We start from the raw sequence: 61,256 nt of genomic DNA, 5'->3' as shown, positions 1-61,256 counted from the left end.
TTTCGTGGCGTAAGAGGAAATTCCGGTGTCGTTAAATGTGTTTTTGTGTCCCATTACACAGCATTATTTTCAATAAAAAATATACCTATTAAAAATAAGCTCAAAACTTTTCCAAGAAACTGAGTCAGTCGCCTTCAAAAAAATCTGTAACTGAATATCACCATTGTAGTGGTAAACTAGGATATTTTTTTAATGATATTAATTTCACTGACTTTTTTTATTCAGTCGAACTTGCTGGCTTATTATAAGCCTGGCAGTGAATTTGACGAAAAGTTAGAGATATATATATCAATTGAGTAAATAATTAAATTTAAAATGTATTTATAAATAGTGGTATATCAATTATTGTCGTCACAACTGCCGTATCGTTGCCAGCTGAGAAACAAACTGCCGCGCTCGCAGCGATTCTTGAAACGTAGTAACTTTCAATGGTCGCTACGTCTCTATGCATCTTGACTTGCGTGGCATTCTGGGTATTATGCGATTATGCCACGAGCTAGGTCTGGCAAATACTTATAAATTAGAGGGGTGGCTAATTTATAAGTATCTGAGAACCTCTTTGAAGGGGCTACGCATCCCTGAAAACTAGGATCCCATGCAGTGGCACTCTGTTTTGCAACACATTCAGCACACTGAAAAGACCCCAATTTCCGCAAGAGATCCCCAGCTGATTTGTCCGATATGGTAGAATCCACAGTTGAGGGAGCTGTGAATGCCATCGGTTCATTGATGACACCTTCAAAATCAGTGTTATCAATGGAACCAGGCAAAGATGATGTGCTAGGGCCGGATGACTCTGAAGGGCAAAGGTAATTTTTCAGGTTATCCAACACCTCGCAATCATCTTCTTCACAATTTGCTCCCACAGAGTGAGATGCTACCATATCATTCAAAATCAGAGACTTATAAGCCCCCACAAAGTTGGTGCACGTTGGAGAATCATTTCGGAATCCATAGGAGCGAATACACCCTAACTTAATCCCCAACGGGTCCTGATTTAAGTTTCGAAGGCTAAGATGTTTCATCCCTTGTCTCCTTAAATTGACCCATAAATCCCGAATGTTACGCAATGTCCTGACCCAATTAACAAGGGAAGGTGGCCTCCTTTCCTTAGAGTTTAGGTCCTTACCACTGCAAGTATATTCCATGGATTCCAAAGCCTGTATTGCCTTTGCCCAGAATTCCATGTGTCCCGAAGAAGATGACACTGCACACAGGGGAGGCTTCTCAGGAGGTGGTACTCTCGACCTTTCATTAACACTGTCGAAGAGTTGGTCAAAGAATGACAGCAACTCTGCAGTGTCGGCTGCTTGGGGTTCAACACCACTATCAGCTGAAAATAATTTATTTTATTGTATTTTAATAAAGTGGTACACATACAGGAATGCCAATTTAAAGTGCATATATAACAACTAAGAATTAAATAAGTAAATTATTAATTACAATTTTAAATGGAACAAAAACCTTAAGGACAAACTCTATGAAATAGAGAGCACTTAAAGAGCAGAATTATCAGCAAATCACCAAGTGCATTCATACACACAGCATGTCACTAAAGTTTACTCAATAATGACATGCCCCTACACAATTACCCCAAAAACTAAGGACTGACATAACTCATTTGATCTGGTACTCACGTATCGCAGATGACAGCCGCATAACAACTGAGAGCCGGTCGCTGAACACCTGTGTGCAGTACTTCACCATCATCTTCTTTATTTTCTCAGGGACCACATGGAAGTCTGTTAGCTTTGGCAGATATCGCTTCTGACCACAATCCATGGAATATACTTGCAGCACATGACGCCAGGAAGCAATTCCAGAGACACCTTGGAGAGAAAATTTCAAATCCTTGGTGAGGAGGCCATTTCTAATCCCCTTCAACAGATGAGGAGGGTCATACAAAGGGATTACAGTAGAACCTCACTTATGAAACTTTCAGCAGAAAACCAAAAAAAGTTTCATAAGTGAGGAAGTTTCATATGTGAGGTTTTTCGGTATTCAGCATGAAATCCTTTCCTATAGGGGCCGGTTTGTTTCCAGGATGCAATTACTCATTTGGAGGCAAGAAATTGAAGCCTAATAATCTTATTTTCACACAAGCAACACCACAGATGATGTGTAACTTTAAGAGAAATATAATTCTACATTCCTGAACAACATTATCCGCGGTTGAACATCTAGCATTTCTGGTACTGATCTGCAAGGCTATCATACTGGAGAGATTTCGGAATGATGACACTAAATGTTCACAGAGAAGCCAATTTTTCAAAAAAGTTGACTCATTAAAAGCAGTTTCAGGAAATTCATTTCACCCCTATAGGCAAACCCATGATTGTAGATTAAAGAAATGAAATACCTAAGGAAAGTCATCCAAATTAACCCCATAACTAGGGAGCAAAATTTCACTAATGCATCACGAAGGCTTCACACCCTATGGACCAGGGTTCATGTCATGGCCGAGGCAGAAAGTTTTCAGAGATGGCTGTATCCCTGCTTGAAAGTAGTGTGGATGGAACTTCCAGTGCAACACCATGTCCGGCAGATGGAACGTTAAGCCCTGGTTAAGCCTATTGTTACAACCTGGCTAATTCCAACACAGGGTTTCTATACTCCCTCCCTTACCTCATGTCGAAAATGACCCCAGCTGTTTCTTCCCTCTGAATACCATGCCATAGATAATATGGAGCACCCGGCAGTGGCGTAATTATGGTGAGTCGATGAGGGGATAGATCCCCCTCCAAAGCCGCAGAGAATTGAAAAAAAAATTTAAAACAAAAGTCTAGCTTTAATAAACAACAACTGCATCTACTCAAAGTTAAATTTTGTAAATGATGGAGCCAAAATGATGTAAAACATATTTACAGGCATGCTCTTTTTTTAAATTTTCCGGGAATCCCCGATGCCTCGGGGGGGGGGGAGGGGGGGGCGCCCCTCAGGTACTACCATCACCCCCAAAGCATATTCCTAGTTCCGCCCCTGGTATCCGGGATATTCCGTGACTAATTGTAAGACTTTTCCGGTGCTTAGATCACTTTTTTTAAGTGAGCATTTGAAATAACCGCGCAACTGCCGTCAGTGATGATTGAACAAAAATATATTAAGAGCTCGAAAAAATCTCCCCTCTCAAAAATGTTTACGTACTAAAAAAGAATTTTTCCGTGAAATTTTAGTAATAGTAGATTGAATCTACCGGGTATAGCTTCTCTGTCGGCATTCTTACGCGAATTCAGCGCCGGGAACTTCGACTCACAAGCCATGTGACTCATCTTCACGTAATATTTTGCTTCCCCATATCTGATCACAACACCAGACTGTTTTTGTACTTCGGTATAATGGTTATAAGTCATTCCAGAGTCGAAAGGAACTTCCTAATCTTTCGCGTTTTGAATTTGACTTTAATGATTACGTTACGACTGACGACGCGAGTTATTCTCCGAGGACATTCGTACTAACTCTCGTTCAGTTAAAAAATAAACGCTTGCCAGCAGGCAGACTCAAGCTAATAGCTACTCAAGGTCCAACTTTGTTTCATTTAAACCCACTGAGATACAAGTTAGGTCAATTTTGATCGGCGCGCCGCGTAAGCAACTTTCCCCCGGCTCAATTCGTCCCGCGGATGCGGGATTAGCCCGCGGAATGAGACCATGCATGCTGTTTTTACCATCGTGTTGAATCACCATCGACTTACGTCTATACTGCAAATGCGATAATCTCTTTTGGATGACCTAGGAAGCCAAATTTTTGGTACGGGAGGATTTTTAACGGCTCATTTAGGTGTTATTTCGCTGGGGCGACGGAAAACATAACCTTGGAAAATTCTAGACAATCTTCCGTTAGAGATAGATATTCCGAATTAACGATCATCTACTGCAGTTAAAATTAATATCTAATAAACAGCATCGCTCATTATTAAAACTTAGTATTCTTCATTGACATATCTATGTGATGAGCTCATACTACCCCTGCTCTTGTGACTAAAATCGGCGCGCGTACCGAAATCTTCTCGTAGAGCAGTTATCTGAAAAGTCGTATAAGTGAGGTATTTTATCTCATTGGACTGGGAAAATACGTTTCGTTACCGAGTTCGTCGTATAAGTGAAAAGTTTCATAACTGAGGTTGGAAATACATGGGTTCATATGGGGTTATTCACCGGACCAAAAAAAATCGGCGTATAAGTGAGGTCATCGCATAACTGAGGGTCGTATAACCGAGGTTCTACTGTATTTTCATGCCATTGACACAAAAATAATCACCCCTGTATTCCTCTCCACGCCTGAGGACAGCTGGTTTTGTGTTCTCACATAGAATGTTCACCAGGGAACAGTTAGTGGGTCGCAAATTGTTGCGTGCACCGTGAGTCCACAATCCAAGACTCGGCCTATAACATCCGAGAGTAGCTGAGACAATGCCAGAGTATTCGCACTACCAAAATGAAAAATATAAGCCACAGGCTGCTTATACTTCCTATTTAGACCTCTCACCATGTACACAAAGGCCTTATCAGCGAATGCCCTAGACCTCTTCCCCCCACCTAAATCCACAAACCTCTCGATATAGTCAAGGTGTTCATGGAAATCTAGATGGGGAGTCAAGGCCATCTCATCGAACATTAAGATACAATGCTTATCATTTGTCTTCACCACCACAGACAAATGATTAAACATTGCATCGTCAATGCCAGTTGAGAAGGACAAACGTGATAGCAGCCTCAGTAGTGTTCTCCGAGAAGGAAGTATAAACACTAAGTTTGGACAGAAAGTCGTAGGCTCTTCCACTTCTTTTCAAAAGAGCAAGAGACCAAACTTTATAGTCTAAAGGAAACCTCCGACCTTTGTTTTTCCTCTGATACTGCGTTACCTGACACTGTAAAAAGTTGGATACAGTCTGCGGGAGATTATCTATGAACCCCACACCACGATTTAAACCTTCCTCTGCAGCTTGTAACTGTTGTTTAAAACTAATAAGCTTTTTAGAGGAGCGAGAAACTGCCTTCTTCAAAAGCTTATTAATCTTATACAAAGATTTAGCCTTGGGTGTCAATGACTTTGCTTTCCTGACACCAATTCGCTGGAGGACACCTTCCCTTTTCGAACTGCTGAAAAAGAAATTAACAATTAGGTCATTTAATAAACTAATGATAATAATAAGTACCATCAGAAATAAGTGCATGTCCATATGAATGACACATACCGTTGTACTTCCTTAGAAGTAGAAGGTAGTGCCAATGGTGTGTCAAATGAAGACGTTGGGGTCTCACTGCCACTCACTGTTGGTGGACTCGGTGACATGATATTGGGAGGTGTGGCTGGACACAACACTTCCGTCTCCAAACCATCCACTTCTAAGCTCGTGCATGCATCGTGCTCTAAGGTTGGCAACCATGAAAAGAGAAAAGTATTCAGTTTATGTTAGAAAGGGCTCATCTGGAAATGTACTACCATGAAAAAGAATAGGTAACAATTATTGAAAATTGATGACATTTGAAATACCAAGCTGCCAGTGACATTATGAGGAAAGAGCATACAATTGGCTAATGAGAAATTTAGATTTGGCTACATTTTCAGGATTATTTCAGAACCAAAATGTTTTTATTGCAGAAAAATGACCAAGAAAAAAATATATATCACTAGATAAATAGGAAAATTACCATGCGAAGTGGAAGCTCCAACTACATCTGCCACCACAACATTGGGGTTGCACACTGCAACTGCAGGGGCTCTAGGAAACCTAGATGGCAGGGCATCCTTCTTTAAGTAATGCGTGTCCTCCATGTAGTCCTCCAAGAAGAAATGCCGAAAGCAAATTCTTTTATTTTGATACACCTTCATGGGATCCATCTCCATCAGATCCCTATCCCCAGTCCTCCGCAGCCATTCTCCAAACCTATTGTGGCGGTCGGAATATGGATGAGGAAACCTAAGTGCAATAAAAAGAAATACATGATCATTTCGAACATGGAATAGCTGGGATAGTGCCCATTCCCATCCCTCAATTAATGCAAATGGTAAGACATTCTTTTTTTTAAATATTCACTTTGGTGATAACCTGATGATCAAAAACTGAATTCAATGAAAGCAAAATTTGATAGAAATATGAATTAGCTCAATGCAAACTAGGCAAATACATTTCAAATGAAATTAGGTACGTACTCGATTACTGTTAACGCGATAGTGATGTTCGGAAGTTTATTTATCGATGCTATTTTCTGAAATTATTCACAAAATTTAGATAAAAAGTCAAGGCTTCCGTCCCCAGAGACCCGGGTTGGAGAAATAAATACAAAAATTCTCGCAATATTAGCACCTTAATTCCACAACCACATCCGCATCTTTTAAGGCGCACGGCCTATCGCCCTTACACGAGTGCCCGAGGTTCGAGTCTCACGGAAGCCGAATTTTTTTCATTCTTATGATTTTAGAGGCTCTGTTACAACCCAACCTGATTCATTTAGGTCAGTTGCACCAGTAATTCTTCCATTTTAATTTTATTGTAAATATTGCAATACACTTCCGAATGACGACGCTAGTTAAGGGATTTCACTTTTTTCCCATTAGTCTCACATGCCGTCGTAGGCTTAGACTTTGAAGGTCCGTAAATTCATCTACGAATACCAAGCGCTTCAATTATTCGCTGGAGTACCCTAAGACCGAATAGAATGAACTAAAAGTTAATTACACTTCGACGTTTATCCTCGTAAACTTCTCGAAACAGCAGCAGAAATTTTAAGCTTATCACTTACTTTTCCCTTTCAAATAGCGTGATTTAGGCAGAAAATGGAAGGGCACGCAAAAGATATTTACAATAATTTTCTCTATGATCAACATATTTTATTGACCTGAATCCTCTCTCGTGGACGAAGGATGGTTTTTGATACTTAAACAACAAACACGAACGGTTCTTGTAAGTACCTAATGTTTAATTTCGGTTCCAAGATTTTAAATTTTCATTCCTGGCGAGTAATTGCGTATTTTTTGGTCATTTACATGGATGAAATGTTTGAAGTAAGCTATATTACTTCATATAGGAAAAAGTTGTGACATACCCAATCCGTTTATTAAGAGTTGCTTGAAACAGGCTAAAAAGACGGCCCAGCTGTCATGCGTTGCTCTAGGTGGAAAAAACCCCATCCCAGCACTGAAAACGGTGTCTCAAACCGGGATTTTCCACTTCCACACGTGCAACGACCCTGCATTCCAGTAATCTGCTAAAGGCGTTCTCGATGTCCTCTTTGTCTATCTTTCGCACCCTTCTTCACACGGTTGGGCCCCGGCGCCCCATTGAGGGATTAGCGAGGGTGAGACGTGGAGGAAGGGTTGCTGGGGCGGAACCCTTTGAAGGGCGCAAAAAGGCATGTCATAAATGAGACAGGGTGGATGGAAGGACATCCTCAGTAAGAAGCGGCAGAATTTTTTGCCAAGGCAGTGCGATGGCTGCGAAGAAAATTTAATGTAAGGGAAAACAGCTTGAAATGACATTATGAATAAAAGAATTTTGGAGCCGGAGAATACCGTTTTCCGAAACTAACATCGGCATTTAGATGGAGAACATCACTCTTATGATGTCTCCTTGCCAGTAGAATCATGCATAGATATCAGTAACAGTAACTCTGAAATATCATCCCACTATTGTATAAAACAGCTTGAGAAGGCAGCTATTCCAATGTCGTATTGACATGGAAAAATGAACTGTAGACTTAAATTATTTGAAAATCATCACCGTTTTGAATGGAAGAGATTTGAAGTCATACTGTACTGTGATAATGCATCATAGAAAAAAGATGTCAATGCAAACATTTAAATTCACTGCAACGAATATTTAATACGATTCCATTTGGGCTGATGTCACAGGTGCTTTACCTCAACATTTGACACGCATTTCACTTATTCACTTAGCGCTAATTTTTTTACGACTTACTGCCTTGCCGAAATGATATGTTAGATACAGATGACATCTTATTTTGTGACACGGAGAAGTTAAATTTCTTTTATAAATCGAAACACGTGACATATTTAATATTCCATGACCCGGCAAATGCTAGAACAATTATAATTCCGATCATTTTGAGGCATGACCGTGTCTCAAAGACACCCCACATAGCAACGAACCTCTCAGAGACGTCTCACTATGATCTCGAATGTCTCGAATATCGCAAATGTCTCTGAGATGTCTCAGAGATGTAATCGTGAGCCGTTCAGGAAGTTTAAAAAAAAAACTTATTTAAACGCCATCAATGCCTTCCATATTATTTTTCGGTGCAATTTCGCAGTTTTGATTATTAAAATCACGACATTTAATATGGTTTTCTTATTTTCAAAAGGTCATCCATCACAAAATTCGTCGCTAAAAATGATCGAGATAAGTAGGTCACAACTGTATAATTTGCATTTAATTATTTTTTGCCTACATTTTTAAGCATACCAGAGTACAAACTCTTATGAGACATCTCAGAGACTTATCTGAGACGTCTCATGAGACATCTCATAGACCATTTTTTTGGACATAGTGACATCTCAGAGAAGTCTCAGAGATGTCTCTGAAGCTCTCAGAATGTCTCTGAGACGTAACATGCGATATTCGAGACATCTCAGAGACGTATCCGAGACGTATTTCTGCTGTGTAGTGGGACGTTGAAACTTCGCGTTTTAACTTAAGATTTGAATGAACTCCCACAAATGCCACTTAAAATATTACATGAAATATGGAAAAAAATAACAAGTTCCTTACCGAAAGCGGAGTTTCTTGTTTTCACCACCACCAGGGACACAGCATCGGGGCCAACCCATTCTCCTTGAATGTAGAAATTGCTACTCACATCACAAGAATTCAAGCCGAATATTTCTTTCATTCAATTAAGGGCTATCCGTAAGTTATTCTTTCACTTACCTGGTATCCAATATACACCAAACGCCAAAACCTGATTCACCAAGTTAAAATAAATCTGTCGCGCTGTCAACCGGCACAAATCAACACGTGTTAGTACTTCAACGGTTTGTTTTTCTTTTAAATTGTTTCAAAAAGTGACAAGTTCGCGCATGATTCGGAGGAGGGGTAAGGTGGGGGTATCGCCGCGCGCATCCTCCTCGTGAGTCTACGCCGGTCTACGCTGAAGGGGCTGAAGGTCATTGTGGTCAGCTGGCTCATGAGACGATCCTCACCCCACCATCTCTGTGCGCGGACCGTGGACACTCATGCTCATGTGATCATGTCTTGCGTATGCTTCAAGGTGTTGATGGTGTGACCGTGGTCTTATATGTTTTTAATCGGATTTCCTGCTTTATTTCCCGTTGTTGAGTTCATTCATCGTCCTATAATACGAGGTATTTGAAATCTGCATCCTACCTTTGTGAGTTAACATTGCCATGTAATAAGACAGTGACTTGTGTTGATATGTTTGGTACCTCTCATTTCCAGCATGATTCTTGTTATTTGAATACTTTCTAAATTTATGCCTCACTTCAGGTTATCTTATGATTGCAATTCAGCTCCTGAATGCATTTTAGGTTAGGCATTGAGATTACGCATAATTCCTCGTTGGCGAGTTTATGTTCGTTTACTCGTTGCACCTTTGTCGTGTTGTACGAATTGGATTTTTTGAATCTCACCGTTGATTGTGCTTCGTCTATTACTTATAATCATGTGATTTTCAGGGGCTTAATATATTTATATTGTTTATAATGTTGATAATTATATGGACAGTAATGTATGACTTGTCCAATATTTAACTCTTTTAAAGTATCCGGACCGATGGATATGCTATTTTTATTATACCCTTAATTATTATCCATCCCCTCATTAGGATTAGTAGTGTGTATACAATTAATTCGATAGGCGTCGCTATGCTTCCTCCCACCCGTTGTTTGTTTAGAATGTGAAGTATGTTTTGAATCCTAAATTTGGTGAAGAGACGACGAAAATTTGTATTCGACAAAAGTATACAGTCACCGCCTTATTTGTATTGAAAATTATGCCATTGCTGCGCCCGTTGTGCCATCATTCTATGTCTGATTTTCAACTATTTCAGTCGATGTTTGTCGGTCTCGTGTAAGTTTTAAAGTGTAAATGTTGTGTGTAGAACATTGACTTGTTGCTGGGGTAAATGTTTTTAATAGTTTAATAGTTTAGTTTAATAGTTTAATAGTTTATTTACTGACGGGAAAAACACCCAATTACAAAAATGCACAAATTAACACAAGATTGAAACATTTCCAATGCTCCCAAAAATACAGGAACAATCGCACAAACTTGCTGCAAAAACCAACAATAGAAAAAAAAACAAACACAGCAGTCAAGAATAACAGATTGAACAGTCACACAGTGGAAACTCTCAAACAGTGGAAACAGACACTATCACCATACACAAGAACAAGTCATCCAAGTCATTGCACAAACAAAGGCAGCTTCCTCCTTAAATTCTTTGGATTTAAATTAAAAAGGTCAATGTTACTACATTTGTAGTTAATGCTCCGCATAGTTCTGGTTAAGGGTGAGTGGAAGGCGTAATTTCTATTAGAATGAGGGAGTGAAAACATGAATGTTTGCCTAGTGTTTAAAATGGGGACATGGAAAGGGATCATTTCTACCAGATGAATAGAGTCTGTCTCCATGCAGTAGACGGTGAAGGAATGTTATGTCCAGGTGTAATCGACGGGTTGCCAAAGGTAACAGATTAAGAAGGGATAGTGTTAAGTCATAAATAATAGGGAGGATGTTAAATCTGTAGGATACTAATCTAATGAATCTGCGTTGCACACTCTCAATAGCTTTGATGTGAATGTTATAGAACGGGGACCATACAATAGAGGCATACTCAAGAATAGGGCGGATTAAAGTGCAATAGAGGATCTTATAAGTATGAATATTATCAAAATCTCTTGAAATTCTGAATATGAAACCCATTGTTTTAGTAGCTTTTATGACTATGGATTGGATATGATACTGAAATGTCAGGGATGAATCAAATGTAACACCTAAGTCACATATTCTACTAACTCTAGAGATAGTAGCATTATTTAAGCTATAGTCGTACATAATTGGAGACTTAATTTTATGAAAGGTTATTACATTACATTTTAATGCGTTTAGTGCCATGAGGTTATCATTACACCATTTTTCAAATTTGTAGAGACAATTTTGCAATTTGTTACAATCCTCAAGTGATCGGATGCAGCCATAAATTTTTAAATCATCAGCATATAGTAAGTACTTGAATGGATGCAGGGGGAAGTTGATATCATTAATATACATTAGGAACAGAAGTGGCCCCAAATGCGACCCTTGTGGTACACCAGAATTGGCAGTGAAGACAGAGGACAGAACTCCGCTCACTTTAACATACAAGTTCCTATCATGTAGGTAACTTTCAACCCAGGCTAGAAGTTGACCACTTATGCCATATGCTTTTAGTTTAGCAATTAGAATTTTATGATTAATTTTATCAAATGCCTTTGAAAAATCTGTATAGATTGAATCAACCTGAGAGTGCTGGGACATGGAATTTATTATGTATTCTTGATATATTAGGAGGTTAGTTACAGTGGAACGACCTGGCCGAAATCCATGTTGCTCTTCCACTATCAGCGAGTTTAAGTCAGGAGCTATTTTGTCTACAATTATGCTCTCAAGAACTTTGGTTATTACAGACTGAATTATAATTGGTCTGTAGTTCGACACATCAGTTTTATCTCCACTTTTGAAGATGGGTACAACATAACTGGTCTTTAATGCACTTGGGACTGTGCCACTTTCCAGGGATTTATTAAACAATATGAACAAAGGATAGGCTAATGAATGACGACAACTTTTTAGGACGATTGCAGGAATGTTATCAGGGCCAGTACCCTTTGTTAGATCTAGATGAGACAGTTTGCTGATAATGTTTTCACAAGAAATGTGAAGCTTGCTCAGATTGAGTGTTGTGTCATAGTTAGGTATAGCTAAGTTGTCAGGCTGTTGATTGCTGTAGACTTTGACAAAACAGGAGGCAAATAGGTCAGCTATTTCTTTATAATTTTCAGCAATCATATTGTTGTAGGTCATGTGGTGAGGAAATTTGTCCATCTGTTTGGTATTCTTGACATAAGTCCAGAAATATTTAGTATTATGTGAAATGGATGATTGAACCTCGTCCATATACTTAGAGTAGCACTCTTTAGATAGGATTTTGCACTTCCTTCTGATTTCAGAAAATTTTGCATAGTCTAAATGACTCCCAGTTCTTTTAAACGTTTGATGATGCAGCTTCTTAAGACATATTAAATTTCTGAGCTCAGCAGAGAACCATTTTGGAAAGCCATTACTTTTGATGTTAATGATAGGAGTGTAGAGTTGGATAGCATTGTGGAGGACACTGTAAAATGAGTGAGTCGCGTTATCAATATTTTGATTAGAGAGTATTTGGGGCCAATTAATATTGATCAAGTAATTATCAAGGCTTTCGAAATCACAGGCTTTGAAGTCATACAATTGCATTGAATACTCAATCAACTCAATGGGGTTGGACAGGCACACATCAAAGTAAAGGGCGGGATGATATTTATCACAGACAGTAAATGGATCACATACAATATCACAGTGTAATTTGTCAGAGGATGTAAACACCAGGTCAAGGAGTGTACCATGCTTATTGTGAACAGAGTTCCTTTGAGAAAGCCCTAAGAATGACATACCGTTAATAAGGGCCCAGGCTTGGTGATAGGATGGATTATTGTCCGTAATATTTAGCCAGTTCACATTTGGCACGTTGTAATCACCGGCAATTACAACTTCCGAATATTGAGAAGAATTTAACAGGTTTTCAAGTGAATAAACGGGAGCCTCATAACAGTCAGGATGAGATTTGGGGGGTAGGTACACAGCACTAATCAGGATTTTGGAGGAAGCACCAATGATGGCCACAAATAATTGCTCGATATTGTTTACCGGCGATTTAACAACCTGAGCCTTAAGGGAACGATGTACTCCAATCAACACACCACCACCGGATAATTTATCTGATGTTTCACGCGAACGATCACATCTGAATATAGCATAGTTATGAATTAGCAGTTCACAAGAGGAGATATCGTCGTTCAACCAGGTTTCTGTCAGAATAAATACATCATAGTGAGAAATGGAGATTGCACTTCGTAGGTGACTGAGTTTAGTTCTAATACCTCGGGTATTTTGATAATACACAGAAATATTAGCTGTATTCAATCGTTTTTTGATGCTTGCTGATTCACAATTTTGGGAAAACCATTCATGTACTTTATCGTAAGATTCGGCTCACCGGAGGACTTACGACGCTCGAGCTCCTGTTGCAGCTGTTTCATATAATTTCGCTCTAATATTGTTTGATCACTGCGAATCCTTATGTCCTTGTCGCAAATCAATTTCTTGTTCCGCAGAACAGCATGAGCATCACTTGCATTCTCAAAAGTGACCTTAAGCGGGCGTTGCTTGCCAGACAAAGGGCGGCCGAGACGGGACACGCGAATATTGTTTAGTGACACATCAGGAACCACTTTTAATATATCACGCACTTTTGCAGTTTCCTCAGCATTAGGGTCTTCTGCGACATTGAATAAGATAACGTTTGATGCCCTTATCTGGCGATCTTTAAATTCGGCAAACATGGATTCAGCAGTTTCCGAGGAAGTTAGAGTGAGCTGGTTATCACGTGTGGGAGTTTTCGCAGTTTGTACTTGTTCCTTCAGTAGTTCAATTTCTTTTTTCATATCCAGCACCAAAGTTTTGAGCTCTTCGATCACATTTCTCTGTGCAGCTGGTACAGTGTCGTCAGTTGGTTTCGTTCTAGGATTGCAGCAGTTACAAAACCAATCGATGTCCGGCTGACTAACGATTACCAAGAATATAGAGTCCTTTAGTTTAGAACATCTCTTATGAACAGGCAATTCGCAGAGACTGCATATTATGTGCGCACCTTGCAAATCAACTTTACGAGCACAGAGAGCACAAGCTTTACCGCCCGCCATTTCTGACTATGATGAAATTCCATGTGCGCGTAGGTTGTGGAATGTGCAATAATTCGGCTATCTTTATCATTAGGTCTTGTCCTCTCTCTATGAAATTGTGGGAATATTTAATTTTTATTCACCGAGATGGGGCTGTAGTCAGCAAGTTTCTGCATGTATTCGTTTTTTGCCATTTTCTCTGGTATAGCTGTAGCCATTATGTTCGTGAAATGACGTAAACGTACTCAGTTCATCTGCCAATTTGTTAATCTGCATCTGTCTCCCATTTCCTTTCCAGGCCCAATCCATTTTCATTCACGTGAGGTTTTCCAACAAAATCGGCAGAAAGACTTCCCTTCCTGTATCTCTTGAGTCTGCAAGTGGGTATTATTGTTAATTTATCGTAATTCTGTTTTTTTTTCGTCTCCTGTGTGAGAAACTGCTAAATTCCATTCGCTGCAATGCCGTCGTTTGTTTTTACATCAGTCATCTCACCCAACTGGTGTCCCAGTACTGCTTGCAGGGTTGATAAATTTAAATCGCGATTTAAATCACTTGATTTCTATTTTTTAAATAAGGTGATTTGAATCATAATGAGATCTATATGTTTGATTTATTTGATTTGATATCAAAGTTTTTATGCCCATATACAGGATAGTTCGCCTCATTAGGGCAGCCGCTTAATTGGGGCAAAGTGCACAAGTCACGGTATGTCCCAATTAACAAGAAACTACTGTATATTCTGTCTTAACGAATGTGCTAACTTTGTGAAAACATTGTTTCTTCTTCTTCTTTGTGCCCCACCAAAATTTGTGTTCGTGTTGTCAGCACACAATCAGGGTTGATTGATTTAAATCACTGTGATTTAAATCATGATTTAAATCACGATTTAAATCACTCGATTTTTATTTTAAAAAATCAGGTGATTTAAATCATAATGTGATCTATATGTTTGATTTTAAAGAGTCATTAATATAATTAATTAATACAACGAGTCGACAGTTATCAGCACAATGGTGGCTCTTAAATAGAAATGATACTGTAGGAATGCATTTAACATGAGAATTTAAAAAATGGCTTTGGTTAGAATACTAGAGTAAATGTTGAAAATAAAAATTGTTCTTGATTTGACTTCTAAGCGTAGGCACCATACAAAGTTGCAATTACAGAATTTTTCTAAACTTCATATGCTTTAGAACCGCATAATATAGCACATTTGATACTTCTAATGGCAATTTTATATTATGCTGGTGTAATTTTTAATTTGATGCCATTGGCATTTCCATAGTTCTCTCCCCTGATTGACTAAATGTCGTACAGTGCAACCTCGATAAAACGACACCCCACGGTGCACCAATAAACACTCGCTATGGCGAATTGTCGCTTTACCGGAGGTGGAGCAGATAATAGCCAATATACCTGTTGCGAACAGTTATACAGGAACAGGAGTGGTGCGGCGACAAAGAAGTTTCTATCCGATAAACGTAAGCATAAATCCAGACGAAAGGCGATGTTTTTTTGCATCACTAAATTTCATTACTCAAACAACGACTAACTATTAAAACAATTTATAAGCGCCGTATTGAATAAAAATCATGCAAAGCATGGTTTTGTCAATTATTATGCCAATGCGCAACCGACGAAGCCGTTTTTGTATGCACTTAATCAGTGCATCTACGTAACCATTCTATTATTTTGGTATTTTCCACTGAAAATTCAAAAATTAACTAATAAAACCGTATCGTGGTTATTTAATACCTCAAATGTTTCCATTGGTGTATTTTATTGATGTATATTATTATTGGTGATTCTTCCACGACTTTGGGTTTACACCGCCGGCATCACCAGCAATTATGACAAGAGATAATGCTTTGGTGCTTTGCATTAGTATAATCAACCTTCCTCACTCTTGAAATTCCTGATTCGCAATCTATCCTTAAATACTTCGCTTTACGCTTAGGCGTAGCCCCTTTCTCAGAAGTTCCCGCAGATTTAAGTGGGCAAAACCACCCAAACAAAGCTTCCTATAACTCTACATAGTCTGCATTCCATGGGCGCTTTTGTTTTTCTTAAATCGTGAAAAGCGAATAGGAAGATATTTTAATTTCAACACTCTCATATTACTCCTTTATTTTTATTTTCTCGCTTAGACGTGTTTGTTGTTTTTTTGGCTATGGTGTCTGCCATCAAATGCTTTCCATTCACACAACTCACGAATGTGCGGGTATACTATCGACTGCTTTCTGCCGCCCGATGAACAAAAGAAGATCAAGAATTCGCGAATGCTAATGCCACAATATTATCACAAAATTAGCTACTTATTTATCGAACGACAGTTTACCACATAAATTTGAGACTGAGCACTCCATTAACTTCATTTCGAACAGATCGCTAGCAATTACCGAGATGAAGGAGTGTTGATGTAAATTTTTTCGGGCGGTGAAACCCTCGCTATGGCGAGAGCCAACACCAAAAGGGCCTCGTAAAAACGAATTATTTAACATGCATATAATAGGGTCAATTGGCGGTGCATCGGCTAACTCTCGTAATAGTGGGGGTCTCGCCATAGCCCGTACTCGCTTTAACGAGGTTCCACTGTATTAAGTTTAGAGTATGTTGCCTCTTATTGTTTCTGCAAACGATCATTCTCCAATATGCTGCCCAAATAGTTAGTTTTGCAAATAACTGAATTTTTGATGAATGGAGAGTCATAGAAATCTCATTTAAATCAATAAAATTTGATTTAAATCAGTAAACTCCGATTTAAATAAAAAAATCAACAAAATTGATTTTTTTTGAAAAAAATCACGATTTTTATCAACGGTGACCGCTTGGCTTGATGTTTTGTGTTTTCTTGTTGTGGAATAAGTTAACAATGACGGCAATGAATGAATATATTGGCTTGAGGTTTTTTCATTTGGTTAATCCATCCAGATAATTATAGCATTTGTTATAAAACTGGTTAAGGTAGTAGAGATTGTGGTTTATAGCATGTAGGTAATTATCGTGGAGTTGTCTAATGTGTAATGACTGCTCTGCATTTTCCCCACCTACCGTCAACTTCCGTTCGTCGCTCGCTGTTGCTGACTCGCAATCCCACGGTAGGAGTGAACGCTCATCTGGAGGGGTGGGGGGTGGGAAGGTGCTGATGATGGGTCAGCATACACGAGGCGGACGACGGTTGCGCGGATGGGACGCGCGTGGAGGAGGCGTCAGTCGGTTTGGTAGAGTGAATAAAGCATGTCGTAGAATGTACTGCTGCCTCCTTAATTCATCATCCCGTTCCCTTGATGCGTCTCCGACGAACTATTTTTTAAATGCTGGTGTTCAACAATGATGCACTTACTGAGCCATATGACTTTGTTTGTGATATGCACTCCAATTGTCTAGCATATTGTCATTTGTGTTTTATATTTTCCTTGCTTAATGAAAAGTTTACAGCATGGTCAAACATAATTAATGCTTAGGGATCTGTGATAAAGTTTAGTCTAAAGCTCAGGCATTCGAAGACGATAGGGTAGTTTCCTTTATCAAAGAAAACGAAAGGCATTGATTGCGATTCATTACCCACCATTATGTATTCATTATGTACAAATTATTTGGCTTTAGAAATACCTGTTTAGAGGAATGGTAATGGTCAATTTTAAACTCATTTGAAAAAGACCAGATTGGCGCCCATGCGATTCCGCTCCACGTGACGTCACAGGGACCTAGTTTCTATGCGAGTAGATAGGAGTTCTACATCGCCTGAGATTACCAATGCATGCATGAGGCACAGAAAACATCTCTTAATATTCACCTCTTAAAATTGCTAATGGTCGGAAAGTTTCTGTTGCTTGATACAGTATTTATAATCCTTATTTAAGCCAAGCGCTACCTGCCAGGATGGAAGGGGAGACTGGGGCACAGTAGGACAGTTTTATCATTTCAATTTCAATTCCCGCAGAATTATTGGCATCTTTGCTCGGAGAGTGTTCTAAACCTATGTTTTAAAATGTATACAAAATCTGCAAGTAAAACAAGTAACTTAAAATAGTTGAAATGCTTACATTTCTTCTCTGTTCAAAAGTGTCCTAGGTTGGGGCAGAGTGGGATAGAATTATTCAGACATTAGTCAATAAAGTACAAAGTTAAAATTAATTGAGCGTACAAATGAATTTATTCACATAAATTGGTACACATGAAAGCGAACGTACTAATCGAGAAATTTTTATCCAAGATTCATGAGCAGATATAAAATACGTATTCTTGATTTACATATTTATTTTGAATCATTGCATACAATGTTTTTCATCAAAATTTAATTATTTTAATGGCTTAAGTTTTGTCAACTGTCATTTTCGGTAAATGTAGTCACTCTATTCTAAATCCGTTGCTATTTTCTCCATTTGTATTCCCTTTTTTTAGTCCTTAAATGTGGAAATCTTTCATTTTTTTTTTGATTTTCAACTTAGATTCTTTTTACATCCTCATGAGCTGGCTATTTTTTTTCTCCCTCTTATTTGATGACATTAATTTTCCAGTCTCTTTTTAACTGGTGTATCCATAGGGATCTCTTATCTTTTCTTCTATGTAGTATTAAGCTAATATACAATGGCAAATCGATATGCCACTGACTGACTCATCAATATTCGCAGCCCAAACTGTGATAGGTGAGGGTATTTGACTTATTGGACGCAAAAGTAAAAAAAAATTCATCGGGAGAAAAAATCTGAAAACTTGAAAAAGTCGATTAGTTTTCGAGATATATCGACTTGAACTAACATGGGAGCCTTATGGGACTAATGTAAGATTTACGACCGCTACTGGTCCGTCAGAGGAAGTACAGGGAACAGAATTGAAAGATTTTGTGAGATAAAGACCATTCTTTTATTGATCCCCAAGTTGATGTTGCTCTCTCTACATCTCGCGGTTGACTCCCCGCTGCCAAGCTGCTTACCCTCTCAAGTCCACCTTAGGCGTCCCCACGTGATCGGTATTCACCTCTCCGATTCGTTGCCATCGCCGTGGCGTGTGAGGCTCGTAGGTCGCTGATGTTGCAGTAGCTATTGGTGGGAAAGGAGCGACTGGAAACCAGAGGGATGTGCAGGTAAGGTGCAAGCAGAGGAAAAGAACGGAGAGAGCGTGGGATGCTTAGGAAGGTGCTTTCAATATGAAGAGCCAGCATCCGGTCTCCTACATCGCCCTCCCGCAAAACAAAATTGGACACACAGTGGACAATTTTTTTTTTAAAGAAGACATTCAAGATGAAATACCACAATAAACCCAACACTCAATAAATCGTCTGTAAAAATCATACAATCCCGTAATACATAATCATTCCGACCCTTGATCAACAATACAAAGATTAAATACTAATAAACCCAGCATCAACAAAATTTCATTAAACAATGTTCAATCTCACAAGACACAATTTATTTCTTATTATTACGTGGTCGTAGATTATATGCCCCTTCGGCTCTCTCCTCGTTCACCACACTTTCTGCTGGCACATTTACACTAACGTCTTCGTTCTCTGAGCGTGGTCCGGCTTGGCCAGCCGCTCGCGACCTCAAAGGGTAGGGAGAGCGCGCGGGGAGGGTTGGTGAGATAAGGGAGTTGTCGTCTGCGTCGGTGCTCCCGCAGTCTCCGCGGCCTTCCGCGGAATGTGCTTGCGCACGGAATGGGGAAGCAAGGACGTTGGTATCCTCTTCGCGGTCTTCTCTGGGATGTGCGTACTCTTCCAGATTATCACTCTCGCTGGTCAGGGGACTCGCTGTGGGCACTGATGAGGTGGAGGGATAAACAACACTGGGAAGGGGAAAACAGGGGGGGTCTTCCACACTTGGACAGGGCGCACAGCTGGCTCCTTCGTCGTCTGGGTTTTCCGTGGGCACCCTCGACGTCGCTCCTGGAATCTGCTAGTTGAAGTGGGAGGGGAAGTACCATGATATGGTTTAAGCCTATTTTTGTGTACAACAACATTTCGAAAGGGAAGCTTCAGCCGCACATTTGTGTCCGAGAGAACTTCAATCACTTTGTATGGCCCCCTCCATGGGCAATGAAACTTCTTAACTCGGCCTGACTTAATTTGGGCATCACTCAAATATACATACTGCCCACACATGTACTTCACATCCCTGCATTTTTTATTGTACTGAATCTCTCGCGTTCTCTGCGCACTCCTACAACTATTGCGGCACTTCGACCTCAGATCCATCAGGATTTTCCGAAGACCCGTAACATAATCGCCGACAATCTTTTTACTCTCTCTGTCCAAACACTCGAAAGGGGTTTTCATTGGAAACCCGAATACAACTTCATGTGGCGAACATGTTGTACTACTATGCGTGCTACTATTATATGCTGTAGTTGCATATTGGAGTAATACATCCCAGCTATTGTTTTTAGAGTTTACGTAATGGCTAATCATAACCGCAATTGTTCGATGAACCCTCTCAATTCTCCCATTGCATTCCGGATGGAAGGGTGTTGTGCGTAACTTCGTAATCTTCAGTAATTAACACATATTTGTAAACAGTTCAGGCATAAAATTAGACCCCTGATCGCTCAAAAGCTTACTTGGCACACCAAATTTCAAAACCCACCTATTCACGAAAGCCTCAGCTACAGTCACTGCCGACTGATCCGCCAAGGGGACCATGACCAAATACCGCGAAAAATGATCTAATATGGAGAGAATGTATCTGTTTCCACTCTCCGTCACGGGTAGGGGTCCTACCACATCGACCGCTACGAAATCAAAAGGGGCTTCGGCCTCAGGTAGCTTCTGCAAAGGCGCTCTCGTTCTACCATACGGGCTACGGCGATTGCATGACACACACTCTTTCACCAACCTTTCAACATGCGCTCGCATTTTAGGCCACCAATAGAGAGATTCTATTCTATTGAATGTTGACTGCGCACCTGCGTGGCCAAACAAAGGGTGCTCATGATACTGTCTGAAAACATCTAATCTCATTATCTCCGGAACCACTAGTTTCAATCCATTACGCGTATCTTTGTATAAAAACCCTCCCTTTCTTCGAAACCTTGTGATGAACGCCACTGTTTACACTGCATATCCCTTACTTGCATTTTTGCTACGTCATCATCAAATATGGTGTCCACAAGCCTCACTTTACGACTCAAACAATCCGCGCTTAAATGTTTCTTCCCCGGTTTGTGAACAACGGAATAGTTATATTCGCCGAGCTTTAACGTCCATCGCATCAACCTACTAGAGGGGTCCTTCATACTGAAAAGCCATTTCAATGCTGCGTGATCTGTCACAATTTTAAAATTTTTCCCAAATAAATAAGGCCTCCAATGCTGAACACTCCAAATGATCGCCAGCAATTCTTTTTCAGTCGTGGAATAATTGATTTCTGCGGTATTTAGTTGCCGAGATGCATAGGCTATTGGATGCTCCTCTCCCGCGACCTCTTGTGATAAGACGGCCCCAAGCGCAAAATTACTTGCATCCGTGGAGAGAATAAAGGGTTTGTTAAAATCAGGGTATACAAGCACAGGGCTACAAGTCAGTGCATCCTTCAAAACACCCATTGCGTGTTGACAATCCGGTCCCCAGATAAACGCTGTCCCCTTCTTCAAAAGCCTTGTAAGGGGCCTGGCCAGCTCGGCGTATCGATCGACAAAGCGTCGGTAATAGTTGGCTAGACCGAGAAAAGATTGCAACTCTTTCACATTCGTTGGGGTTGGGAAGTTTTTCACCGCATCAATCTTTCCCGGGTCGGGCCGCACACCCTTTTTCGAAATAATATGGCCGAGATAATTTACCTGTTCTAAGGCAAAGTGGCATTTTTCAAATTTTAATGAAAGTTTTGATTCCCTCAATTTTTCGAAAACTCGTCTCAATCTCTCGGAGTGTTCTTTAATTCCGCTACTGAATACAATAACATCATCTAAATATACTAAACACTGTAAGGGTTTTAATCCGCGGAGCACTCCGTCCATCATTCGCTGAAAGGTAGCAGGGGCATTTCGCAAACCAAATGGCATTCTAGTGTATTCGTAGTGCCCACTCTCGACAACGAAACCAGTTTTAGGCTGCGATTCAGGGTGCATGGGTATTTGATGATACCCGCTGGTCATGTCTAAGGTCGTGAAATATTTACACCCCCCCAAATAATCAAGAGTATCTACGATATTTGGAATCGGATAGACATCGGGTGTTGTGATGGAGTTCAATTGCCGAAAATCTACACAAAATCTAAGATTTGGCTTCCCATCTGTGGATTTCTTGGGCACGATAACGACTGGTGATGCCCATGGGCTTTCACTAGGTGTAATTATCCCAGCCTCAAGTTGCTCTTGCACAAATTTCTCAACCAATGGCTTCTGATGGTACGGAGTGCGGTATGGGCGACGATATATGGGCTTTACCTCATTAGTAGGTATGTGGTGGTACGCGATATCTGTCGCAGGTAGATTTTCCTTATGACTAAAAAGGTCACAAAACTCCTCCAGAACAGGCCTCAACACATTCACCTCATCAGGCGATGGTGACTTAGCTTGTCAGCAAAATTTAATTTATCGGTGACATTTTCTATCGTCCCTAATTGGCCAACTCTTACCACATCACTTTCGCCCGCCAACCCTGTAACTAGCTCGTCTACCGTAGCCAATAACGTCCCCTTTGGGAAATTTAATTCCTCTGTCCCAAAATTCGCCACTTGAAAGATAACAGAGTTATCTTCGCCTACGCTGCTCAAACTACGAGCCACGGCACACCCCTCAACATCCGGAATTATGGGTTCCACAATAACTTCGCGACCCTGAAAGGAGGTTTCACTTACAATAGGGTGGTTTCCTATTATTTTTTAATTGCCTAAATCGAAAGATTATTACTCCTGGAGTACGTATTTCACGCTTTTAGATTTTTAAATGACGATATCTATTTTTCGCGATCAAATGAAAAGTGAAAAATTTCAAGCGCGCGAAAACGCTAAGTAGGAATGAAGGGAAAAAGTCCGTACGACGCATTTCTGGTTCCCCCTCCCGCCTGGTAGGTGACCTTGATCGAGGCTCTGAGCGCTGATAGGACGCAGGATGCTAACGGGTAGCTGAGTACCTTCCTGTCTGGTAGCGCATGGCTTAAAAAAGGTTTAATAATACCTTATCAATCGAAGAAAACTTTCCGACCTTAGCCAGTTTTAATAGGTGATTATTAAGACATGTTTCCCTGAGCTCTGTGACTCATGCATGCATTGGTAGCCTCTGACGATGCATAACTCCTATCCTCTCGTGTAGAAACTAGGTCCCTGTGACGTCACGCGGAGTGGAATCGCATGGGCGCCAATCTGGCCTTTTTCAAATGAGGATAAAATTTGACCCTTGCCATTCGTCTAAACCGGTATTTCAAAAGCCAAATAATTTGTGTATTATGAATACACTAATGGTGGGTAACGAATCGCCATCAATGCCTTTTGTTTTCTTTGATGAAGGAAACTACCCTATTGTTGTTCTAATTATTTTTTCGCTACGCGGCGGCACAGATATAGGATTTGCTAACCTCAACTCTACATTTTTAATAGTTTTTTCGTGTCTTTTAGAACTACTCTCCTTCTTATTAGGGCTTATCTCGTCCTTCAGGTCCTGTGTCTTCTCTACTAGTTCCCCTGTTAATGGCCAACTATTTTTGCCAACACAAAGTTTACCCCCACTCACATCAATTGATGCCCCATATTTCTTAAGAAAATCCAAACCTAAAATCCCGTCAGATTCTGCAACTCGCTCAACCACTTGCATATTTACATCATACTTCACTGCCTCCACAAAAAAGGTCACTTCTTTCTCCCCGTAATTCCACATTTTTCCCCCAGCAATACCCAAAATTCTGACCGCAGGTGCTCTGATTTTGTCTGTTCCACATACAGCGTGCCTGATTAGGGAAATCTGAGCCCCCGTGTCTATAAGCATTTTACATTTTCTTCCTAAAATATTAACTACTGCCACCAAATCGCATGAATCCCCCCTACTGCCCACACGAGGTAGGATTACACTTACCAGGGGCCGGATTCGGCGGCTCTTCCGGCCCCAGCGCTGTTTAAATCTCCCGCCTGTTGGACCCCGCTGCGGCTCCTACAATCACGGGCCAGATGATCTCCCCCTCCGCAGATAAAACAGCGCCTTCCTCGGCTGCACTGCTTGGAAAGGTGACCGGGCTGCCCGCAGTTGAAACAGACGCGCTGGCTAGGGGCATGGAATACTCGGCGGGCGGGTGGTCCATCCCTTGGTCCATCCGCCGGCCTCCTCTCAGTCTCCTGGATCCGGATGGCGTTAGCGATGGCAGCATCGAAGGTCTCAGGGGCAGTCAGTCGACACTGATGGCCAACCTCCCCAGTTAGCCCACGTAGGAACGTGTCGAGCGCCCACTGATCCGCCTCGACACGTCGCTCCGCCACTCGTTCTGCTGGGCCCTCAGTGGAGTAGGTTCGCGCATTTATCGCCCGCACTCGGTCAGCGAATGCCTCAATGCCTTCGCCCGGTGACATGCGGAGGTTCGACAACATCTCCCGGAAAAACCGCGCGCTCTTTTTGGAGCGGTACGGCACCGTAACGAGAGCCTTAAAAACTTTGTACGAGTCTGCCTCGCGGCATTCGTCTTTACTACGAATGAAAATAATAGCGTCTCTGAGCATACGCAGCTTAGCGACTCGCAATCTATCGGCATCGGACCATCCACCGAGATCTGCGATTCCCTCCAACTTTGAAAAGAAGGCGTCGACATCCTCCTCGACTTTTCCCGAAAACTTGCCAACCGCCGTGAAATATGGGAGCTGTGGTCGAGTTTCTGTCGCGGTTGCCGCGCTGCTATCCTTCAGCCTCTTATTTTCCGTTTCGACCACGCGGAGTCGTTCGCACAGTTCGTTCATGGCCTGCTGGAGCTCCACCTCTCGTCCACCTAAACTGATTCGAGAAGACATGGTCTTATCTTCTGATATGTATCCTCCTCTGACTAAAATCCGACACTTCTGACACCAATGTAAGATTTACGACCGCTACTGGTCCGTCAGAGAAAGTACAGGGAACAGAATTGAAAGATTTTGTGAGATAAAGACCATTCTTTTATTGATCCCCAAGTTGATGTTGCTCTCTCTACATCTCGCGGTTGACTCCCCGCTGCCAAGCTGCTTACCCTCTCAAGTCCACCTTAGGCGTCCCCACGTGATCGGTATTCACCTCTCCGATTCGTTGCCATCGCCGTGGCGTGTGAGGCTCGTAGGTCGCTGATGTTGCAGTAGCTATTGGTGGGAAAGGAGCGACTGGAAACCAGAGGGATGTGCAGGTAAGGTGCAAGCAGAGGAAAAGAACGGAGAGAGCGTGGGATGCTTAGGTAGGTGCTTTCAATATGAAGAGCCAGCATCCGGTCTCCTACACTAAATATTTTTCGCTTTTATTTTGTACTTTTAAACGCTTTAGGAACATGATATTCAATGGACATAAAGTAGATTTTTTGGTATGGTTTTTATGGCGACCAATTGATATTTATTCTTTTTTATTATTTCTTGAACGTTTTCTATGCTTTTCTTATGGAAAAAGTTTAGGAATTTTTTTGACCAACTTGCAATAATCGTACGACAAATTCCTTGACTTATTTGGTAGAGAATTTTTTGGTTGATTTTTTGGCTATCTTGGAATTTTCATATGTCGAAACAATTCCGAGGAATGAACGATTTCGATTTTACATTGTCGTGATGGGCGAATTTTCAAACTCGGATTTCGGCCTTGAGACATGTGCCATTTGAAAATTTGGAATCTTCTGGAAAAACCGTAGATGGTACTTCGTACCCTCACGTTCTATTTGCTTTTCCCATAACCCTCTTCGTTAATTCATAATAAAATTCCGAAAAATATCCTGCACGCGAAAAATCATTGTCGCCTTTTTTTTGTGGAGCATACAATCTTGAATATCTTAGCAACCGTTCAAGCTAGATTAATGAAATTTTTAGGGTAATACTTTAATCAAAAAGGTCAAATTTTGAAATGATGGCCATTCCGCTCGATCGATTCATGTGCGAGTTATATCGATACTAATCTCCTTAGTTACGCTTTAATCGCTAATAACTTTTTTGTTAATCAAGTTTTGAACATGAAAATCGTACACAATACAACTTCTAATGTGTTTCATCCAATAAAAGTTAAATCAAGCCGATCCAATGATTAGAACGGATGTTATCATCGATGGAAGTGTGCATTCGATATATCCCTTTTTCTGAGTTATTTACATAGTTACGGGGATATAAATTTTAATAATTTGGTAAGAAAGAAAAGCTCTATGCAGTAATGTAAATAATTTTGATGGGTAACGATTCCTTATGAAAATATATCGATATGAATTTATATCGATAGGTCTCATTTTCTCCTTTGCTATTGACCGTACCTGTCCGTAATTTTCAGGGTAGTACCTGACTGGCAATATAAATGTTTCTTTATAATTAGGGCTCCATGGCAACCATAGTTTTCATTTTATATCGACATTTAATTTCAATGTAAAGTAAATGGCGATACACTCATATCGTTTTTACGTACGATTTCATTCAGGATTCCGAAGTGGTTGCTAAGGCTGGAAGTGATTGTTGATGTCTGGTAAACCAACTCTACTACACGTAAGCGTAACCAATTCATTATTTTGGTTTAAACATTGACTTATGTTTTTACTTTCGATGACGTTTGCATGCATTACAAAATTTCAAAATGCTTAACTGTATTTATGTGTTTTTTATATTTGATTGTTTTTAACAGTTTTAATTTCCCTTTGATAATATATCTCCTTTCCAAAATTACATATTACATTATGCATCATTGAAATACGAAAAATTCAATATTCAAGGAGCATCCTTACCCATTCTTTCATCAAATCATTTCAGCCGCAGTATTGATTGCCTAATGTGCGTAATAATTTCAATCATTGTAACCGGTAATACTGACCATTATATACCATACCACCGCGAAAAATCATTGTCGCCATTTTTTTGTGGAGCATACATTCTTGGATATCTTAGCAACCATTTCAGCTAGATTAATGAAATTTTCAGGGTAATAGCATCATTAAAATTATCAACTTTTGCAATGGTGACAATTCCGCTCGATCGATTCATGTGCGAGTTATATCGATACCAATCTCCTTGGATACGCTTTATTCGCTAATAACTTTTTTGTTAATCAAGTTTTGAACATGAAAGTCATACACAATACAACTGATAATGTCATTCATCCGACAAAAGTTAAATCAAGCGGATCAATTGATTTGACTCGAAGTTATGATCGATACAATGTTGTATTCGATTGAGCCATTTTTTGGGCTTATTTACATAGTTACGGAGATAAAAATTTTAACAATATGTAAGGAGAAGAATGAATTATGCGCACACAAATTATTCAGATGAATTATGTTTCTTAATGAAGATACATCGATATGAATTTGTATCTGTTTTTTAGGCCCCCGTAAGAAATACACGCATCGCGTCTATCTACGTCACCAATATAAGAACATAGGCTAAATTTTGAAAGCGGGGATGGTAGACAAGGCGGGGATAATGGAGTGACCATAGAATGGAAGGGATATCAATAGGATTGCGGATTTTGCTGTACAGATATCAGTATTGTCTAAAGTACGATTCGATTAGTACAGCAAATACGCTAATTGGCATAACTTGATTAGCGTAAACGTTGGACCAATGAAACTTGGTGAACGGGTACATCTTGGTATTCCTCACAATGCCCAATGGAAATATGTTTTGTATTAAGTGTCACATTCGATATATATCGAATATGCTTTTTCTTCAAATATATCGAATTGCTATAACATATAGGATTTTACATCCAAGGGCATAATTTACCAGGAATTATATAGTAGATGACCATAGACTGGAAATAAAATCAATATCGTTGCGGATTTTACAGTACAGATGTCAGTATAATCGAAAGATAGATTCGATAATTATAGTAAATACACAAATTGGCATAACTTGATTAATTTTGTGAATGGGTACATCTTGGTATTCCTCACAATGCGAAATGGAAATATGTTTTTTATGTAGTCTCACGTTCGATATATATCGAATCTTCATTTTCCTAAATTATATCGATTTGCCATAACATATAGGATTTTACATCCAAGGACATAGTTGACCAGGAATTATATAGTAGATACCCATAGACTGGAAGTTAAACCAATAGGATTGCGGACTTTACCGTACAGGTGGCAGTTTAATCGAAAGATCGTTTCGATTATTATAGCAAATACGCGAATTGTTATAACTTGATTAGTATATATGTTGGACAAAAGTAATTTGGTGAATGGGTACATCTTGGTATTCCTCACAATGCTCAATGGAAATATGTTTCGTATATAGTCTCACGTTCGATATATATCGATTCTAATTTTTCTTAAAATATATCGAATATGCTATAACACAAAGGATTTTTTCATCCAAGGACATTATACCAGAAATTATATAGTAGATACCAATAGACTGGAAGTTAAACCAATAGCAATGCGTATTTTACAGTACAGATGTCAATATAATCGAAAGATCGATTCAATTATTATAGCAAATACATAACATTGGCATAACTTGAATAGTATATCCGTTGGACCAATGAAATTTGGCAAATGTGTACATCTTGGTATTCCTCACAATGCTCAATGGAATTATGTTTTGTATGTAGTCTCACCATCGATATATATCGAATATGCTTTTTCTTCAAATATATCGAATTGCTTTAACATATAGGATTTTACTTCCAAGGGCACAGTTGACCAGGAATTTTAGGGTTGATGGTCAAAGACTGGAATTTGAATCAATAGGATTGCGAATTTTCAATACACGTGTCAGTATACTCTATAATTTGATACGATTATGGTAGCAAATATGCAAATTGGCGTACCTTTATAACTATTGATGTAAGTCCGAAGATATTTGATAAATATGTTCATCATAGCATTGTTCATGCTGCACTATTGAAATATATTTGCTTACTACGCTCCCATTCGACACATTGTCGGAGTGACTCGCGGAACTTCGGTTTCGCGGAAAAGGGTATCACCATTATCGCGAGCCGGCTATTCTCCTCCCCCTGTGACGAGGCCGACTAGTCACTCACTCAACCCCTCCCCCACCCCGGGCAATGACCTTCCTATCAATTCGAGCGGTACCTGCAACCTTTGCTCCTCAGGATTTACTTATATTGAGGCGCCGTCCTCCGGCCAGGACCTTGTTCCTTCCTTCCCTTACTCGGTCGCGGGTCGCTGTCCGACCTCCTCCGAGCATCCTCCCTTACTCGGTCGCGGGTCGCTGTCCGACCTCCTCCGGGCATCCTCCATTACTCGGTCGCGGGTCGCTATACCGACCTCCTCCGAGCATCCTCCCTTCCTCGGTCGCGGGTCGCTGTCCGAACTCATCCGGACTTCCTTCCTGCCTTCCCAGCCTCGCCAGGAGCCGTCGTACCGTCCGCACCCGAGTCGCCGTCCGTCCCAGGTCTCGTCTGCCGCCGAATTCATGTGAGTCCTCAATTCCCCCTTATCCGCTGTGCCTGATCGTCCAGTGTATCTGAATATTAAAAACTCCTGAATTAATCCACTGTCTAGTTATTGAGAATACGCTCCCCACCAATAATGTTGCGACCGCCAACCACGCGACATTATTTTGGTGTCAGGTGTTTTGGGGAGTTAAAAAAAAAATTAGTCTCGAGCCCGTACTAAAATTTATAATTTGAAACAGTGGTTAATTTAGAGACAATTTTGAAATTTATTTCCATTCAATAATGCTTGCATTGAACTAGTCGTAATGTCTAAACCTTTTGCGTTGTTTGATTTTCGCATTCAGTCTCACTCGAATCTTGTTGCTTCCGCTTAACTTTCATGAACTAAGTTTGCCATAGTTTTGGGGCCCTTCCGAAATTTTGTTATTTTTTACCGCTTGCCACAATTTTCCGCCATGGCTTGGCCTAGTTATTCTTCCACAAACCCCTTTTCCCCCTATTTTGAATCATCGTGCATGAGGGAATCCACTAACCTACTAGAATTTGACCCTTTTGTGAATACGATTAATCCTGCTCCCTCCTATGTTCCCCCTTCCCTTCAGTCTGCATCTGCTTCAAATACTTTAGGGAGTCATGTTTATTTCGTTCCAAATTTTAGTGGGGATGATGACGTGTCTGTCGAAAAATTTTTAGAATGCTTAAAAATAACAAGCCACCTTAGTTCTTGGAATGAAACTCAAACCCTTTGCGTAGCCCGTTTGCGACTGCATGGTTCCGCAGCAGAGTATGCTTTTGCTAATCCACATATGTTAGAAAATTTTGAAAGCTTTTCCAGCTGCTTACGCAAGAGATTCACGTCTCGCGTCTCACACCTCTCCCTGGAACGGATGTTTTCAAATTGCATTCAATTACCGCTTGAATCTGTGACTACTTACTCAACCAGGTTAAGAAAAATTGCGCGCCAATTGCGAGAATCTATGAAGGAACCAAATTCTGAGGCCGTAAAAGCAATGATAGAAACTAGGGTTTTGAGTCAGTTTCTCTTGGGCTTGAGAGAAGAGATTGGGCGTTTCATGCTAGTCCGTCATCCCAAAAGCTTACTAGAAGCAGAAGAGCAGGCGTTAGAAGAGGAATCTAATGTAAGAAATTATGCTAGTAAGGTTGCTCAAATGTCATCCTTGCAAATGAATTCTCAACCCCCATGGTACCCCCCTCATGAAATTTCCGGAAGAACGCAGGGCGCGGGTTTCAATACTCTCCTATCACAGGGTAGCCACGTTAATGCAGTACAGAATTCTAGAAGCAGTGGCGTATCGCCGAATAGTAATTCCACGAATGTCCACACTCCTCCTCCAATTGGACCCAGATGGTCGCAAGCTAGAGCGGGAATAGCAAATCCCCGAAATTCCGAAAATTGCTTTTCTTGTGGGAGAGCGGGCCACTTAGCACGTAATTGCCGTACTAAGATTCGAACCTGTTTTCACTGCGGAGAAAAGGGACATATTTCACGTGACTGCTCTCTCCTGTGTTGTGGCATATGTAAAGACGTTGGTCACCGTCCTATCGACTGCCCACAGCGCGAAAACCGTACTCAATCGGGAAATGGGATAACCCCGACCATCGGGTCGGGGAAGACTTCATCCTAGCCGTCACACCGGCTAAGGGAATGACGATTAGCATGCAGATAATGGGAAGATCGCATCAATTTCTAGTGGATACGGGTGCTGCAGTTACAATAATACACGAGCGAATCTTCCCTTTCGGAGAATTGGGCGTCTCTCCGTATCATCACGTAGTAAAAAGCGCGTCAGGTCACGCTTTACCAATCATTGGTCAGAGTAACATACCTTTTTGCATGGATAATCTTATATATTATCATGATGGGTTAATTATAAACTTAGGAAAAACGGACTATGACGGCATTCTCGGATTAGATTTCATGAAGAAGTACGGAAGTAAAATCTCCTTAGCAGATAACACCATGACGGTAGGAGCAGATCACAGGTTGCCTTTGGAACCTAAGGGCCTCGAACCATCCGAAATTGATTTGATTTCTTTTGATGATCCCGAGCTAGAATCAAGCGAAGAGGTCGAGAGACCGATGCAGTATGACACCTCATCTCATACCTTGAATGACGTTGTAGAGAATAGTGAGAGTGCTAGTCTTGAACAAACCGAAATTGATTTGATTTCTTTTGACGACCCCGAACTAGAATCAAGCGAAGAGGTCGAGAGACCGGTGCGGTACAATACTGCACTTCATAACTTGAATGACTTTGTAGAGAATAGTGAGGGAGTCAGTCAGCTAACTTCATGTGATCTTCGATTTGACCGAATTGAGTGCGCGGAGACGCCGTTGCATCCCGTAGATGCATCCCATAACTTGAATGGCCTCGTAACTCAGGAAATATCCAGTGATATCTCGTGCGTTAGCCATAGCGAAAGCAAAGGGTCGAGCGAGGTTTCAGCTGGCCTTAAAGAGAAAAACGAAAGTTTTACGAAGATTTCAGAGCCTGCATTTAAGGAAGATTGCGATATTAGTAGAGATGCAACAGTGCGTTTAATGACTAAAGTAAAGATACCTTCCTTATCTTACACTCTGGCCCTTGCTCAGCAGAAAGACTTAAGTGGCAAAGACGTTTTGATAGAATGGGAAAACGGGGATGCAATTATACCTCGAATGCTAGCAAGAGTAAGAGAGAACGGAGAGATTCCGTTAATGTTGTGTAATATTGGAAACAGCGAGCAAGTACTTAGCAGGGCTACGGAAATCAAAGTGGAGTTAGTGGAAGAGTGTATGATTCCGACAGTGAATAATATTTCGGGCGAGGACATAGAATTGTGGCCAGAAGAACCACAACAGGTGGATCTATTGTCCCTGTTTAACTTTCAAGCCGTGCCACCAGAAGCACTAAAACCCTTAAAAAATTTAATCCTTGAATTTTCTGACATATTTATGCATGGAAACGCTTCCATAGGCTGTACTAGTTTAGTTCAGCATACGATAGAAGTAGAAAATACCAAGCCCATTAAAAAACGGCCGTATCGTGTTCCATTTTTTCAGAGGGAGTTTCTCGATCAGGCGATAAAGGAAATGCTGCAGGCAGGAATAATATCACCCTCAAAAAGCCCCTGGTCTGCACCAATTATACTAGTCAGAAAGAAATCCGCGGACGGAGGTCCTATTCAGTACAGACCTTGCATCGATTATCGCGCACTAAATAGCGTGACCAAGAAAGAAGTATTTCCTATGCCGAACATAGACGGCATTATAGCAAGCTCTCAATATTACCAAATTGGGATTATGTTGTTTATGTGCATTTAACCCTTAGGAAGTGATGACAATCTTATTTCATCTCTACATGTGTATAAAAAGTGCTCCGGTTCTATTATGTATTTATAATTTTGGTGTGTTCTATGTCTTTGAAATATTTCGGTCATGGCACAGCCCCTCCCTGTAGATATCATTAACGGCTTACGCATTCAGCACCCCGGGTCTGATTTGCCGCAAGGGAGATGTCGGAGTGACTCGCGGAACTTCGGTTTCGCGGAAAAGGGTATCACCATTATCGCGAGCCGGCTATTCTCCTCCCCCTGTGACGAGGCCGACTAGTCACTCCGACATCATTTCGAATCTGCGTTTTCGTAAAATATGCCGTACTGATATTATCAATAGAGTTTAACATCTACGGGGATAGTTGAGCATTCTTTGGTTCTTTCTCCAATTCAAGTTTCTTAACCGTATTCGTATATTTATTTTAATCAATTCCTTTCGTTGTTTAAACCTTCCTCAGATATAAAAATGTGACAGCATTAATAGACATACGTCGTCAGTGACATCCGAACATTACTTCATTATTCGAGACATATTAATTCCGATAGTCATTTCCGAATTAGTCTCTGTGCGTTTATTATCTAAAAATGATGTTTTTAATTTGATTCAGTTTGGTACGTTCAAACGCTGATAACAAAAAATGGAGGTGCTACAAACCTAGGGTAAGGGCTAAAATACGAAAATTGGCTATATTTCACAAGTACATCCGTCATAAAATTTAAATTTCTCTCCATTACGTAAATATTAAGTTAAAATCGTTCTCCTAACGTTCACATCATCGTGGTAACTAGGACGACCTTAAGTATTGTTGAGGGAGAATAAGCGAGTTCTTCGCCCATTCAGCCCATTTCAATGACATTTTGAGTGTTTTTTTTTCGCTTTTTTTTTAGCAACTTATGGACCTAATACTTGAACACACGTGACACAAATATGTTCCCACCCCCCTAATTACCCGCTTGATGAATTCAAGCGCCCATCGACTCGTTTTTAGATATTATGTGAGTAGTTTTTGGGAAAGGGCTTCTTTCCTCAGGGGGTGACAACGTTGCCCTCTAAAATGAAGTTTTCACCACAGAACGTCCTGGGCTAAGGAGATTCTCCTCTGGTTCTAAATGAAATTCCAAAGGTGCAACAAACTGATCTTTGACAGTGGCTTGGTTAAAGTCCTTGTCATTAAAAATACTTGAGTTAACAGGGCATATCCTGGTTGAACCAAACGTATAAATAATATTGTTAGGTGTAAATGATTTTTTTTTACATGCTGTACCCAATAACTCAGCCAAGTTGCAAATTGTTATTCTCTCTCCTAGGTGGTGTCCAAGCCACCCACATTCAATTAAATATTTTTTCAAAGGGCCAATGACATGGTTATCTAATGGCTGTGGTTTGTTACTGCAGTGAGGTGGCAAAGTAAACTGTACCACCTCATTCATTTTTACTAACTCATTAGCATCGACAGGAATATACAATTCATGGTTGTGTAAAATTAGCAATGCTGAATTTTCTGTAGATCATTTTGCATGATCGATGATATGTTTTAAAACCAGTTAAAATAAATTAGAAGTCATCCATCTAGAAGGCTTTGTGGCACCCACTGATCGTATGGGACACTTGAACAGTATTTTTGGGAAGAATTTCACTCTAGATAAATCAAAAAATGGAGGAATTGTATTCACCTGAGCATTTATAATATAACACAATGTCATTGAGGAGCCTCTTTCAGAGGAGGTAACTTCGCCTTCTTGTTTTTCACCTTTGGGGGTTATCATGGTTCATTGGAGTTGAACAGTAGAGGAACCAGTTTCAACATGATTGTATTAACTTCCAGTGGAAAATACGTGTTTCACATGAAGACCTGATAGATCGAAAAAAATGCACTCATAACTGTCCTGTTGAAGCCCTTGGTTCTTGCCAGCAAGGTTGCCTCTAGTTTGCAAAGGCTTATCGAAGGATTCTGCTTCATTAAACCGTAAAACCAATCATCATCATCAATTTCTTTCTGATCGCAGAATGGCGGGTACAGTGACTCCTCATTTAACGTCGTCTATTCGTCCCTGAAAAACTAGACGTTTGGCAAAACAACGTTAAACGATGCGGTATTTCCCTTAAGAAACAATGTAAAAAGCTTAAATTGGTTCCTCACGTTCCATTTCTTTGTAATGAATCCAGAATTTCCCGGATCTGAATCGAAGGAGGCCAGAAATCGGAGTCGTTGATTTTAAAAACACGTTGCGACCTACACCTGAACCAGGCCAAAGATATAAATTAAAGGGCAAAAAATCAAAAAAATCTGGGACTCCGGCGCAAGAGGATGAAAAAAGAGTCACTTTTCACGCTGATATGAAATCTTTAACCTGGCGGAAGTCGCGAGAAACATTCATTGTCGATTATTCACTTCAGCACAATAGCAATTTCAGCACAGCACAACGATAAAAGGTTGGGAATGAGGCATTATTAAAAGAAATATGGAAACTAAATTTAGAAAGTATTTTAATGGCAAAACATCACAAATTGTCTCTTAGCGTAAGCAAAGAAACAACACAAATGTTAATTGTCTAAATCTGATGTTGAGGGTTGGGGTTAGGGGGAATTAGCGGCACTCCTGAAGTAGTAATCAGCGAGGGTTTTCTGGGTGGCGGCCTTATTTTTATCTCTGTATAATTCTCTACGGCAAGCCATACCACTCTCATTCGCCAGACACACTTTTGCACCCTTTTCACCCTTTTCAGGTCAGGATTTCGATCTCTGAATATATTCATAGCACACTCAATGTGTTTCATAGCCTCCCTAATGTCTTTCGCTGTGAGTTGTTTCACTACTGTGACTTCGCCAATATCTTCCCCTTCCAGACTCTTCTGATGTTTCATCTGGAGAAGGTCTTCTGTTGAGAGTTTCTCATCATGGGATGCCAACAGCTCCTTCGCTTTATCCCCGGAAATTTCCAGCCCAAGGTCTCTCCCAATCTTGACAATCTCGTCGTTGATGGCTTCCGTATTATCCTCAAAACCAACAATTTGTTCTGGAAGAACCTTCCTTCAGCTTTGTGCAAAGTTGATACTTTAACTTCATTCCTGGCATGCGCAATATTTTCTATTGCATTTTTAATATTATATGCCTTCCAAAATGCACAAGGAGTAATGTGCGACTCATCTTTGGTTGCAGTCATCGCCTGCGAAAAGTTCCTGCGTAGATAATAACATTAAAATGTTTTTATTATAGCCTGGTGCAGGGGTTGTAGGAGTGCTGTGGTGTTAGGCGGTAAATAGACAACTTTTACATTTTCACTGTATTCATCGAGATTGGGAGGATGACCAGGGCAATTGTCCAAATGGAGTAGTATTTTAAAAGCTAGATTCTTTTCTTTAACGCTTTACCTCGGGACAAAAATGATCTGCAAACCATTCTGCGTTACCCAAGCTTTTTTGTTGGCTTTCCATATGAGAGGCAAACGGCCTTAAGATAAACCTAGGAGTGCCGTGGGGTTCTCAGAATGGTACACCAACGTTGGCTTAAGTTTACAATCTCCCGATGAATTTCCTCCCAATCGATCTTTGGCCATTTTGAACCCAGACATGGTCTTCTCTTCCATTGAAATGCAGGTACTTGTCGGCAAGCGCTTCCAAAATAACCCCGTTTCGTCTGCGTTAAACATTTGTTGAGGCAGGTAACCTCCCTCCTCCACAATTGCTCTAAAAGTTTCCATAAATGTATTGGCAGCCTCACTGTCAGCACTGGCTGCGTCACCATTCATTTTGACGACTGGCAGTGAAAGGCTCAGGAATGCTGAAATCTTAAGTGAGGTCACAATAAATTGCCATTGGTTTCCTTTGAAATCTTGATGGGTCTGCAGGCTGTTTTTTTAGCATTTCATTCTCGTAACAAAGAGTAAGCAAGCGTTCCATTTTCACTAAAACTGTGCTTCTGCTGCGAGATAAATGTGCGGCACTTCGAGGAGTGGCAACTCTCCCAAATTCTTTAATTTCCACTTCATTCTTTAAAATTGTCCTGACTGTCTTCGTCTGAAAACCTATAACTCGACCAATCTCTGCAGCAGTTGCACCTTGTTCACTTATTTTAATAATGTTTTTTATGTTAATATTCAGTTTTTGTTCTAACGTCACTGTTTTCGTTTTTTCTTCACATCCGTGGAACTGCCAGCATCGTCACTCCTTTTCGTAGACATATTTTTTGGTTAGAAACAGAAAAATATACGGATAATGGGTAAATGAGGCAATAATTATTTGCTCAGATGAAGACTTAACATAAGCTACCATGCTAACCTTTTCTGTCGAACGAAAATCGTCAATCAGATGCGCTAGCGTCCTATTCGCTGTTAATTAACAAACTCTTATTTTTTTAAAAGGATAGGCTAAATATTTACATATCATCAATCTTTGGGCTAATAAAAACCTTAGATTCATTCTGTGATTTTAATAAAATTGTACGCTCTCGTGATAACCTAGTCAGCAGTTTTCACCAGGGGTCATCTCTGATGGCTTTCCATGGTCTTTGCACAGCTTTGAATTTTTCCGATCGTTGTTAACAAAATGAGAATCAGTGGCATAACTATGGAGGGTTGAGGGAATGGATAATCCCACAAAACATCAGAAAATAAAAAATTATTTTAAATATTTCTCCAGTTTAGAAATTTAATCACTACATTTGCGTTAATTTTCTAGTGTCAAAGTAATGTAAAATGTATTTCCAGGCATGTCTTTTTTTCAATAATATTCCCAGAGGGGGGTCGGAACCCCTTGCCATCCAATCCCCCGAAAACATATTTCTAGTTACTTCACTGATCAGAATTATTATGTGACTAAGTAGTGAATCAAATGGAAGGGAAATTTTCTTTTTAATCTTTATTTGGTAGTTAATAAGGCACTCGCTTTCTTCTGTCCTTTACATACCGTCCCGAAATCTTTTTGTATAAGCAGATTGCTCAGGTAGGCTGAGGATTTGAAGTTATATCACAAAAAAGATGAGTGCATGTAATGGCATTTGATAGATACCACTTCTGTGCATTTGTCTTTAGATTTTGAGTTGCATAGTATATTTATGCTTGTTTCTCAAGTCAGACGTACGCTAGTTCTCTAGTTTGAGTATTAATATAAGTTTTTATGTAATTATTACTGTTGCTTATTTTATGTATTAATTTCATATTCATTCCGTTTCTTTGCAGTCATTATTTCATCCTTCCTCGTAAACGCTGAGATAGTGTCTTACTTCTCTCAGACCATCGCCACCACGCATTGTTTCCATTAGTGCCTTCCTGTCTGCTAAGTCGATCAAAAATTCAATTAAATATTTCATTGTTACGTTGAAATCGGCTAGCAACATTTCTACTACAAATATGGAGGAATTTGTTGAGGAGAGACTCTTTGCTGGAGTGTTGACTGGTTCATTTCTCCAGAATAAAGAGCTACTGGAAGAAGTGGAAGATGTGGATGTTCGGTGCATGAGACAAAGAACTCTCTTGCATGTTGGTGTGAGGCTTGGGAAGGCTGATTGGGTGGAAGAGCTGCTTGCAAGAGGGGCAGACACAGATCTTAAGGATGACTCTCAATTGAATGCACTTTCTTCTGCCGAGGAGATGGTGCGGCGTTTCCCAGAAGAATTGGACCGCTCCCTCATTCTGAAGTTGGTAACATTGGTTCACAGGAGGGACCAAGCGATGATGCACCGCCTGGAGTCATCATCCAGTAGAAGCAATGACCACATTACACCCGTAGCTAGGAATAATCAGGATATTGAATCCCTCAAGTCCTCTGTGGACGCATTGAGGCATGAGATGAAATCGCTTATGTGCCAGCTGATTTCATCATTGGAGGAACTCAAGACGCAAGTGTGTGGACGAGACACATTGTTGCGCTGCTTGGAAGAAGCGGTGACGTCGACTGTGGAAGATGTTACATTCCTAAAGTGTGAATTAGGAGGGGAGGCTGCAATCAGTCCAGCACAATTGGATCCAGTCGCAGCTAGACAGGAGTGTGTGGACGCCATGTTGCGTAAGGCAACTTATGTGTTTGGAAATGGATTGGATAAAATGCGTAGGGTGTATGAGAGAATGTATGATTTAGATGATTGCACTGCTTGTATTATAAAATGTTTGTGTTGGGATGATCGGGTGAAGGTGATGGTGGACTGCGATTTATGGAACATTCAAAGGATGAAGAAGAAGGTTGTGCAATTGGATGGGACTCAGAGGGATGGGAGTGGTATTTCATCATTTTGTGATTTTGAGAGTGACACTGTGTATTTGGGTGCAAATTGTCGTGAGACTGATGTATGTGCTTGGTTAGCTAGGGTCCTCTCACAGTTATCTCTGAAATTGGTCTTTGGTAATGAGGGGAGGCCGTATAGCAAGGGAGACGTGGAACGCGAGAGAGAGTGGATGAGGGCTCTAGATGAGGCGGAGGAGGCGGACGAGAGGAGGAGGAAGAAGAAGGGATGGTTTTATTATTATTGGTTCACTGATGCATTGTATCAGAAGACGGAATTGGCAAGGGTATGTCACCTCGCAGCTGCTGTCCCTACTGTAATCGCTTTGTTTGAATCCATAAGAAGAGATTATCAGCAGAAGTTCTTCCCTTTCTTCTCCTTGTATTCAAACCACGTGATGCCAACACTGCTAGCCAAGGCGAGGGTGAGTATTACTTTTCATTTCTCACACTTATACTTCCCCTTCCTCTGTGATATTAAAACAAAATCGATTACTTCCTTTTTATCAATTGGCATCCCTTTTTGAATCAATATCCAGAAATGGAGTGAATGCATAACTGCACAGGCATTGCAGTCTGGAATCTTATTTTCTTTGCTATTGTGTAAAAGAGAATAGTACACATTATTTGCAATTATTTGGCATGATTCATTATATTATTGTCTTAGTTAAAACATTCAAATAATCATTTAAAGCTTTACGAGCAATGCAACAATTAATTCATAAATTTAAATATCAACGCAGTTTTGAATAACTGATAAATTTGTTCGTCATTTAATTTTCCAATATGTTCCAAAAGTGGGCCGTTAATTTGAGATGTTTTGCCTGTAGAGGCGAAATGAAACTTCTGGCTCATTAAACATGTCCTTTCTCTGTGTTCTAAGGGTAGTATGATTCCTTGTTAGACAGGTGTTGTAATTTTAACATATTTAGCGTAGGAATGAAGTTTTGATAAAATGTTCTGTCACCTGATATTACAAGTTGAATATATCTTTTCAAAAGATAGCCCATAATATAACTCTAACATGCTCAAAGATGCCATTACTTTAAAATGGTGACTATTCAAAGCCATCAAACTCTAATCTAATGGAAAATTATCAAAGTTGAAGATTGTCAATAATAATAATAATAATAAGACATGACAATCTAGCTAAAATCATGCACCAAGAACTGGCAAGAAAAAATAGAATCCTGGACACCAATGAACCATACTACAAATACCATCCACCTGATGTTTTGGAAAACAATGAGTGCAAACTATACTGGAATGCAGAAATAAAAACTGACCGAGCAATTAAAAACAATAGACCGGACATAGTTATAATAGACAAAATAAAACGGCACACTACCCTCATAGACGTGACAATTCCCTTAAACCATAATGTACAGAAAGCACAATCCACCAAAATTAACAAATATGAAAACTAGCAGCAGAGATCAAAGCCGTATGGAAGATGCAGTCAGTAGATATATGCCCAATAGTGATAACAACAACAGAAATCACACCGTGCGAAGTTCTACACCAGCTAAAAAAGCTAAACTTGGAGAAAACTCTACCAAAAATACAAAAGTCAGTCATCCTGGACACCTGTCATATTGTCCGACGGTTCCTTTCAATAGAATAATTACGGAAGTAATAACAAAACACAGCTGAACTTGACTTGGTCCGTTCACTGTGAAAAATCCTTGTAAGATAGCAAGAGGGAAAAATGAAAATAATAATAATAATTGATAATTGATTCAATTATTCTTAAACAAATACAAGAAAAGAATAGGAACCTACACAGTTGCTACATAGATTACAAAAAAGCTTTTGACTCTGTTCCCCATTCCTGGCTTATTGAAGTACTAAACATCTATAAAATTCACCCAGAAGTTATTAAATGTCTCCATACCGTGATAAAAAATGGAGCACTATCTTGCACATAAAACTGACGAGGATCTTTTGCAGACAAATAATATCAAAATCAAACGGGGAATATTTCAAGGTGACTCTTTGAGTGCGTTATGGTTCTGCCTTGCGCTAAACCCTCTATCAAACCTCCTGAATAATACTCAATATGGAGTCAAAATAAAAGGAAAAGAACCAAGATGCCACACTCTATCGCATCTCTTCTATATGGACGATCTCAAGCTATATGCAGGATCTAATAATAATCTAAATCAATTAGTCCGTTTAACTGAAATATTTTCTAAGGATATAAACATGGAATTTGGAATAGATAAATGTAGAACTATCACAATATTCCGAGGTAAAGTACAAAGGAATGATATTCCACTACTGGATGGGCAAATAATAGAGGCCATGGATGAGGGAGATACCTATAAATACCTAGGATTCCAACAAGCAAGACGACTAGACCACTCTACGATAAAGCAAAAACTTTCGACTGAATTCCAAAATAGAATCAAGAAACTTGTTCGCACGGAATTGAACAGCAGAAACCTCACTAATTCAATTAATACCTTTGCCATCCCTCTCCTGACATACTCCTTTGGTATAATCAAATGGTCACAAACAGATCTAGACGACCTACAAAGAAAAATTCGATCCCAAATAACAGAGAAAAATATGCTCCATAAAAGCTCAAACATAGAGAGGAGCACGTTGCCCAGAAAATTTGGTGGAAGGGGTATCGTAGACATCAAGAATCAGCACAACTCACAACTTTCTCAGTTACGGAAATATTTTTTCAGCAAGAAATCTACCTCGGATCTCCTGAGAACTATCTGTGACGCAGACAATAAATACACACCGTTAAACCTATCTGACGAAAGTATGCAAGTTAGTGAAACCACTGTTACTATAGACAGTAAAATGTCAATATGGAAAGCTAAATCCCTTCACGGAAGACACCCTCATGCCCTGGAGGCCCCTGAAATCGATAAAGATGCATCGCACGCATGGCTCAGGCATGGGCAACTCTTCCCAGAAACAGAAGGATTTATGATCGCAATACAAGACCAGGTGGTGAAAACAAAAAATTATGAAAAATATATAATTAAAAACCCAAATTTCTTGGATGACAGATGCAGAAAATGTGATAATGCCTCTGAGACGATACAGCACATCACAAGTGGATGCACTAACTTATCTCAAAAAGACTACCTGCACCGTCACAATCAAATATGCAACATCATACACCAGAAATTAGCTCTGAAGTATAAACTCATAGAAAATGGAGTTCCTTATTATAAGTACACACCTAAAACCATCCTTGAAAACGACCACTGTGAGATTTATTATGACCGTTCAATTATTACCGATAAAACAGTCCATAGCAATAGACCTGATCTAGTAGTACAAGATAAAACTCACAATGAAACGTACTTGATAGACATTACAGTACCTAATTCGCATAATATCACTACGGCCTACACCAGCAAAATGGAAAAGTATGAAGAACTTAAAAATGAAATCAAGAGATTGTGGAAATCAGATAAAGTACACATAATACCCATCATTATCTCCGCCACAGGAGTAGTGCCTCATTCACTCCATCAAGGTCTTCAAACTATTGGACTGCCGAAAAACTTGTTTATTACCATACAAAAAGCAGCAATTTTAAATACTTGCCGGATTGTCAGAAAAATTTTCAAAACAGAGTAAAGAGACGAGAGTACTTGGTGATACCCGTACCTCGCCTACAACCAGCAAAAATGCTGTGAAAACATAAAAAAATATAAAATAATAATAATAATAATAATAATCTTTATTTGCCGGAAAGACAATTATATGCAATACATAAATTGTATAAGGCACGTCAAAAACACAGGTTGGGTACAAATAAAAGGTATAAGGCACAAACAGCAAAGTGAGGTGAGCATATATAATATTACTGTGACAGGTACTCTGATATAGAGTAAAAGCAGCCTGAAAGTAAAAAGTCTTTCAGCTTGTTTTTAAATACCCCTTGACTCATGGGATCTTTTAGCTCCATAGGGAGCTTATTGTACAAAAGTAGACTCATAAATTGTTCACCACAGGCAGCACTTTTAGTCCGTACATAGGGGACATGCAAATCTTTGTGCTGCCTCGTATAATGAGTGTGAATGCTGGCGTTTGGGACAAAGTCTTGGAAGTTAGTCTTTACTTTGAGAAGTATGGTGAATATATAAAGACAGGGCACAGGTAATATTCGTAGATCTTTAAACAATGGCCGACAGGGTGTCCGATAGGGTTTGTTGGACAATAAGCGTACCACTCTTTTTTGAATATGGTAACGGCATGTGGAGATGAACCCCAATGCAGAATGCTGTACAGAACATGAGAGTGGAATTCACCATAATACAAGAGTAGCAGAACATCTAGTGACACAGTGGAGCGTATTTACCTGATTAGATAACACACAGAACTGAGCTTACGTGCCAATTCGCTGATATGCATTGCCCAGGAAAGATTAGAATCAATAGTCACACCCAAAAACTTTGTACTCTCAACTTGTGGTATACATGCACCGTTAAGGTCCACAGTGATCTGCCTATTATTTTTTCCAATATTTGTGAAGTAGATAAGTTGAGATTTACAAACATTAGGCTTCAAACAATTTTTAACACACCATTTATACAACTGCTGGGATACAGAGTTAGCAGAGGTACATAAGCTATTCACTTGAGATGAGGTAACAACAAAATTGGAATCATCAGCATATAACACTGGGGTGATATCAGAGGATCGAGAGACAAAGTTAGTGAGATCATTCACATATACTAAAAACAAGATAGGGCCAAGAACAGATCCTTGGGGGACACCTTGGGAAATAACTTTTGGTGGGGAAATAAATTTCACACCATTGGACACTACAGCAACAGTCTGTGATCTGTTGGCGAGGTATGATTCCAACCAGAGAAATGGAATACCTCTAATACCAAAATAGGATATCTTATTCATAAGAATTTTATGGTTGACACTATCAAAGGCCTTAGATAAGTCATAGAACAAGCCAAGTACTTCAGCTTTGTTGTCTAGAGCATTCAGAATTATATTGACTGCCTGAGAAATAGCTTGGGAAGTTGATCTTTTCTTTCGAAAACCATATTGATGGGGAGAAAGATAGTTATTTGATTCCAGGTAAGAGGTCAATCTTTTGTAGAAAATTTGCTCGAAAACCTTGCCAAGCTGATTGATAATTGAAATTGGTCTAAAGGAGTTAAAATCATGAGCAGAACCCTTTTTCTTGTAAAGTGGGATAACTTTAGAACTCTTTAGAGAATCTGGGAAAATTCCTAGCTGGAGAGAGTTGTTAATGAGTAGTAGAAGAGGAGATTTAATGTATTCATATGATAAACATATTAGAAAATGGGGGACATCATCAGGACCAGCACATTACTTAGGGCTAGACTTGAAGATGATAGAGGTCAATTCACGTTCAGAGCAAGGATGAAGGAAGAAGGAGGTAGGTGAGGGATGAGGTTGGAGGGGGAGGAAATCAGGAGGGGGGGATAAGCCAGAGGGGCAAGAGAAGTGATCATTGAAAGCAGATGCTAGTTGAAGAGAATCAGTGATGAAATTGCCAAAGCTATCCTTGAGCTGAAGGTGAGTAGGATTTACATTCAGTTTTGAACTATTTATAATATTCCAAATGGCCTTGGACTTATTATCAGCAGATGCAATTTGAATGTTATTATAGTTATGTTTAGCTTCAGAGATCATTTTTCTATATTTCTTTTTCAGCTCTTTGTGTCGAGACTTAAGTTCAGGATTATTAGCCTGGTGACAAGCATATGCAAGGTCTTTCAGGATGTGAGAAAGGTGACGTATGTCATCTGTGATCCAAGGATTACAAGGAGAAGGTTTAGCCTTAATTTTGGTCACAGGAAATGAAAATTCAAAGAAGGCTAAATATTTATAGTAAAATGAATTGAAACTAGTGTTAAAATCAACTGAGGAGTAGACCTCATCCCATGACTCATTATCCAATAAGCTTAGGAAAGTTTCTATATTGGATTGGGACCAAGAGCGACCCATACGAAATTTGATGGGGGCTGCAGTTGTGATTGCAAAGGAAGCTACAATAGGATAGTGATCAGACAGGTCACACTTGAGAACCTTTGAGACAGTAGATGTAGGGTCAAAGTTAGAAATGATGTTGTCAAGCAGAGTAGAGGATTGGTCTGTCACACGGGTAGGTTGATCAATGAGAAGAAAAAGATTAAAAGACTTTAGGAGGCAAAGAAAGTCTTGCTGGTCCTTGCTGTCCTTTGACATATCTACATTAAAGTCCCCAGAGATAATCAACAGTTGATCAGGTCTGGTAAGGGTTATTTCATCCAACAAACAGTGAAATTTCTCCAAAAAGAGTTTAAACAGCCAATAGGAGACCTATACAGTGTCAATACACAAATAGAATAGGTCCCAAAGATAACATCGGCCATAGAGAATTCAAATGACCGTTCTATCAATAGATATTTGTAGGAAGTATTTGAGGCAGCCACTTCAAGATCATTTTTACCCAGAATCATGACACCACCGTTTTTAAATGATGATCGACAAAAGGAATCAATAACTTTGTACCCAGGTACAACAATAGAGGCTAACTCATCCTCCTTGAGCCAGTGCTCACATAAACACACAATAGTTGGGTCCATTTCAGCTAGAAGAACTTCAAGCTCACCCAATTTGTTGCTAATGCACTGTACATTGGCATGAAGCACAGCAAGAGCCTTGGCATTTAATGAGGTAACCTTTTTTATCCCTGCGGCAGGTTCACATGAACCCTCCGAAAAAAATAACGCTTAACCATGACATTCTTGGGCCAAAAAGCAGGGTCCATTAAGATATTTTGACTTTCAGAGTCCACTGAAACACGAAAGGAGGAATAGTCACCACGAGTGTTCAGTTGTTCAACCTCCACATAGTCCAGGGATTTAGATAACTTGTCGGCAACGGCCTTCTGGATAGTCCCTGGTAATGTCCCTTTTTCAAATCGCCAAACGTGTAGATGGACCTTTCTAGGGGCAGCCAAAACAGGAAAACTGGCATTCTCCGGGGCACTTCCGACAATTGGTTTACTGAGATTTCGACGCTTGCGGGAAACGAATGTGAACCCATCCTTATCAACACCAGATATATCATTATTATAAATATTACTATTAGAAATAGCGCGTGTTTTATTTACCCGACCGTTGACTGCTTGACCTGACGAGGTATTATTATCACTCGCAACGTTCGTTTGTGCAGTAGGCTGCACTTCGTTCCCAGATCCCTGTTGGGAGACAGCACTATAAGTACGATTCAGCTTACCGTAATCCACACGAATCATCGTCGGGTTTTTGTCAGGGATTTTGACGCCGTTAAAGATCAACTTTCCAAATCCATTATCAGCATCGCCGTCACTACTCACTTAACCTTTAGAGGCCGAGCTCCTCTGACTTCCAACTGAGTTAATCCTTTCTTTTAACTCACTGATCTCTTGCGTTTGTGCACTAATCAGTCCTAAACAACTTGCTAGCTGATCCTGCAGGTTTTTTACAGCCAAGAGAAGATTATCTTGTTGACGGGAAATATTCGTCAACGAAGACGTGGAGTCACATGTCGAAGTAGTGCACGATTTGCAACGATAGAGCAAATTATCGCTTGAAAGCAGCGCATTTGCTGTTGATTTGGTCACGTTAACACAACTGTTATGAAAAAACATCCCGCAACCAAATTTGCACTTCAACAAACCGGATTTCGCGTCAATATTGCCGGAGCAAACCGCGCACTGAACAACATCGTCCGCCATCTTTGACACGAGTCCAATATTTAAATCCATGACATATCAACCTAGTGATGCACATGTAAAATTGAAAGAGTAGTAAATCCAATAATTTAAATTATAAAATAAATAATTGTTTTTTGGAACTAAGATTTATATGAAGATATTTCGTAATTATTTGTTATTATTATTCCAATGAATTTCCCAAATATGGACCCAACGGTGACTTTGCACATTGGTTGTTAATTCATTCTTTTCTCATGGTGGCATCCATTAATTTCTGTTTATTATTCTTTCAGAGATGAATGTGGCGTGATTCCTTTTGAAGAATGCAATGGAGCTGGTGCAAAAGAGGAATATTCCGTTTACCTTCAATAGATTTTCATGAGGCCTTTCAGTTTTAGTAAAAATGGGTCAAATTAAGTACTCGCGTGTTTCCTGTAATAGTTACACTTATCTTATGTTAACAAACACTCGTATTTTCATTGATTTCATGTTTGCTACATGGTACTGATTTTATTAGAATGGTAATCACATTTTGAGAGGTGTGCTGTTACAACAACTGTTATAATAACTGTTTTTGGACACATCATTTAATCAAAGTTTATTTCAGTTTTCTACTGATATAGGTATTTATTTTTTTATAATATTACACTTTACATCTCATGTATGCATATGTAAGTTTTTTGAAGTAACACACCATATTGGTTTATATTTTAATATTTCTTGTTATATATGCTTCAAGCCATCTTCAATTCTATCTATTTGCAACATAAGTTGCCCTTATTCAACTATTAGAATTATATTTTGCCTTGTTATCTCCTTTTTATGCTACCCTTTAGTGATTATTGTTTTTATTGGTTAATTTCTTTGACATTGATTGGCCCATGCAATTTTAAAACATTTCCTTGTAGTTTGCAGCGATGATGCTGAAAGGTTAACATGATGTAGTTCAATGTATTCGTTAAATATTATAGAGTTCAATCATCTGGTCTATAATGTAAATCTATGACGTAAAATTCAATTTTGTGCTAAGTTATAGCTAAACAAGGATTTTGATTCCTTTTTTATACATAATTTACATTTTTGGAGACATTTAAAAATTTCACAATCAAATAATACGAAAATCCTTAAATTTCCATTCCCATATGTTCGTGACTATTTACCATTTTCATTCAGTTTTGTCGATATCATATGATCATTTGTGTTAGGGAGGATTATTGTCTTTATACATGCACATATACATTTTCTACATTACTTTTATGTTCGCAATAGTCAGTTGCATAAAAAAATATGCTTGTGCTTCTTTATTAACAACGATTAATGTCTCCTATTTCTAACGAGAGCTGGCTTTGTTTTGTAGGAGTAAATGGAGCGTAATAGATTATCATTGTACACATTCTCTGTAAATATAAATATTAAATGTAGCTATTTCTATAATGTCTTTTTGATGTCATTTTCATTTCGGAGTTCTTTTAGTCGTAGGCTCCATTTTTTATAATGGCTAATTATTTGTCAAATCGTTCAGTATGTGCATGGATTTCATTTTATGTAACCGTATGTTACTTTACTTTTTAATTTTCAGCATTTAATACGTTACTCATTCGGTTCTGTCTGTAATTAAACTTTTGTTGAACAACATACGTATTCCCTCTGCTACGTGGGAGTACTTGAAATATGGTTCTAATTATGTTTTGTTTGTTTTCTGAAGGAGGTTGGATTTGTTGGTCATATTGTGTGAGTAGATTGTAATAATTTCATTATATTCTGTTTGGTGGTGTTATATTTTCTGGATTTATAAGATTTCACAGTCATGTCTGGTGCCAGGTTAATATTTTGAATGTTAATTGCATTATGATTTTTAACTTGTAAATATTAATCTTGGAGAGTGATTTCACATCTCCAAGTAAAAATGTTAATCACTTAACTATTCACTCTAATAATAATTGTTGCTTAATCTTCGTAGTTGAATTGAAAATGATCCTTACTTAAGTTATTCCGTTTTCATATGATTAATCTTCACTTTTACTTTTTTTCTTTTAAGTATGTACGTGCTTTAAACTTTGCAAGCAATTTCTTATTTTTTCAAAATATCTATGCAATTGTGACTGCATGCCTGATTTTTGTAACTCACTGGACTCCCGGAATGAATAGGTGGAATACATAGATCAGTGGATCAGTGTTAATTAGCATTGATTTTTGTAACACTTATGTAAATGAAGTAACGTTAATACAGAAATGAAGCCAATTTTTATCCCTTATAAGAACCTGGCAGTATGATTTGCTTTTCCAATTAATAATGCATGTAAGCTTCCCTTGGAATCACCACCAGGTTTTATTCTTCATTTAAGTTAACATTTACCACTCAGACTTAACTCTCATACACAAGGATTCTGAACGTCGTCATATCTGTGAAAACAACTTCCTTGCAATTTTTCGTGAACCCATGCTGTGTACTGTTATTAGGTTGAAACAAACATTTTTAACGGCAGTGTGAGGAATACCTTTACCTGAAATGCAACATTAATGATGTTGAATAGCATATAATTGAAAAAATGGTTTTTCAATTGAGTGAGGTTCATAAATCATCTTGGTCAATCTTATGCTACCATTGACATTTACAGATAAAATTACTACTGATCCAGTTTTGCAAAAGTTTATAGTTATCCTTGAAAAATATATTTCATTTATATTATTATGATAATTTTTATATGTAAAACTATTTCAACAAGAGAAATATGAATAAAATGTATAAATATTTTACCATGGATAAAAATGGCGTAATTACTTCACTTGTGCCAAGTATGATCAAGGGCTGGTGTTGGAAGATAGTTCGGGTGTTGCGATAACATAACGAAATTTAATTTGCATGCTTACTTTAATGATGGAAAACGATTAATGGATATTTATTCAATTTATTGTACATGGATACTCATAAGGTAAATTCCAAGTAACTTGCAGTATTTGTTTTACTTGAGCTAAAGTCAAAAAGAGACTTTAGAATATACGTAGGCAGTGTTAGACTAAATAATGAAGTTAATACTCATTGAATGCATGAACATGACTTGATCGCAATGCTTGTAGTGATCTTCAATCGAAAAGTCTGGCCAAAAATCATATCTTTATAAGTTTGTTTAAGTATCTCGCTGAAATATTTTGAAGGCTGTATAACGTGAAACTAATAAATATTGCCAAAAAATTGACTATGGGATTTCTTTAAACAAATTTGTGGAGACTGCAAAAATCCTAAAATCGATTATTTTGACCGCTTCATTTGAGAGGGCACATTTAATTGAAAATAATCGGTAGCAATAAATAATAAGTTTAAAATTAAACTGAAATATTTGAATAAAAAGTTAACATTAAATGCATGAAATAACCTTTTAAACAGCGTTAATGATATAGTTATTTAACAGATAAACTTTCTTTCAACGTTTTTTCTGAGAGAACACTCTTAAGAAATCACTTAATTAAACAATTTATGTTAGAAAATGCAATCGAAAGCAAGCCATACAAAATTATTTATGACTCATGATAAATTAACATAATTGGGTAATACATGGGAAAACTTAAAGAATAAATTTACCAGCCCACAAGCAGTTTTCTTTGGATTCCGTCACTGTCCTCATCAGAAGTTAGCTCCTCCATTAAAAGTAAGATTCATGTGTTTTGGAGACATTTCTTTATCATTATCACATACATGCCTATTGATATAATAAGGTTCAAAGTAACGAGGAGCCTTCGGAAAAGATCTCCCATTTTAGCCCATCACAAAATTTTTTGCGTGTCCTTAAGTCAATAGGAATATGTTAATACAGGTACCAACATGAGCTAGAAGTCTCAAGAAGAGATTTAAGCAAGTCTTCTGGGAACGGTGTATCCTTCTCTAACCAACGTCGAAATTTTATTTCAAACTCTACGATAGTTCTCTTACATTCTTCAACTTCTGTAAATACCGACTGAAAAAGTATTAGCCCATAGCGTTCTTTAAAATTTCCTTTGTCTTCACGCCTTTAACCAATTTTACCTATGGAGAATATATTGAAGGGCCAATTTACGTTTTTAATGCAAAGGTTTTCGATTTTCATTAACTATAAGGTCATGAATTTCTTTGGAATTTACTATCAAGCACTCCATTTGTTTCTCATACGAAATGTCAACCGTCTAAATAACCGGCCAAGGATGAAAATAGAATAACATTCCCTGAATAATACACTCACTTTCACATTTTCATTGGAAAAAGTACCTTTTTAAATTAAGTAGATATCCTTCACTAGCAATAGTGGTAGTTTGGCCTCAACTCTGAAATTTCACGATCCCTGGAAAAGAAAACCTGGTTATTACCTTACGTAGGACAAGCACTGGGATCCTTTCGTAATCACAAAGATAAAGTGACTGATTTTCTAGGTGAAGTCGTGAAAGGAATATTTTTCAACGAATTGGAAAAAAGTATTTTTGAAAAACCCCTTGCGAACTACTTCGTATAAATCGCTTGCGCAGATGTTGAAGAGAAGCGATCCTCGAAAGTGCGAAAACCCCTTCATTGACCGAGGCAATAAAGCAATAAGTGGTATTTTTTCAAACGGACTGGTATGTATCGATTATAGAACGCCTTAAACGCAAGGTAAGAATCATAACACGGAGGTTGGGGTCACTGACACAATAGGTATTAAAATAGTCGACAGTGGTCCCAATTTAAAAGCCGGACAAATCCATTTAGTAGCTGTTGTCGGACAATAGGGTGGTTTCCTAATATTTTTTTATTGCCTTAATCGAAAGATTATTACTCCTGGAGTACGTATTTCACACTTTTAGATTTTTAAATGACAATATCTATTTTTCGCGATTAAATGAAAAGTGAAAATTTTCAAGCGTGCGAAAACGCGACGCTGAAGTATGAATGCCGGGAAATATCACCGTGCGTCGTATTTCTGGTCCCCCCTCCCGCCCGGTGAGGTGACGTTGAGGCGAGGCTTAGCGGTGATACGTCGCAGGCTGCTAGGGGGTAGCTGAGTACCTTGCTGGATGGTAGCGCTTGGCTTAAAAAAGGTTTATTAATACCTTATCAAAGGAAGAAAACTTTCCGACCTTAGCCAGTTTTAGTAGGTGATTATTAGAGATGTTTCCCTGAGCTCTGTGCCTCATGCATGCAATGGTAACCTCAGACGGTGCATAACTCCTATCCTCTCGTGTAGAAACTAGGTCAATGTGACGTCATGTGGAGTGGAATCGCATGGGCGCCAATGTGGCCTTTTTCAAATGAGGATAAAATTTGACCATTGCCATTCGTCTAAACCAGTATTTCCAAAACCAAATAATTTGTGAATTATGAAAACACTAATGGTGGGTTACGAATCGCAATCAATGCCTTTCGTTTTCTTTAATGAAGGAAACTACCCTATACCGGAATAGAAGCGCATATCTAAAGTTCGAACCCCTTTATAGCCACTTGAGAGACCATTTTATGGACCGTAGGCTCCTTTCCTGCGTTCAAGGATCTAAAAATATTTCATAACTTCTCTAAAAGTTGGTAATATAGATTTTTTTCAACGCCGACGAGGCGCCAAATAAGAGACAAGTCATCTCACTACGCAGTCTTTTTTACCTTCTACCATCTTACGATTTATATTATCAAAGATGAACGCCCTACTAGCAGCACACGCGGGATGAATTTAGCAATATTCTAGGCGTGAGAGGGGGAGAAGCGAGAGGGGAGGGGACGGGATCGGCCTGCCGTTCTTGTATCCGCGACGCTGCGTGGGCGTTGAGATATTTTTTTCGCGAAGGCGGACTCGCATAAAGCATTTTGTGGCTAAACGGTGGCAGATACGTCAGAATGCACGAATTTTTTGCACTAAAGGACAGTAAATCGTCAAAATCTCTAGGGAATGACCATTAAATATTATATATTTGGAATTGTGACCCTCCCCCCCTAAATTTCATTTGAGCGAGGGTCAGAGGTTCCCATAGAGGTCTCAAAAATTTCAGGCCTTATTTTTGATCGGTCCCACAACTTTTTTTCGTTGGGCCAGATGTATTTGAAAAAAAAATCTATTTTTACGATCCGTCCTACTGTATATGGCGCAGACTGCGCAAGTGAGGGTAGCGGACGGAGAATCTGGGTGGGCAAGCACTGGCCGAGGTGTGAGGCAAGGCTGTCCTCTATCGCCGCTGCTCTTTAACGTGTACGCTGAAGAGATGGTGAGGGAAGCGAGGGACATTAGGAAGCAAATTGATTTAGCAAATGAGGCGTTCATGAACAGGAAGGAGCTTCTGAAAGGATCGTTATGTAAGAGTTTAAAGAAAAGGTTAGTGAAGAGTTTGATTTGGAGTGTAGCTCTCTACGGTGCGACGACGCACAGTGGGCTAGAATCGAAAAAAGCTGGCCAAAACCTCAAAATCGATTTTTTTGAGCTAGGAAGTTGAAACTTCGCATACACATTCTCAAATAAATTGTGCATAACTGCTTAGATTATTTTGGTCCTGTGTTTTCACTTTAACAATATATGTGAGGTCAAAGTTGAGCAAATTTAGCGAAAAACGACCACCCTCGATTTTTTCTGAAAATTGCCGACTTTATCCTCGTGCAGTGGTTTTATAAATAGTTTTATCGACAAAACTGTTATACCATCTTAATTGACACTTTTTATTCTTTCATTTGAAAGGTTTTTAAAGATTTTGTTTCATCAATAACCATAGATACATAACAAAATGGCGGAGCCTGTTTTCAACCCAATTTTTTACATAAACGTAGAAAAAAAGTAGACATTGTCACCGGCTTACACTAAGTAACTTATATTATGTCGTTCTATGAAGCTTCTACATTGTGAATCTAAAGTCAAACCTTGCACCTATTTGCAACCCCGAATTTTAAATCGTTTTTTCGAACGCACGGACGACTCCGGTTCTGGCCGGCGGCGAACCGGAGTCGTCCGTAAAAAATTTATAGTGCGCGAATTCATTTATTGCACTCACGTGTCTACATTTTTTAATTTTCATTAAAAAAATATGAATTAAGAATAAAATTTCCACGTCAAAAGTAACTACGTCAATGACGTACTATTCATTTTTATGGCAATCACTGAAGTCTAGAAAATTATATAAATTCGAAAAATACAGCTGCATAACATTTTGACGCCGGCAGTAGCCACGGTGAAAATTTAAAAGAGTCACCCGCGATGCAAAATTTACGCGGGAACCACACGATATTGGGTCTTGGGCGATTAAAAACTTGTTCTTGAAACCGATATCCAAAATGTAGGAACGCCTAAATCTAAACAGGGTCGCCCCTATAAGTTGATAAAGCTAAAAAGAAACACAACGTTAAAATGCGAATCGGATAGTTAAAATAATGGGAGATCAATTTAAGACTTTTACTGGCGCAACTAAAACATAAAATTCATTCGAAGTTGGAACTTTGGAAAAATAATGTTTTTGGTCCACGTTCACCCATCACGCTTACCATATGGAAATAAAGTATATTTAGTTATTGATAAAATACATGTTATTAGTATATAAAATACATAAACATCCGCACAGCTGGAGCTATCTCCTACCAGGCAGTTATCGCATCATGAATCAAAAGATAAAAAGGACAAATACTTTTCTATCGCTCTAATTTTCAGCGTTGTTTACGTCTTTTATCTTCTTCGTATCCTTCTGATCTCGTCTCATTATCTTTCTCGGTAATTAATTCTCTGTCGCATCCTCCATATTGAGTCTTGTGTATGGCACCATGCACACCATCGTCCAACCTCACTTGTAATGATACCGAAATGGATTCAAAGTAAGGATTAGTCGATTCCAAATGTCGATTCTCGATACCACCGATTCTAGGGCACGGAATCGGAATCGAGAATCGATCGCCTAAAGTCGATTCCGATTCCAGGAAGATAAATGTTTTGAGCATAGACTATAAGTTTGGGGCATAAAGGCTGCCACACACCTAAGCGGCCGCGGTGTCAGCCTTGCCCGCGCGGAGGATACGCCCGGCACGCGGGTGCTGCGACGAACATACCTAAGCGGCCTCGGAAACATGAAAGTGTCGGCAAGAGCGACAAACCGACGAACCCTGAAATGGCGCGTGTTCATGAGCAACTCTCAGAGAAAAAAAATTGGAAACCTCGGGATCGGGAAGCAATGGATGCGTTTTCCGTTCGTTTATTAACCGCTGGTCACGGCAAATCAAATTATTGCGATTATGAATCACATTCGGAGAAGTCATCTGGACCACCAATTTTAAATTATAATGGATCGAAATATATTTTTTTTTTGATTTTCGAATGATATTTGAAGTCTGATGATAATAAAAACGTGCAGGGAGCGAGTTTTCCTGTGAAAAAAGTTTCTTATTAATACGCGCTGAGAGCGGGTTTTATTAAACATTTAAATTTTTTAGACTAACACGCGTCTGCGTCAATAATAAAAAATTAGACACATTCGCGTTTGTATAGCCCAGTTTCATCAATGCACCCTTGAGGAAGTTGATAATTGCTTGGCAGAAGCCGCCGCGGCTTCCGGGCGGACTCGACAGGTAGCGTTCGGCCGACACCGCGCACCCGCCAGGCTGCTCTAGTGTGTATGGACGCAATGAACGCTACATTATTGTTTAGCCACCGCGGCCAAACGAGAATGTAGCCACCGCGGCTATTGTTATTTTTAGGGATGGTCGGATCGGATACCTCGGATCCAAATATCCGCGGATATTGCCCTTCATCGGATACATCGGATCCAAAGTCGCGGAAGACATCGGATCTGGATCCGAAATTTTAAATAATAGCTTCAGTGAATGCAACGCCCCATCAGGGTGGAAAGAGCTCCGATTCTCTCTTCGAATGCGTCGTCGCATGCGATTCTTGTCCTACTCATGAACCGATTTGTTTGAAAGCTCTCGCAGAGGTTGCGAGTAGAATTTCAGCCGTGGCCAGGATTTTCAGCCAGAAAATAAAAAAGGCAAAATACGACTGGCGCATAGTGTGACTCTTCCCAAGAGGTTGAACAATAATCGGAGGATTTTCAGCGCCGTAGGATAATAACCACGTCAAAAGTAACTACGTCGCAGATTTCAGAAAACCACCCTCGGCCGTCCATCAGCCCGTGCCTCTGTTGTTTTTTCTTCGCATCCGAAATCACACGGACCAAAAATCATTGTCTTCTAAGGAAAATATCAAATCACACGAAAACAATTGAAGTTTCATCCCTAACTCGCCTCACCAACTGACCATTTTTGGCCTACCTGCTTCAATTCTCCGTTTCTAGGCGATAAATGCTAAGAGAGTGACTTTCCGGGCCCGAAGATATCTTGATAGCTTCGACAATTAGATGATATGCACGAGATTTAAAAAAAGAATTAGACCAAACGAGACGCATTCCTAACGATATTTCTGTTTTTTTTTTCAGCTGTAATTGATTGTCATTCAGTTTTCTATCTTCAATTCTTCAATTAGACTTTACTGATATGCAACATTGTCCAAACAGCATGATTTTCAAAGAAACAAGCGCAGCATTAACCCCTCAAACAATTAGAGACGGATTAGAAACGCCGACTACATATATCACGTAGCGCGCCCGGCTTCGCTTTGAAGGCAACGACGTCACTGAAGCAAGGTCTGACTTGTTCGTCCTTGACTCCCTCATTTGTAGCCTTGTTGTTTGAAATACGGAGGGAGGGAGCGTGCTCCTTCCTCTCCACCTCTCCTTTACGCGCTCCTTCCAGTGGCGTTCCCCATGGGGAGGGTCCGGACCCCACCCCCCGAAATATAAAAACACAGTTATTGTCCTTCACAAAAGAAAACAAAATATTGAAATATCGTAAAGATGATAGTATGCCAAGGTCAAATCGGTTATCGATTTCGAAAAAGGTGACAGCTTCATCTTAGAACAAGAGTATTTTACCGCTAAATACGGATCAGGTACACGCGCAATCGACATCAATTTGAGTTCAAAACTGTAAATATTCTTCGTTGACATTCGAAAAACTTGTTCCAGTACGTTGAACAAAGTTACCGCACTTTTTCAGTACATTGGCCAATTGAAAATTTTCGTAAATATTCATTCCAAATTTTCAAACGCGGCTCGGCAATATTATGTGATTAAGCTGAAGTTTAAGTAGTTTATAATTCTAGAATATAACTAAATCCAACCGCAAATTTGCATTCGTAACTAATTCGAAAATAATTTTGTTGGCTAATTGCTCTTCCTGTGCACATTCATTCTTAGTACAATACTAAATATGAGAAAATTGATAAAATAACGATTAAATATTTGTACTTTTGTGGTAAGCTCATAACCTCGCTCCAGCCAATGATATGCTTCGCTGTGTTTCTAACTAGATCAAGTCATACGATAAATCTTCCATTTTTTAAACGAGCGTTCATGCTAAATTTCTCGATACTTAAACAAGGTGACATAATAATTTTTCCAATGAACGTTTCCTCGATCTACGATTGATTCCGCACTAAGTTTTCTTTACCAATAATGAATGGCCTCTCTTTATGCCTGTTCCTCAAGGACTCAAAAATCAGACTCATACCCAATTGACATGAATTTCAGTTCAAAACTATAAATATTCTTCGTTGACATTCAAACCACTTGTTTCTCTCCGTTATACATATATACCGCACAGTTTTAGCGTATAGGCAGAACGTAATCTTTGGTAAATATCCAAAATATTCTAACGCGACTAGGCGGGGTCAAATATTATGAGATCAGGCAGTAGTTAAATGCCTGAAATAATTTTTTGGGACAAATGTTCCTGTAAAATATTAATTCTCAGTATAAGACTGTAAAATATTAGTGCACTGATAACACAACAATTAAATAATGCGCTGTTGGAGTCAGCTCCTATCAATCATGTATCGCTACATCCAGTTATATGTTGAAAGGCAAATATGTTTGAAACTTTTTGAATTTCAATGCTAAAATATGCCGTCTTTAAAAGAACGTCAAGGTGACCTAGGAATGTGAAAGGCTCGCGTAACTAAATCATGAATTCACATAAATCTGTGCTCATACATAATGAGAAGAGAAAAAGGCATGCGAAATACGATATATTCAATAGACTAAGAAGGAGAATAAAAATGTGTACTATGAGTCGGGTTAGTTAACTATTACGGGGCGTATTTCATCAGTTATCAGTTCAAGAATTTTCTGGAATGATATAGAAAGAATCTGAAGGGGAAATATTGCCATCTTAAATTTGTGCGATACGCCGATATTGAAATAGGGAAACAGACATGACCCAGGCAGCTATCGTCCAATATCGTTAGCATTGATTATAGGCAAGATACTTGAGCTTATCGTCGTTAGCAATACCATTACTTTCTTGCACAGTCGTAACTTCTTCCATGGCTGTCAGCACGGATTCCGAAATGGTAGATCATGCGAAACACAGCTCGCGTTCTTTCATAACGACGTTCTGAAATCCGGAGAATCGAAAAGACAAGTTGATGTATTACTTCTAGATTTGAAGAAAGCTTTAGACACAGTACCTCACATTAAAGTTTTATAGAAATTACAGTCACGCGCTCTAAACGAAACAGTGGTTAACTGGATACACGACTTTCTGAATGATCATAAACAAAAAGTAGTTCTTGACGAAATCAGCTCTGATGTAGTTTAAGTGACATCAATTTTTCCACAAGGAACCGTAATCGGCCCACTTTTGTTCATTATATACGTTAATGATCTCTGCTCCCGAATTAGCAGTAAAATACGTTTATTTGCTGAGGACGCTGTCTTCTATCGCGAAATTACTGATTACTCCGGCTATGAAGTTCTATCATCGGATTTAAACAATATTTATTTGTCGAGTCAAAAGTGGGGACTCGAACTTAACCTGAGCAAATACATGTCGGTATATTTTGTGCAGCGTCCAACTTAAACTATGTGTTTATGCTGTGGATGGTATTAGCATAAAGGCAACAGAGGAAGTGCACGATAAACCTGAACCTATCGCGGTGAACTTATATAAGAAATATTTGGGGCATAGCCCTGAATAAATTAGGATTCGTAATGCGTATTGTGGAAAGATTTTTGGATGGGAAAAAAAAGAAGAGTGCTATTTCACACTGGGCCGTCCGCACCTCGAATACGCAGCGAGCTAATGTGATCCGGTGCAGAAAGACTTAATCTGCGAACTGAATAAATTACAAAGGAAGGCTGCATGGTTCGTCAAAAACCGCTACGAACGTACGTACAGAGTTACCCAGATGTTAAGCGAATTAGGCTGGGAGCCATTGGAGACTCAGAGGCTGCACGCTAGGGTTAAATTGTTTCAACAATAGGTCTCTGAACACCTATGTGGGTAAAGACGTTTCTGAAAAGTAGGTGTAATTATTAAGCTAAAAGTTATAACAATATGGCTGTAAAGTCATCTATTATTTTATTATGAGCATTTAAAATACGTCTCACAAGCCATCAAGGAAAAACGTAATTCGCACCGCCGCCATCTTGAATGACGTCAGCTCATGCAATAGTGTTGTTCTTAACCACCTTGACCGTGCACATTATTGAAGTTTACAGTGGAGATATTGTGGTTATTACGCCGTATTTTTCGTGTCGTAGTTATTCCTCGATATGTCGCAGCGTATAGCTTCAAGTACTGCATTGTGCCTAAGTGCAGAAATACGACTAGAAATGCTCCAAATAAATATTTTCATACGGTCACCCAAGACTTAGAACGAAGATTGGTTCGAATGAGAAAGTGCCGACGAATGTGAATGAATGAAAAAAATGAATTCTAATATTAACGCATTGTTTATCAGATTTGACACAATCCTATACCTCATCTTCACCAGTGGAAAGTTTATTCACTTGCTGGCTTTATCCACTTCGAGGGGATGTCTGTCCGACACTTTTTGAAAAATTTGTATTCCTCAAGGAGACTAATGCAACCATATAGAGCAACATTTGAGAAGTTTTACTTTAAAAAATAAAATATATATTTTTAAAACATACCTTTCCCGTGTACTATTTGTAACTATCCTTACGAGCAAAAACAGGTTAAATATTTTTTAAGATCTCTTAGTTTCCATAAGGTGAGGTGGGGTAAGTGCGACTGCGGGGTAAGTGCGACCCCCCCTTCAGGTAAATCGTATTTCCGTTCTCGAAGCAGGTGGCGGTCGTGCAACATATTCCACACATTGTTATGAAACCAGAGCCAACGACTTTGTAATACTTATCCCTTAATTTCTCGTTCCACATGCTTAGGAAATATACCCGTCCGTTCATCTCGTAGTCTTAGTTGGTTGTGAGGAGAGGCTATACCGCAGTTCCCTCTGAATCAACGCATCGGAGGTGTTAGGTAAGAACTATATCTTGTTTTCTCTTCTTCATGGATTGGTTTTCCTTGCTTTACTTTAAATTAGGAACTCGGGTCATTATATTTAGTTTAGATGGGGGGTCGCACTTTCCCCGTCGTAACCATTCATTCCTACCTTCCGGGGCAAGTGCGACCCCGTTGCCTGGGGTAAGAGCGACCCCCTGCCGCACTTACCCAGCTTTTAGTTTCTGTCTGGCAGTTCTTGCGTTAAACTTTCTTAAATAAATGTTGCAAAACACCGAAGTTTATAAAAACTAGGTCTTTGAATTAGAGTCCTCTCATTAAGTCTTATTTTGAAGGTTCATCTGATAAAGAAAGCTTACTTCAGTTTGTTGATTGATTATGATAGGGCATTGGATATAATGTCTCCTGACGAGGAGGATGTAGACGACATGGTATTAATGCCTGAACCAAGATAGCATGGGTCGAAAAAGCTTAACAAATTCGGTGACTAACATTCAAAGTGGAGATCGGATTCTGGCTAGATTCAGCAGCAAAAAGTCAGTTGCTCACTATGTGGGGAAAATTCTGGAGATTAATGAATAAGGTGATGCCGTGGTTTGCTTTTTGAGGACATTTTTTGGAACTGAAATAAGTTTCACCTGTCCATGGAATGAGGATTCCAGCGAAATACCTAGGGAAGGTGTTGTAAAAATATTACCGAAGCCCTCTGTCGGCCGTCGACCGGCCGGCTTACAAATGTTTTTTTTTTTATTTCAAAAATTATTTCAAATACTGTTTTAGATTTCAAACTCCCAAGTCACAGGTATTGTGCATTTCAATTTTGCCCAGCCCTACTTACACAATACTTGAACTGATCTCAGAACTAGCTATGCAATCATTGCAAGAAAGGCTGTTAACTTCCACCTCACCGTCCTCCTCAAAAACTCGTGCCTCCACATAATAGGTTGTGCTCGGGGCACACACGAGCTCGAACTATACATTCGTTTTGATTGTGCGTAATTTGCACGCAACCAATGGCAATCTGAACACATGTTTAGATTGTGCCAATGGCGTCGTCAGCGTAATCTTCTCGTCCGACCCTAATAAGTGGAATTTCATTGTTAAATTTCATAAACACATTTAATATGTATTTTATAAGAGCCGGCGATATCATATTTTCATAGCTATGCATATTCACTCCCCGGCTTTCAGCATTCATGTAGCAATTTCTGTTGCTTATGTAAGTAAACATTGCTGCCGTTGTAATTTTCGGCAAGTTTCCGGTGTCAGCCTTGGTGA

The 61,256-nt window shown here is 39.4% G+C and overlaps 1 protein-coding gene across 1 annotated transcript; it reads left to right on the top strand.

Annotated features, from left to right (window-relative positions):
• The first annotated feature begins 9,106 nt into the window (after positions 1-9,106).
• On the top strand, positions 9,107-47,392 carry LOC124170441. Its single transcript, XM_046549167.1, has 4 exons — positions 9,107-9,321; positions 14,255-14,336; positions 37,959-39,422; positions 46,993-47,392. Exons 3-4 carry the CDS (start codon positions 38,130-38,132, stop codon positions 46,996-46,998), a joined length of 1,299 nt encoding a protein of 432 aa, XP_046405123.1. The 5' UTR covers positions 9,107-9,321; positions 14,255-14,336; positions 37,959-38,129; the 3' UTR covers positions 46,999-47,392.
• Positions 47,393-61,256: the final 13,864 nt, after the last annotated feature.

Source organism: Ischnura elegans, chromosome 13 (genome assembly GCF_921293095.1).
Source record: "Ischnura elegans chromosome 13, ioIscEleg1.1, whole genome shotgun sequence".
NCBI lineage: Eukaryota > Metazoa > Arthropoda > Insecta > Odonata > Coenagrionidae > Ischnura > Ischnura elegans.
The sequence above is the reverse complement of the archived record's forward strand: the minus strand, read 5'-3'. Positions and strand labels throughout refer to the sequence as shown.

Bases quoted from the DNA above. Each gene is read 5' to 3' on its own strand.
- LOC124170441 (XM_046549167.1), top strand. From the start codon at position 38,130: ATGGAGGAATTTGTTGAGGAGAGACTCTTTGCTGGAGTGTTGACTGGT.